The sequence below is a fragment of the Parus major genome, chromosome 4, assembly GCF_001522545.3.
Source record: "Parus major isolate Abel chromosome 4, Parus_major1.1, whole genome shotgun sequence".
In the NCBI taxonomy this organism is placed as follows: Eukaryota; Metazoa; Chordata; class Aves; order Passeriformes; family Paridae; genus Parus; species Parus major.
Genome location: NC_031771.1, coordinates 22,062,502 through 22,134,340, shown reverse-complemented (window position 1 = coordinate 22,134,340; position 71,839 = coordinate 22,062,502). Strand labels below are relative to the sequence as shown.

At 39.4% G+C, this 71,839-nt stretch overlaps 2 protein-coding genes across 4 annotated transcripts; one reads left to right on the top strand and one right to left on the bottom strand.

The window, feature by feature from the left end:
- The first annotated feature begins 18,102 nt into the window (after window positions 1-18,102).
- Window positions 18,103-58,140, top strand: DKK2 (dickkopf WNT signaling pathway inhibitor 2). Its single transcript, XM_015625848.3, has 4 exons — window positions 18,103-18,893; window positions 52,354-52,504; window positions 53,155-53,304; window positions 53,823-58,140. The coding sequence occupies exons 1-4, from the start codon at window positions 18,636-18,638 to the stop codon at window positions 54,071-54,073; spliced, it is 810 nt and encodes a 269-aa protein (XP_015481334.1). The 5' UTR covers window positions 18,103-18,635; the 3' UTR covers window positions 54,074-58,140.
- On the bottom strand, window positions 54,399-68,037 carry LOC107203584. 3 transcript variants are annotated; one of them, XR_002001673.2, is made up of 7 exons: window positions 67,626-68,037; window positions 67,138-67,203; window positions 65,004-65,152; window positions 64,328-64,508; window positions 61,274-61,897; window positions 58,348-58,392; window positions 54,399-54,485 (listed from the first exon to the last, which is right to left on the bottom strand). XR_002001673.2 is itself a non-coding variant. In XM_019006452.2 (5 exons), exons 1-5 carry the CDS (start codon window positions 67,807-67,809, stop codon window positions 61,782-61,784), a joined length of 696 nt encoding a protein of 231 aa, XP_018861997.1. In that variant the 5' UTR covers window positions 67,810-68,037; the 3' UTR covers window positions 59,778-61,781. The 3 variants fall into 3 exon arrangements, 1 of the variants encoding a protein (XP_018861997.1); XR_002001674.2 differs by lacking the exon at window positions 67,138-67,203 and having other exon boundaries at window positions 67,626-68,034; XM_019006452.2 differs by lacking the exons at window positions 54,399-54,485; window positions 58,348-58,392 and having other exon boundaries at window positions 59,778-61,897.
- Window positions 68,038-71,839: the final 3,802 nt, after the last annotated feature.

The following is a 71,839-nucleotide window of genomic DNA, read 5'->3' as shown; positions in this document are numbered from 1 at the left end:
TGTGCAAATAGGCAGGATACTTAACAATTTTCCTTTTTTCCTTCCTCCCCTCCCCAAAACTCTTATGGAGGCCCTGGCTGCTCTCTTAGCTCAAATAATGTTTGACAGTTCAGTAACAAGACAAAAGACAACCTTCTTTTTTTTTTTTCTTTTTTTAAATCCAGATAATTTAATACAATAAAGAAGCAAAGACATCAAAGCAAAGAAACCATATACATTGTACAAAGCGTTGGGAATCTGTTCTCTTTTCAAAATTTTGACATGTGCTATGTACTGTGGTTACAGCTATTAAGAAAATACAGACGTCTTTCCTTGCAGTCCTCTTGCTATTTAAAACAATAATGTGAAATGTTTTGATGCTGCACAGAGACACACACAGAGCTTTATTGCTGGCTTTAGTGAAGGTGGGTACAATACATTTGCCTTGTACTTCATTAGAGCAAGAGCATGGCAGTTCAATCAGAATGAGAGACATGTATTAGATTTATGACACAGTGCAAGTTTTGTGTATGGAGACTGCTTTCTTGTTCCGTCTTCAGAGCTCTGCTTAACTTCTTTTGAAGCACTTTTCATTATCCTTTATTGCCTGGGAGGGTGTTTTCAGAGATTTTCCTGCCCTACACCATAAGACAGGAATGCTATTGGGATGTAACATGGAAATGCACAGGATCTGTTCTTATGATCTCTCATATCTAGAGGGCACCATGTAAGCCTGTGCCAGCATCATCTCTAACTGGCACAACAGTTCCTGAAACAGCTGGCAGAGGGGACAAATGGTCTAACATTGCTCACAAAAATGTCTCTTTTATGGACCAGGTAATGTCCATAAGACCCTCAAGCTCCTATTTACCTTCAAGCAGTTAAATTATATATAGATTGAACAGAGGGAATAACATAACTTAGTCCTCTTAGGAGGAGAGGATGAGCTGTAAGTCATGTCTTCTACTGGGATTCCAAATACAAATGCCTGGCTTGTTTATTTTAGAAGCTGAGACTGAGTTATCTCAGTTACCAAGTTGATTATGCTTAATAGGCTCAGGTTGTTTTAATTATCATCCCCATAAGTGTTTTACAACTGTGGGGAGATGGTTCTAGAACATAACTAAATATTGAATTAATGAGAAGGGCTAGGATACAAGGTTTCAGATGGGGAGGGATGAATGGTAGTTGTTGGGCTGTGTTATTTAGCAGTTAATAAATGAATTATTTTGCCTTATTATGTTGCCTATCTGCAGGTTTAAGTGAATTTTTTAAGTGTGGAAATAACATTTTCACACAAATTTAATAGGCAGGTAGTGTCAAATTCCGAAATCCTGCTTCTTGCTTAGATAGGAAGGTGAAACATCAAAACTGATATTAAAAATAAATAGGTATTTGTAAAAATTATGTGTGAAAACACCAGATGAATGCTCTCTTGAGAAGATTTCCAAGTCCCTGGGTTATCTCAGGATCATGAACATTCTAGTTTAGTAGGGAGATATGGTAGATAGGAAAATTTAATAGACCATTTTTAATACAGGAGAGAAACTTTTGTTTCCTATCAGGTATAAATATAGTTGTAGTTTCCCCTGAATACATTCTGATCTCTGCTTTTGGGTGAAAGCTATGTAAATAAACATTCCTCTCTTATGAAGGCTTCTAATATGAACAGTAAAACTTTGTGGGTTTTTACCCCTTTGGTTATGAACCATGATGGAACCAAGAAAGGAGACCATATTTGGTAAGGATCAGACTTTGTTGCTAGCAAATTTTATTCATATAAATAATGTGTCTTATTGCTATAAAGTATTGCCTAAAGAGACAGGCTAGACATTGACTAAAGAGATAGGCATCCATCAACAACAAAACTGTGAACCAGACCAAGGGAATATAAGCAGAGGAATGGGGTTGTTTTCATCTTGAATCTTTAGATGGATTCCTCAGATTATTTAGTGCCCTTTTAGTTGCTTAAGTTCCCATTGAACTTGGATTTGTCTTGATGTAGTCCATTCCAGACATTGTTGCTTAATCTTTTACATATCCCAAGATGTCACTTGGATTACTAACCAGACTTTTTTATGCTGTCAGCCATAATTTCCCCTGGAATAACTGTCTTGCTGCATCCAGATAAACATCTTCATAAGAAGTACATTTATTGTTGCCCAACATGGAGAAATTCCAGCTCCTACTCCAGTTGGGATGACAAGATTTTCAGACAGCAATAGTAACCTCTAAGTAAACTCTTACATAAAAGATATAGACTCATATTAAAATCATATTTATAATCTGCGGATATTCCCTGTGGAAAGGGGATTTTAGGACTGATGCATCTCTTTGGGTTGGTGAGCCCATAATGTTGGACTGAAATACATTCAAACCACCTGCTAAATGCACAGCTGAACCTAACACAGCTGAAGGAGGACTTGGGGTAAATATATGGGTCACAAGTTAATAGCTGGAAAATATGCCAAAGTCTAATAATCAGAAAAGACATTTGCTATGCTGCTTTTTGGTATGAATCTAGTAAAATGGCAAAGGAGGAAGTGACAGTTACTTGTGTTGCATAACTGGATACAACAGTTCCTCATTTGTCACAAGAAAAATTAAATAAACATTTCAAAAAGGCATTTTATGCTTTTCAGATGAGACTGGGATTCCAAATGTAATATATAATCTGTAAGTCAGAAGTTCATTTTTCTAATGTATTATGTAATTTTTGAGCATATCTAGAGAAAAAGGATTAATTTGAAATTTCCCTCTATCTTTTTATTTGTTGCTGCTTTTGGTATAACTGTATTGCAATTTTTATTAATTATGGAGCATGATAATCACAAAATAGGAATCCCATGGTGCATTTCTAATTTGTATAATGGGGATAGGATACTTCATTATTACTATTGGCAGTGGCAACAGCAGTTCTTATTCTTTTCATATGAATCAGGCTTTATTAGCATCAGGCCAAATATTATGGATTATGACAGAGTAAGGCTCTTTAAGCATGTGGGTAATGATGCATTGCAGGGGCACAAATGAGCAAAAAAGAAACTGCAGTAAACTTTGAGTAACCCTGTATTTTAATCCAATCCTGTAAAGTTTCAAGCACATGTTAAACTTTGCTCATGTGAGTGGTGCAGCTGCTGGCTAAGAGCTGAATTATCTCTCTAGAAAAGTGCATGGCTTGAAGGGGAGCTGCCAGTCTGTGGCATAGGAGGCACATGTGACCTGTGAAATATCTACACTTATCTGAGAGCCCCCTGAAGAAGGTGAATGAGTATCCTTCAGTCAGATGTTAGCATGGGACAAACCTGCTTGCTGCAAGCACAATTTCATCAACACCAGTAGGGCTCCATTTCCAAATAGCTACTGCCTAAGAGGGGACAGATGAGCCCTCCTAAAAGGACATGATAGAGAAGATCCTTCTCCAGGTCCTCATGCTGGAAGGCATTCAGAGATGTGCCTTGGTCCACTTCACTCAATGGTGTGTAAGGAAGGAGAGATTCTTTCCAAAACAGGGAAGAGCACGTCCAAGCCATAATGATACTGTGTATTTTACTGTGTACATTTCTTATGGCTTCTGGTCATTTATTTATTAGGCTAGAATTCTCTTATTTTCCCAAAGAAATATGAAAACTCTTAGGAAAATGTTCTTCATACACTGTGCCTTTGATAATTAGCTGAAGCAACAGGGCTTCTGTAGTTTCCAAGTCTAGCTTTGCTTTAAATGCTGGTCACTGGACTAAGTATTTCTATTCCCTAATTCAGAACATTTAATTTCCTGAACTGAGAAAAGGAACTCTCAGAAAACTAGAAGGTGCAGAAGGCTTGAGTATAAAACATGACAAGTACCTTTGTGAGAAAAAACAGCACATGGTAGTGTAAAGAAGCATCTTTTAAATGAGGTGACCACTCTCCACCTACCAAGATGCAGTTGTTGTGTAGCTCACTAGAGGGCATGTGGCTGTGCTTTATAATCCTGAAGATAAAGAAATCCTTATTAAATGGGAGGGAGGGGGCTGAAAAAAAAGTATGAACCAGTTATTTCTCCATTGCAAACAGAAAATATTAAGAATTTCACCCACTTATTTCAGTTGCTCATTTGAGTACATTGTTTGGAAAAGAAGTTTGGATTAGTCTTGTAGCATGCATATAATGGCTTTTCTTTACCAGGGAACGGAAGCAGAGGTATGTGCTGCAATTTACCCTGAATTCATTTTATCCTGTTTTTTTTTTCTTACTCCTTTTTCCTGCTGTTTCTCTGGGAGAAAAAATTGTAGATACCATAATGATCCCTTCTTATGGAAGCTGCCAGAATAAGCAACTCAGATATTTGCCATAAATATTTCAGAATATCTAGCATTTCTATTTGTAACCACTTAATCTTGTACACATGTTAAAGGAAATCAATTTTAAAAAACAATTATTTTAGATTTAAGTTTTCTTTAGGCAATAGAAACTAGAGGACCTGGTTATTTTTAATATGCCCTTACCTTGGAGCTTTAAAATATAGAGGCATTTGGATCAGTTGTTTTCATTTTCTTCATAAACAACCCCTAAATCTCCTGAATTTCCTAAGTATTTCCAGTTGTTTTCAATTTTGGGGATAAAAAAAGGCATAATCCAAAGAAGTCTAGGAAAACCAGTTTCCCCCTCGTTTTTCTGTTGTGTCTTGCATTAAGCCTGAGTGCAAAGCTCTTTGTCCTTTACAAGAGTAGCAAGGACACAAGGTATAGCACCTACCAGTTAAGTGTGGATGCAGAATGAAATATGACAGAGGACATTGCTTTGGGACCAAATTCTATACTGCTTCACTTACCTTTTGTTTTAGCTCAAACTCTTACTTGTACAAACAGAACTTCATTGTGCAGTGGCCTTTGTTTTTCCAAAGTATTGTTCCTCATTATCTCTTTATTCTAAGACCTAGATCTAAAAAGGAGCAAACAAAGAAAAAAAAGAAATCCAGGAATTCTATAGGACTAGGTATTGAAGAACATTGCAGAGGGACTCTTGTTTGCTGAGGTTTTTTATTATATCTCCCATCCGTGCCTAAAGAGGCAAGTGTTGAAATGTTTGTGTGGTCCATGAGCCTGTCAGCTCCCTTCTGAAATGCAGTTCAATTGAAAAACAGCTGCTAAAATTTTCTCCCTGACCCATGTCACTATCAAGGCACTGCTCTCTGGTTTTTTGTGTGGTCTGGGTACCAGTGTCTGGTCAGCATCCAGCCCCACCTAAGCTTCCAAATCTCTTTAATTTGCCTTCCACCCTTGATGCACTGTTATTTTTCTGAGCTCACTCCTCTGCTCAGCCACTGCGTCACCCCAGATCTGCCTTCACGCAGCCCACATGGCTTTTGTCTCCTGCACTGTTAGTGTAGCCTCTGTGAAGTGATAGCTCTGAGTTTCATGGGGGAAAACTGTAGTGCATCTGAACAGAGAATGTAAAATCCAGAAGGGAGATAAAAAGCTAAAAATCAGAACACATACCCTCTATCATTTCTCAAGGTTCTCTGTTTCAGCAGTGCCTACAGAAACCTCCTGAAAGATACCATGGATGAGTCAGAGGAGAGTAGATCACACTGTGGCTTTTATTGTAGCCTAAAAAGATGTAAAGCACAAGCATATGAAAAACAAATATCAATGGCTATATACTCCTCTGACACCTTCATATGCCATTTTGAATGCTTTCTTGTTAGGGCCACAACCTGTAATGACCCCTGGACTACAGGCTGGTGGCTTTGAAACAGTGAGCGTAAGGGTCACACTGGTGCTGGTAGCAACTGAGGTGGGGCAGCTGTTGGGACAAACCACAAAGCCTCTTGGCTAGCAGGGCAGGTTCACCTGCTTTCTGCTGCAGCCAGCACCAGCTAGCCTGCTCACAAGTAGCTCCTGTTGGTTAATGAGACATTGCCCTGTGCTCACCTTGTCACATCTGCCACCTGCAGAAGGAACGTGAAGGTGGCATGTGGCTTGGCAACAGCAGCATCAAATAAAAATCTCCTCTGGGAGATGGGGCAGTGGGTGGCAGAGCCTCTGCAGAGAGTATTTATCATGTAACAAAAGTCACAGAGTATATTCTCTATCTCATCTGCATTAAGACACAAAACAGCTGGGGTTAAGACAAGGCACTTAAAAATTGTATGTAAAATCAGCTAGTTACATAATGAAAGGCTGATACCAACCATCTCCCAACATTACTTTATATTCTGACTCTGAGAACCCAACAAACCTGATGCTATTCAGCTATAATTAAGAAAAAAGAAAGTAAATAAAAAGCAGTCTTTTTGCTGAAGCAAATAAATTTGATGTATCAAAGTAGCAACAAAACTTTTTTTTTTTTTTTCTATATTGTTTCCCCTACTAAAGAACCCCATTATGCATCTGCCATGAAGATTTGGATGGTGGGTTGAGATCACACTGAAAGTCAGGGTGGCCTACATCAGAAAAGTTGCATTTCACAGAACATTTGCTATTGATATGTTGGGAAAGTGTCAGACTTGTGGGAGGACTGGAGAGTATTTGCATGATACATTAATAAGAAACAGTTTAGTATACTAGATTACTAAAGCATGGTTAATTCTGAAGCCAAAGCCCACACATTCTTAACTTTGTTTCCCAGCTGAAGAGCCAGTGTGCTCTCATGTATTGTACAGAAACCGGAGTGTTATTCTTTGAAAGCAAACCAGTGTTTAGAAATTCCAAAACTGAGCTAACAGCTCAGCATATAGGCATCACACAGGATGTTATTTTAAGCCGTAATGGAGAAATGTCAGTACAGTCAGTATCTGTATTTGCAGCATGTGTGTTTTGAAAAAGCAGGTTACATACATTCTTGCTTTACAAGTCTTGCAAAAGTGAGTTTCATTCGTCTTGGGAAGTTCAGTATCTGACAAGCTGATGGGAGGACTGCTCAACAGTTCCTAAAGGCTTTAAAAATGTAGGGACATACACATCAGTTTTGATGGGGAGCTGCTTTTTGACACTGCATTCCTCCTCCCAGGAGCATTTTGAAACAAAATTTTCTGAACTTCACAGTTTAACTGACTTTAACCAAGTTTGCTGTACCACATCCCCAGCTACTGTACTTGTCTTTTGGAAGCATTACTCATCTTTCCCACCCTGAGAAAAGCACTGGGCCTATAGGAATGTAGGATTTCTAGAGCTATTTTTAAATATAGTATTAAAAATGTGGTCCTATTTCCTAAGATCATATGAAGAGTTAGAACTAGAGTAGATTAAGTATCTTCTCATTTTAATCAATGCAATCAATGCAAAAAGTTATACAGCCTCCAAGTTGAAACTGGGGTGGCATTATTGCTGGAGACTGAAAAAGCTATCAAAAGCTGCTATGATTAGCTGGTCACCTGTAAATTCAGTGTTTAGGAGCTGAGACCTAATAATGTTAAAGTCAGAGAGAGATTGCATGTGAGTAAGCTTTTAATCATGATTTTTTTTTTTTTCTATTTTTGGGAGGGATTTTTCTGTCTTTGTAACAGACAGTGGCTTTCATTGAAGCAGTAGAGCTCTACCACCCAGATGCTTTGTGCTGAGCTCTTCCCTTACAGTTAAGTTCACTGTTTCTCTTGAGTTGTATATGGTGTTCTCTCAAAAGTGACTTAGATTGTTGCTCCTTTGGTTTGTTAGACTTTTTATATCCCTTTCTGAAAAATACCTCTGAAAGCAACCATCTGGACTGCTTTGATGGTTTGTTGCTGACCATGTGGGTTGTGTGTGGTAGAAAATGAAAAGGGCAGGCTCTTAGCCACTAATTAATAAATAGTACCATGAAATTTGGAAGGATGTTATTTCCGCAGAGAAGCTCCCTGCTCCTGCCTCAGAGATACTGAATTGATGATCATCTGTAAACTGGTAGGGACAGAGATAACGAAAAAACTCACATAATAAAACCATCTGAATGTTAAAAAAAATAACAAAACAGATACATTGGTAAACCCAAATTATTTTTTCTTTGATTATGCACAGAATCCCTGTGAAGAACCTTCTCCTGTTCATTTTTAGATAAAGTATTATGGTTTTATCACAATAGTGTTTTTTATATATAGAGGCATGGATATAAAAGATTTTTTCAATAACGTTATACAGGATTTAAATATTTATGCCAGAATTGATGTTTTGTTTAATAAGAACTATGAGTAGAAGTTAGCACTTTAATTTTTTATTCATCATTCCCTTTGTTTCAATGTTGTGGGCTACTTACTGTTGTTTCATGAAAAATTCCTAACCAAGGAAGACCAAGACTTAGCATGTATCATATTGGTTTTCATTTGGTATGTAAAACTGGAGAGATTGCATAGCCTAGACATAAAATATGGGGTAGAAGTGAGATGTTTTTTCTCACTAGCAATCAGAGTCAAGTCTAGGCAGGTACATAGAAGTAAAAAACTGGGGAGTTGGAAAATATAAGTTAAACATCCAAAGTTGATCAGACGGGTGAGGAAAACCAGAGTCAATGTATTCAGCTGCAGGTTTGAATGGTGTGAATGTCCTTGGGGACACCACCTGCAGTGCTGTGTCCATCTCTGGGGTCCCCACCACAGGAAGAACTTGGACCTGTTGGAGCAAGTCCAAAGGAGAGGCCACCAAGCTGATTGGTGGGATGGAGCACCTCTCCTGTGAGGAAAGGATGAAAGAGTTGGGATTGTTCAGCCCAAACCAGTCTGTGATTCTGTGATTCTATTTAAACTCCTCTCACCCCCCATAAGTCGTACCTAGATTATTATCTGGTTTATCTTTTCATGTTGACTCTCTTAGTATTTACTCTGTTTCCCTATTAGATTTTGTTATCATCCTAATAATTTGAATTCTGCTGTTTTAATAATTAACTTTCTCTCTACTGATATGTTATACAAATTGAGGTGGCTAGTAGCACCTTTTGCTACAGTCAATCTTTTCATGGGGATTCCAAAGCTATTATTATTGAACTGGGCAATATGAGTGATTTTAGTACCTTCTGTGGCAGGACACAAGTTTATATTTTAGACTATGAACTAATGCTTCAAACCTCTAGGGAAGGATAAAGGATCAAGTCTGGCCTGAAAGAATTAGGAACTTGAAATTAGAATCATTCTAAAACCTAACTTTTTCATGTTTCCATTAATTCATTATGTTATGCTCTGGAAAAAAAAAGGAAAGTCAAATTCAAAGGCCAAAGTTCACATAACTTTCTAGATGAAACTAGCATTTCATCTAGATTATACATGTAAATAAAGTTGCATCTTGCTCCTAAGACATAAAAAGCAAAGGTCAGATGATGGAAATAAAGGGAAAAACATGTAAGTCTGTTTGTTCTACATTTCTTGGCAGCTAATAATATATTCTGTATTCTGGTGCTTGTTATGTAGAAAAATAGAGCTGCCTATTGTGGATAACAGCAAGTAAGGCAAAGGACCAGTTTTGTTCCTTTTGTGACTCCATCCATGTCAGTGCACTTAAACCAGGAATTCATTTAGCAGGGGTCTCTGAGTCACCAGCTAAGGTTCAAGTGCTAACTTCTAAGACTCAGAAAAGTAACGCTGAGTTGGGCTGGCAGAAAGGTTTGATTAACTCTTTAAGCCAGAAAATTCTGGGACAGAGCAGGCTCTGGAGCAGAGCGATACAAGGAGCCAAGCCTTGGGAAGGAAGCTAAGGCTGAGGTTTACATAGTCATTGTCTTTGAATTACCAAAAGCCAGAGTGAGGCTGGGTTACCAAATGCTAGAATGGGAGTAAATTTAGATGCTCTCAGGATTATTTGTGAAGCAAGCTCCCTTCTTGGTAGCAAACTGGGCTGCATACCAAAGGGGAGAGGCTCCCTTTTTTTCCCCTTCTCACCTTTATTTGTCATTTTCTTACACTAAGACAAAAATGGGGAAATAACTACAGCCAGAGAGCTGAGTATAAATGTACTCTGGCAGAAGGAAAATTACAGCACATTGTTCTGGCCTGTAACCATTGAGCTTCACGGTCGCTGTCCATCACCTGTTTATTAAGCCAGGAATTAAGCCTGCATAGTTCACTAAATGGCTTCTTCAAAGATTTTAGGGAGAAAAATGTACTAAAATCCTGCTTTATTTAACAGCTATATAGACAATGTCTTTAAAAAATTATGGACTGAACTCCTTATTTTATTGCTGCCCACTTTTAGTGACAGATGTATCTTTAGTGCTACCTTGAGGTTCTTTTTTTCTCTGCTTTGCAAGCAGAAAAATCAAATTTGTTGTATAGCCTGTTAGTAGGATGAATTTTGATTTAATTTGATTCTATTTAATGAACTAACCATTCAGCGTAAATTCTTGTATTGTGGACAAGGAATTTCTGCCCTGTCATATTATCTCCTGATTCTAAAGCAATATACTTGTGCTACAAAAACTGGGGGGATGAGGGGGAGTGGGATGTGTAAAGGAACTTATTTTAATATATTTGTCTCTTTATGTTTTAGTTTTTTGAAATAAAGATGATGTAAATTGAACAGTGATAAAGAGAAGGAAGCAACCTCAATTATTTACAAAGCAGAGAGTCTGCTGTAACCCTGAGAGTGGGATATTTATTACAGTCTCTAGATACACCATCCTAGCTCCAAAACCATTTATTTAAGGTATGTTAGAAAGCCAATATGAATGAAGGTAATTTTGCATTTGCTCTTTTATACAGTCTTTAGCTGTGACGGCTGAAGACAACATGAAATCTGTTTATCAGACAACATGAAATAAATGTAATAAACAACAATCAGTTTTTTCAGTCCTTATTATAGCTAAGGTTGCACAATGGTTTCCATTCTAACCCTTTTCAACCTCATATTTGTCTACTGCTTTCATTCCAGAGAAGGGAATTTTCCTTACGGTTATTTTTCTTTGGAAAGTTTGAGTAACTTGGCTCAATATTGCTAAAAATATTGCAAAGAAAATGGGTGTATGTAGACTTGCTAATTATAGATCTTTTTCTTGTTTTAACAACTCTTCAACGTACGCAGCTGGGGGAGGGAGAGAGGCTGAAATTTCAGCTATTTCCATATCAAGCCAGCCATCTTTCTGAGCTACCACGGATCCATGTTTTGGTTTGTGAGTTATGATCCTCTGGAAAACCACGTGCTGTAGCTCACATACATCCTCCCCACAGCTCTTGGTGCTGGGGAAGCTCTGGTGGGGCCAGCAGCATTCCTGCTCACACACACGGCAGGAACATGGGGAAATACTGCCTGGCCATTGCTGCTCCTCTTGCTCTGCACCTGTGGCTGCTCCGTCAGCTCCTGGTGTGGAGACTGGGGGGTTTAGTTTGTAGCGTCCAAGGGGTGGGACCTGCACCTTCATCACGTTTCACTGAAACTTTCCTTTTGGAAAGAACTTCTTTTTCAGATCAGTGCTAAAATACATGCAGCTTTGGGAGTATGGATGGGTGGCATTTAATTCACTGATGTGGTAAAGGTGTTTTGAAGAAAATAATGAAATGGCTTGAAATAATTGAAGATGACCTATTATTGCATTGGCTTTTGAAGCAATGTTTTTAAATGGTTATTAATTTTGATGGGCTGAGAGTGCTTCCCTTTGCTTTGTCATCCTTCCAAGAAGTTGGTTATTCCCACTCCAAAGGGTTAATTGTGGTCAGAGAGGCTGATTGAAATCCTGGACTGAGAGCAACCAAGCTAGTCACAGCACACTGTGTTGTGAATTAACTCTGACACCATCCTGGACTGTTTTAATCAGGAAACGGAGTTATTTATGAGGAATAACTGTAACATTCAGTACTAATCTTTTTCAAAAAAATATCAGCAGGAGAAAAAATATAAATAAGGATTTCAAAACAGTTTTATTGCATCATTTGCCTTCCTGCTCACAAGGAGCATGGTATTAGGAATTAGACCCAAAAATACAGAAATCAAAGGATGTGATATTTCTCCTCCTGTTTCCATGCCCGGGGTTGCACGCTGTGAGCCTGCCTCTCTCCAGGCTGCGGTTGTGCCTCCTGCTCGGGCTGCAGCTGGAGCCACCCGTCACGACTCAGCTGGGTCAGGAGGCAATTACACCAGTGGCTGTGCTTGCTGACAGTTTTGGGGTGAGGCAAACCTTTGGAGAGGAAGAGGTGAGCTGGGACTGCTTGATGGGGCCAAGCACGACGTCAGCATGGGGATGCTCCGCAGCCGGCATCAAGCCCCTGCCAGGGTGTTGTGGTGGCAGCCCAGTGAGTGCTGGCTGGCCTGCTCCCTGTGTTGGAATGCCACCCTGCAGGGCACCAACAGCCTGTCCCACCGCACAGAGATGTAAGGGATGAAGGCAGAGGAGGAGAAGGAATTTTACTCCTCTGGCCATCTGTTCCATCACCTGAAGTGGGGTCTCCACAGCACTCTTGGCTCACAGGGCTGTGGCTGCAGCTTCCACACAGCATCTGTCAAGAGGGAAAGAGGAGGAGGATCAGGGAGGCAGTTTCTGGGGCAGGAGTCCCACCTATGGACTCCAGTGCAACATGGCATGATCTCTACTGAGTTACAAGTTACATCAGGGGATGGAAATATAGAAATGTGACCTGTGGAGAAGGTTTTGTGGCGGCCATGGGCTGTATTGCTGTGGATTTCTGGACACCCATGTCATGGCTTCTGGCCCAAGCTTGCCCTCCAAGTGCTTTGCTGGAGCCACAGTCCCAGGCCATGAGACATTTGGTGGAAGTGCTGGAGTGAGGGAATCCTGTTGCCCTTGGTCCCCATTCCACCCACTACCAGTGTCTGCACGCTCTTGCCCTTTTACTGCTATGCAAAGCCTTATCTACTGAAAGGGTTTGGTTGTGAGCTAAATATAAAAATGGTGAAAAAAGGAAATCAATGAACCCAAAAGTCGTCCCCAAGAAGAGAGGGAGGAGAGAGGGGAAAGGAGATCCTTAAAGGTACTTAAAAAGTAAATATATTTATATGTTGTTGAGCTGTAGCCTTAGTAAAAACTAGTTATTGTTTAATGGTCCTGATGGAATTTTTTAGTCAGAAATTAAATAAAAAAGAGTAGGCCCCAGGAGCAATGCTAGGAGAGATTTGGCCATATCCAAATTGTTAGAGTTTATGTGAGGGGCAATGGAAATGCAGTGCAGCTGGTAAACCTAAAAAAATAATAACAAAAAACAATATACCTCTGTGTAATAGAATGTCTTTCGTATGACAAGTATTCCTAAATGCTTTATATAAAATTAAAAACAGATTTAATTTGAAGAACAGGTAAATTTGTTTGTTTAAGGGAAAGCAAAACAGGACACGAGACTTAACTAAAGCTGGTGTAAATCAAAAAGGGTTCAACTGAAGTCACATGTCTTAAAAGGAAGATGCTGTAAAATACACAGGACTATAATCAGGCTCAAAATATTTAGCATCTACAATGTGTAATTTGCCCCTTTGGAGGAGGTCAGGTAAAGGATCTCCTCATTACATTCTATTTCCATTTTGCCTTTAAATTGAATTTATTGATTTCTTGTTTTCCATAATTTCTTGCTTTTGTCTTGACTTCTGCTATATTATGCCCTTTCCAAATATTTCATCTTTTAAAACTTTCAGAGTCAAAGGAGGGGGAAGCAAGAGGACAAAAGGTTGATTTTCTTTTCCATGTGTCTCCTGACACCCTCCTCCCACCAAATCCTATTCTCCTCCCAGGAAAAATGAAAAAAGACCTACAATTAACTTAGTGGAACTCCCTGGCAAAGAACATCAAAGAGACAGTAGAAAAGGAATTAAAGTATTGATATTTTTGAATTAAAATTCTCCAAATTTAAATAAATTTTATGCGTTTTTTGTCAAGAATAAGTTGTATAACTGGAAAAATTCTACAAAACCTTTATTTGCTTAAGGCCACTCAATTCTATCATTAAATCTATAAACAAGCTTAATTAAAAGAAACACCAAAGCATTTGTGAAATAGAAGTATGTCTTTGAACCATTTAAAACTCCAGCATTTGTTCAGGGTATGAATACCTGGTTTAGAAATTCAGAGAATCTCTGTGGTGTGTCTCCTCTCCATGGGTGCAAATGAGACAAATGAAAATGTTGAACCTATGTTTCATACAGGAAACATGCTAGTTTAACTCTGAAGAGATACAAATGCACATTTCTGTATTGAAATGAATACATTTTTTTAACATGGAAGGAGGACTGACCACTTGTGGCCCGCTGATGTAGTTCTCAGTGTTTGCACTGGAGGTCTCACTGGCATTTAATGAGCGTGGCCCTCTTGGCTGTCAAGCTTCTGTGCCTGGGTTGTAACTAGCTCAGCCTCTCTCTCCTTCTGCCTGCTGGAATTCTTGGTAGGAATAAACAGCAGTTAATATGGAACATACCCTGAGTTGAGGGACAAGTCCCATCTCTGGAGGATACCAGGAAGATTTGTGTTTATATATGCAATGGTGAGGAGCAGATTCAGTCCCTGTAGGATGGTACTTGGTGAGAGATTTCTCATGACCTTGCCACACATGATGTGGGATTTGCCATTGACTCGTTATTTTGGGGAGTGCTGCCTCCATTATTCTGGATGGTTACTCACAAAGTGTCCCTTTGGGCACAAAATACTGAATTTCTCTGGGTGGTTTGACTAACCACACACAAAGTATGTGGGCCTTAGCTTCTCCAGAACTTAGTTGAGAACTTAGAGCTAAACTGTGTTTCTGTGTAATCTGTAGTGTGACAGCTTCTGCTTAGTACACTCCGTGCACTTGGCCATGTTTTTTTGTGGCTGGTTCTCTGGTAAAGGAGCCCCATGGAGAAACACGATGTGCCCCGTGGCATTTTAATGTTTTAGAAGTTCTTGATGATTCTCTTGATGATTCTTGATGATTCTTGATGATTCTCATGATGATTCTATGATTGCAGTGGCATAGTAATAAATCTTAAAAGCAGAGATGCTTCTTAATATTTTTGCCTCCATACTGTCTTATTTAAATGGATATTGTGAAATAAGTCTGTGTACAAACTCTCAGGTACATCAGAGCTGCTGCAATGAAGAGCACAGGAAGTTTACATGTCAGTGTGGAAGTCTGTATTTGACTGGTTTGAGGTAGAAAAGGCACTGGTTGAATGCTAGTTTAAAGTGGGGGGAAAAAGCCAAAACAGACAACGCCCCATCAAACTATGAAACAGCTTGTCTCTCTACAAGTATACCCATGTATCATGTTTTTGTTAGGAGGAGAAGAATAAAAGCTCCTTCCCAACACAGATTTAGTGTTTTGCCCATCTACTGCTTTCTGTGGTCTTGAGCATCCTGTGATCTGGCAACAGCTGCCCTGCAGTGAAGTGAGTTGTTTCTTCCCCTGGACAGAAATGTCTACCAGGGTAATTAAGCAAAACCTGTTCCCATTTCCTGAGAGATGCTGCAAAATATCTTCCCTTCAGAGCAGTGAGTCACAAGATAGGTCTTGCCCTGTTGGGAAGTTACCCATTTCTATTCCTACAAAATTTAAATTAATGCCTGGAAACTTAGTTGAATACAACTGACTGATGAACTTCATACTTCACTGAATCTGGACTGATTGACAAAATGACTTTGGGGCACCTGAGACAGCTGAAAAGCTTTGATCATTCCTTCCCAGTTTTCTTCAAATTTCTGAATGTTGTGGATATACAAGATCTTTGTTATTTACATCCAAAGGCTTGTAATGTGGCTTTCATTTTCCATTTGTTTACATAAGTAAAAATTTTAATAAGGTATTAACAGTCATATATTTGATTAATTTAGACTTACTATCTGATTTTTGTCTGATCCTTTAGGTGCTGTGTGCCTCTTTTAAAACCACTCATGTCTATTTATTTCAAGAAGAGCTGTATGATATTTGCATGAGGTCATTGTACTGTGTTTTTATTGTCATGAATTCTCTTTGCATGTATCATCAAATTATTTTGTTCTCTTTGTCATCTTCTCTTATTCCAAGAAACTCTGGTGGATAATACTCTACCACTGACTTTAAAATTTTGTTCTCCTTCCTGGGTAAGAGAAACACAGGTGAGATAAAAATTTTCTATGACATTACCTATTAGAGCTTTTCCTGTGGGCACGGATAGCTGTTTGCTTTTGGGTTTGGGAGGGCTGAAACACTATGTGAGATGGGTGTTAAAAGCCACGTCACAAACAATTAAAAAAGACTGGCTTATATATCTTTCCTGTGAAATTACAAATTGTTTTCTGATTTTTCAAAAACATTTCCTTAAAAATGTCTTCGAGCATTAGCGAGGATGAAGTCAGAAAGGTAATTTTAGTTTATTTGAAGCTGCACAAAGGTATAAAAAAATGAAATGCTGTGAAGAAGACAAATTTGGGGATTTTTTTTTCATTCTTTCCTATTTGCCAAGCTGTGTAAAAAAAAAATAATTCTGAACCTAAGTTTTCGAAATCAAGTTGAATAAAATTTCTTCCAGTTTCAATGGAAATATGAACTCACCTGAAGCCTGAATCAGAGCATGTGCCATACTCTGTAGAGGAGTTTAAAACTCAGTCTTGGCACTGACATGTCATTTCAGTTGTTACTTAAAAAAAAATAGTAGTAATCCCCTAAAGTAAAAGATCATTTGATAAGGGAGATAAAAAACCAAAAACTTTCCCAGGAGATGGATTTAAATCCTCTCAAACAATTCTAAGGTTTGAGCTGTGGATAAAGATACAAATGACTCCCTTCTTCACAAGATGCTCTGTTTAATATAATACAACCCATGAGGTTAGGACATGTTGCTAGCAGGCACATGACACTAGCTAGTCAACATTTGAAAAACCTTATCCAAGGTGGTGTGGCTCCTGGGGCATTCCTGCAGAGCTCCCGAGTCCCCAGGAGGGCTTCTGCTCACTTCGAGGGAGCAGCAGCACTGGAGGCCAAAACGATGCTGGCTCCTTTCTGGTTTTTCTTGCCTTGGCAGCTGCCATTTGCACAGCAGTTGATTCAGGATAAATGAAATTTCAGAGTGCTCATTTCTTGTTCTCCCCCTAGCTATGTAAAGGGCTGGAGTAAGAGGAAATGCTTGATAGATTAGAGGAAGGACCCTCCGGAAGAGGGGAAAAGCATGAAAATTCTCTCCACCGTTTCCAGACAAGGTAATGTGCAGAACAAGAACATGTGGGACAGCAAGAACGCTGTTCCCCTCACCATCTTTTGTTCCCTCCACCCCACTTTCACATGTCCAGGGGAAGGACAAAGGCTTGTAGCTGCTCCATGGCAGTAACCGAGTGCCTCATGGTGATGTTCTCTGCTTCACTCTAGGTCTTTTGCAGGGAGAACTGAAGAGCTGTACCATTCTGCTGATTTTATGCTCTGTGTTCGTGTATACCTTCCTGTTTCTGAAACGCACTGTTTTGGTGCTGTGGCGAGGTGATGTGTTGGATTGTGTGGATGTTGTTCAAAGTACTGGAGGTTTTATTACAATCGGATGTGTGCTCGTGCCAAGGAAATGAGAAGGTGGATGCAAAAGAAGTGTCTTGGGTTGATGGTGGCACTGTGGGTACTGAGAAGCGTCAGGTGTGGGAGAGTGCAGCGCAGCCTTCTCGGCTGGACGTGCCCTTAACTTGGGCGGCGGACATCGCTGGCTCGGGCAGCAGGTTCGGCAGGATTCGCTTGCCGGCCCCGCGCCCTCCCATCTCTGCGGGAATGACGGGCTTTGCGCGTCCCAGCGTTTCGGGGAGCTGGGGCGCCTCGACACGCGTGGCAGTGCGGCAGCCCGGTGTCGGGGAGGGTGTCCGGCTGAGCCCCCGGGCGGGGCTGGGCACGACAGGAGCCGCAGCCGGGAGCGGGGCACGCCCGGCCCGGGCTGACCCCGCCGGAGAGAGGGGGATCCCGCCAGGCTGGGAGGAAGGGGGACTGAGGGGACGGGAGTCGCTGCGCGGTGTGTCCCCCCCGAGGATGGGGATTGCGGGCTGCGGAGGGGCCAGCGAGAAACTTGTAGACCACCGAGTGCGAGGGGCAGCAGCGCAGGAATCCCGACGGAGGCTCTGCCTCTTCTCCCGGGTCCCGGCGCTCCCGCCGCCAGTGGGGCCGGTCCCGGGGCTCCCCCGCCGCAGGGTGCCCAGAACCCCTCGCCCGCATCGGCCGGGCTGCAGGAGGAGGAGGAGAGGAGGAGGAGGAGGAAGAGTAGGAGGAGACCGGGCGCTTTCACTCCTGCAGAGGCTGAGGCAAAAGACAGAAAAAGGAGGAGGGGAATAAAAAGTAAAGAGGGGGGAGAGAGAGTGAAAGAAAACTAAGCCCAGCTTTTGCCGGTGCTGCTTGGATTGGATCTGGTTTGAGTTTCCTCTCTGCTGGCTTGAGCAGCAAGAGAAGGAGGAGTGGGGGGAAGTAACTCGCTCACTCTTCCTCTGAAGCTTTAGCAAGCGTGCTGGTGCCTGCGCTGGCGGGGAGCTGCCCGGGTGCAGCTTATTGCTCTCAGTTTCTAGAGAACTGCCTGGACTTCTGGAGGACCTGGAGGAAAGAGACATCACAGACCTGATAGTTGCTCACTGCCTATAGACTTGACACGTGTTTTTGTTTTTTTTTTCCTAGGGGATTCTTTTTAAAAAATATTTTTCTCCCGTGTCTCAGAACAGCAGTTCCTTGAGTGGCTTTGAAATCCATTGCTTCCTTAACAACTTCGGGAGATATTTTTAAAAACTTTTCCCCCCTCTCTTCTGTTTTCATTGCCAAAAAAAAAAAAAAAAAAAAGGAGAAAAAAGATAATCCTTTTGGGGGAGGGGAGATGATCGTGCTGATGTGGAATAAGTGCTCCTGCTGTCTCCTCTTACTAGCCGCGGTCCTGATCGTGGAGAGCTCCCAGCTAGACAGCTCCAGCTCCAAGGTGAACTCCATCAAGTCCACCCTGATGGGGGAGGCTCCAACTCAGGCAACCAACAGATCTGCAGGCATCCACCAGGGACTGATGCTTGCTAGCAGTAAGAAGGGCAAAATGCTAGAGCAGATGGGAAAACCTCCCAAGCACTATCACCGGCAAGGAGAGGTAGGACATCACTTCACTGCTCAAGTGTCTGTCCATCTGTGTGCTGTATGTAAATAATTGCTGGTCTTCCCCCTCACATTGTTTTCAGAGCTTTAATGTGCTAAATTAATTAATTTACTTCATTGGGCTTGCCTGGGACAATATAATCTCATAATAGGTTTTAAGAACTGTGCAAGTGGGAGGTTTAAACCATTCATTTTCTCTGTAGGGTTAATAACTGATGGAAGAAAGAGCAGTCTAACAAACTATCATCTTCAGCATTTCTTTGTTTGATTTCTTCTGTCAGAAGCAAATCAAGAAATTTCTTCTTAACTCTCAAGATAGTAAATGAGTTGAATTTGAATAGGTGAGGAAAACTTGTATGTGAAGTTAAAATTCACAGCAGTGTAACAAACTTGGTTTTAGAAACCGCACCTGGCAAGTTGATCTCTGGTATCTGGGTGAGAATAAATAAGCATGCCCTGTGGTCTAGTTAAGGTGCAGCCATTTGTTTAATAAGACAGGAAAAAATTCAAGGTTCCTTGTCCAGAATATGCTCCAGTGGTTGTGGAAGTTTTGTTTGATTATGGGAGTTTGAATATAAAGAAGATAGAAGAGGTTATATGAAAAAAAGAAAGAGGGTTAAGAAAAAAAAAGATCCTGACTTTCTTGTGCAGTCTTCTTTCCTCTTTACCCTGCCCAGAAACTTGGAAGCCTGATAGAAAATAATCTTCATTCAACTATTTTTGTGCTAAGCTATAAAGCAGCATTTTAAGCCATCAGTCCTGCTCTTCCCTCTCAAGTCTTAACTTGGATGGTATGAATGTTGCGTGTTGTGATGTTGAAAGAGGTAGACTTCTTCAGAAAATATAGATTTTATTGGGTATTATTAGTATCTCTAAATACAGCTGCTTTTCATAAGCAACAGTGTAGCAGCAAGAGAGCTGCCAACATTCAGCACTAAAAAAGGCAAACTACTCAATGCCTGAAGGGTCTGTACTTGCTTTAATTTTCCTTATAGCATCAGAGAAGCTGCAAATTCAAGTAATCCACTGAATTTTCTGAAGTGTTTCACATCAGCTTCCTACTAATTGAATATTATAATTTGGTTTTGTGTGCAGGCATAGTAACATAGTAGTGGTAGTTTTGTTTTTGTGTGTGAGAAATTTGTTTTTAAACTCCTCCAAGCTTTCTTTCTCTAGCCACTCAACCGCTTTATAATTTACCCAGAATTTGGTTGCCTCTCCTTACCTCTAAGCAAAGTTTAGCAAGAGATGCTGTGATGAAGTTTCTTATTGCTAAAGTACTGTGCTCTTTTCTAATTCATATTTTACTAACCAGTATTATATTACTATGTTGAATCACCTTCAGGGGATAGAGGTGCCCAATGGACCTTTTTATATGTTCTCCCTGGATTTTCTTTTGTTTTCAAGGTATTCACAAAATGTCAAATTACAGGTCCTATTTTCCCCCACTGAGTGTTATCAGTCTCATGAGTTTTGTGAGTCTGTGCTGCCCAGCCTTTGCCTTTTGGGGAAGTCTCGCCACCGTCCCCTGTGTACAACATCCTCAGCGCTTCCCTGTGTATTCAGCGCAATGTTTAGAATAATTGATTATGATTCACCCAGCTCCTGAAAAACAATTTGTGCTCCCCACTAGTTGTATTTGCAAGATTTTCCCCTAATGTGCCTGCCTGGACTGGAATTTTGAGGCACTTCTAGTTACTGGCATGAACTCACAAGGCACACTTCAAGTGAGAGACAGCACTGTAAGTATCTGTAGTGGTAGAAGAGACATCATGCATGTCAAGATTTCATGTTTGTAGCGTCAGCAAAGACCCCTGGAGAACTGGTGGCTGTGACTCCCAGGGAGTGAAGCCTGACCTTCCATCAGGGGCTGTCAGCACTGAATTTATCCTCTCTCCCTGAGGTTCTGTCCCCAGATCCTGCATGGCCTCACACAGATGTAAGTGAAAATGACACAGATTTGCTCCCAATAATTCTAGATGCTACTTTTGGTCATCTGCCCTAAGCAGCACAGTAGATGCAGAATTGCAATAAAAAGAAAAAAAGAAGGGAAAAGACAAGGAAAAGAAAATGAAAGAGAAGAGAGGGAAGAAAAGAGAGGAAAGAGAAGAGAGAAAAGAAAATAGTAAAGAAAAGAAAAAAGTAAAGAAAAGAGAGAAATTATCTTTTGTGAAAATGTTTTCTCTTTGGTGATACTTCCAGCTGTAGGGCTGGTAAGCCCCTGCGTTTTTTTAACAGCATTGTTACGCATATTGACCAATTAAGACACGACATTTCCATAATCTTTTTTGAAGTACTCTTATTAGGTTAGTGCTTAATTTGTTTAGATTACAGTACTTTGCACTGAAGTTTACCATGCCGCTTGCAAAAAAGCAGGCCTATGCTTTTCTTTCAAAAAAAATCTGTTGAACTAGTAGAATTTGTAAAGTCTAGATAGTAAGAGTATCTTTTATATCTTGGCAACATTAGATGGTGAGTTGAGTGCCTTCTTTACAACAAGGAAATAGATTTAGTAAGACCAAGGTTATGCAAGTAAAAGAAAAAATAATAGAATTTTGCTGTTGTGAGGGCTCTGAGCTGTGCTTTCAGCTCTGCACATACTCGTGGTGGAAATCACCAAAACTGATGAAAGGACCATCAGCCTACAACCCATTTGCTTTTCAATTATGCTAATTCTCAGGACTAGGAGCAACTTGGGAGTGTTTAATCAGCAATAAATCAACCAATACAATAGTTCATGGCTTATCTGGAGTGTTGATGTTTTTCAGCTGGTAGTTACAGTGCTTCTGCCCAGAAAGGGAAGATCCAGCACTCTTTTGTCAGGCAAAGTTCCAGTTTAAATTAATAAAAATACTCACATGAGCAAAGCAAGCTGATCCAGCTTGCAAGAGAGACTGGCGGGGCAAATGTGGATTTTAGTAAGACTTAACATTTTTATGTCTTTCTGAGGAATATTATTTATTTTCTGTTCTATTCCCTTTACTGCCTTGGATCAGCAAAGAATGAGAAGTACTGATGTGCTAAATTGGTGAGATTTCATTCTCTTCACTTTTTTATATTGTCACTGCTGCTTTTCCTTTTCCGTGAACTGTTAATGTTTCCCCATTTTCACAGAGAATCAGAAAGTATCTCCAGCATTTTCCCAAGGGAAAAATATGCTCAAAATAGTACTGTGCAGTGCATGCTAATCTAGGTTACTTTGAGGGGTCAGGATTATATACTGTCAGCTATTTGTTTCCTTTTAAAACTTGATTTAAAGAAATGCTTCTAGGGACATCCAACACCTCCGTTCTGTGACCTGTCTGTGAAAGTGTTCTGGGTATGTCCCCTCTCCAGGTAAAATGATACAGTGAACGGGGTCATGATTGACAGTGAAGATTAATTTTTTGGTGTGTTAGCTATAACTTCCACTGTGTTTGGTCAAGGTCTCCCACATGAGTGCTCTAGTTCGACTATAGAGATACAACCTGCAAGTAAAAATAGAACATAATGTATGGTGCCTGTAAAGCATAGCCATTCCACAGATTCTTGGTTGATGACTTTGTAGCCTCTTCAATTCACTTCAACACCTTTTAGCCTTCTTGCCTCTGGCTTTTAGTCCCCTCTCTCTGAGATGTGTCTCCTCCATCAATGCTGGGGTTTGCATGCCTTCACACTCAACCACCTTTAATGATCTGGTAGGCTGTGACCGACCAGACTTTATTTCCAGCTATTTTCCTTCTTTAATCTATGGCTGCTATTATCTTCTCCCCTTCCCGCCTCCTGGCCACAAGCTGTTCTTCAGCAAGATGTGTCTCTCAGTCCCTTTGTCACTCTGCTGCTGCATAGCTGTTTGGGTTTGTGCTTCCCATCGAGGCTGTCCCTTCCCCATGAACATGATGGGGGCAGTAGCAATGAAGGGAAGAACTGGAGCATCCAGTAGAGGGAACTGGCACATCTGTGAGGCTGACTAAGAGATAATGAGGTCTGGAAAAGGGGGAGAGGAGTGAAAAGCTGGGACAATTTTCAGCGCTGCCGAGGCACAACAGATAGCTATCAGATAAGCCTTAGTATTCCAAATGCACTCAGTTCAACGTTAAAGATGTGTTTATTTTTTTAAAATTCCATTGCAGCTTGAGCTAAGAGGTTCAAGACCACAGAAGCCAAATCAAAGAGGCATTTATTCAAATTACTAATTTGATACTGATCTCATACCTATTAATGCATGGACATACATGTGTTTCTTGGACGGGACATACTTACCCACAAGGACTTGCTAGAAAATGTTTGGATGATGCTTTGTAGAGAGTAAAACAGCATGAGATGTAGTAATTGAATGCAGTGCCCTGACAGTGTTACAATAAAATGTACCAAAGACACCAAAAATGTAACCACAATATCTTAAATAGCTAGCAACTAAGGCAGCAAAAATTATTTCTTCATGGGATTAAAATTAAATTAATTAAAATAACTAGAAATTATGTCCACTAAGCTGCCCTTTTTTTTTTTTTTTTTAAATTAAAAAAAATACAGAATTGCTAAATCTGCAGAGGCCACCAGAGAATTAATTCTTTGCTCTTGCTGTTTGGTGTTAGAGATCTGGGTGACATACTGGTTTACTAGCAGCAGTCTTGCTAAATAACATACTGGCTTCTCTCTTAATTGCAAAAAGTGGGGTGCAGAGGTTATTATTTCCTTCCTGGATCATGCTTGGTGTCCTCTTCAAATTGTTATTATTAACTGACATAATAACATAGAGCAAAAACTCCTATAAAGTACTTTTATACAAGTATTTCTTATGAGCTTTGCAACAATGCCTAGAAAACTTCTAGAACTCTGATGTGCTGCTGGGTGCGCACATACTTAGGAAGAGTCAGTTTCTGTATGGAAAGTCTGTCAGAGCTTAATGACAGCACAAAAGATGATGAAGCATGATTACATTTTCCACTCAGAAAAGTGAATCTGATTAACTCATTGTGTTTGATTAACTGATGCTTTGCAGATGCAAATATAGCACGGGTTTAATTTTGATCTTAATTATCTCAACACCGGATGTATCTTGCAAGCACTTCATATCTCATGGCTTGTCAATAGAGCCTTTGGTCCTTTTACACTTGTACTTACAAAGGCCTCACCCTGGAAATGCCGTTCAGGAGGAATTTAGCTCTGCAAAGGAGGAGCCCCATGAAGCTTCTGCTTCTGTTTGGTTTTCTTTTCCAGGATTTATATGTCTGCTACATTTTTTAAGTATATCCAAACAAATTTTATATACACATAATTTGGAGAACACCTTCAAAGCAGAGAGAGCTTGCCCTCCTGCGTGTGCCAAGGTCCCTATCAAGTTCACGCGACCTCCTGCCTGCACACACTGGTTGTGGCTGGCAGGAATCAGGGTGTGGTGGGACACACCTGGGGGCAGCAGTCCCTGTTTGGCCCATCATTGCCATGGGGTTTGTCACCGTGTCTGTCCTGATGGAGCTTTGTGTTGTTTTTGGCACCGCAGTAAATGAAATGTTTATGATAGATTTAAGGAGCTGAAGTTTGTATGACACCACAGACGTGGTGGAGAAAGCTAGAAGCCACCATAATGCTTTTCCAGCACTAGTAAAATTCCAAGTGTATTAAGAATTTTATATTTATTATTTTTTTTTTAGTGAACTGAAGATAATTATTTTGAAATCTTTGTCCTTTACTGCTGTGTTCTATGCAGTGTTTCTGGTACTTTTAGGTTGAAACTTATAGGAAGCTTCTATGACCTTCATATCCATGGGTGTGAAAAGCCAGTAGAAAAGCCAAGAACATCAGAAGGTTTGCTTTGCTACTCTTTTAAAATGAATTTTGCCTGCAAAAGTTTTTATTTTCATTAGAGACCATGACCTTCATCTCATCTTTTTTTCACCAAGTATAGGATGTGCATTGGCAGTGTGTGACCCCAAACCATCACTTTTCTTCAGTGTAACTTTTTTTCCTTCTTGGTTGAAGGTCAAATTTATTCTAATGCAAATTGTAATGAAAATCAAGCAATTTTCAAATTGTAATGAAATGTGGAAATAGATGATTTATTATGCTTCCAAGCTAATTGCAGAATCCTTTTCTCTAGAATGGGCCACAGAAAGTAGTGTTAGAGAAAAAGCGAGATGGCTTAAAAGGATACATATGTTCATACTAAAGGACAGCATAATACTAAATCACAGCAATCTTCAAATAAAATAATGAGTTTTGTTCATCTCGGTTACAGTTTTTTTGGGATCGGCCTTCAATCCATCTATGATTTATACATTTGTGTTCACAGAAAAAGAACTTGAGTTATGAAAATAAATGGATATAAACACACAGTGGGAACATGGAGTTCACTCATTTAGCTATTTTGTTCTTACTAACGGAAAGAGCAGAGCAATGCTACAAAAAAGAAAAAAAAGCTTGAAAGTTGTTGGGTTTTTCTCCCTCAAAGCACATAAGCACACGGTTCAGCCCCTTGGGACTTTCTTAAAGCTAAGCTTTGATATGATTGAATTTTCATATGCATAGTAATGAATCTTTGAGACATGCATGTTGCACATGTGTAGTGCAAATGGCACTGGTTTAGCATTTTTAGCAGTAAGCAAAGGCAGACTGCTCCGCACATGCTTGGGAATGAGGTGTTGCTTCACTCTGCAAGCCCTCTGCCTCATTCTCTGTGCATCATGTAAGTGTGAACCAGGCTGTGCATGCTTTTAAAAGCATATTTATCGGTCCAGTGAATGAGAGGACAGGGTTCAGTTCTACGTGTTTTGGCAGCTTGCCTTGAGTAAAGCAGTGACTTGCTGTCAGCATGATCTCCTCTCTGCAATCTGAAATGACTACAGTGGAGATCTCTTAAAGGAACTGTGAACACAATACGTTGATGTTGCAGCAGGAAGCTTTTATTCTTGGAATCCCATTCTTAAGTGGAGCACCATCAGGGAAAGTAGTTCATCTGATGGGGGAAGATCTCCTTTACTTTTCCTTTTGTATAGAGCAAGGTAGCTTCCTGAATTCAGTTTGTTTTTGGGGTTTTTTGCTATATGTTCCTACAGAAAATGGTGCAACACTTCTTCACAGTCTGAAAAGATACTAAACTGGACATCCTGCTGTGGCCTGACCTGTCAGGATTAGTACATACTGCAGTGTACTTGCCATATTTCTTTGTTTCTTTTCTTTTGGCTTGAAAATTAGAGCACGGAGCCCTCCTACCCAGTTTGTTGTGGACTCGGGATGCTGTTTTCTACCTCAAAGAATAAAAGGTTGTGTTTCTATCTATCTTCTGAGAATTTTAGGTTGCCTACTTGGAGACCTATGAGTCTTTTAGTCTCCCTTTGGTAGAAGTACTGGGTGGCTACTTCCTTTCTTTTTCAAGCATCATCTCCCTGTCATTCTTCAGGAGGCAGGGAAGACAGGACATATCAAAAAGTCATGTTTTACCAGACCTGTCATTCTTAAATTTCAGTTTATCATCCACTCAGGTAGCAATAATGACACCATCTGGCTCACATAACCAGCCACTCTGTGTGAGCTGAACACTATGGGCTTGCCCAGTGAGACTGAAAGTTGTTGTTTCAGACCTGTTAAGTTGCTGTTACTCACAACAAAACTAAATTTCCATTTGTATACCATTTATAACCAATTCCTGTGGTAGGGTGAGAGACTGGGTGTAGGTCAGAATTGATGAATGGAAATTTTGGGAACCAAGGAAGGACCATGAAAACAGGAGGCTGCCATCCTCTCTCCACGCTTTCTCTGTGTGGAGCCAAATGTTGATGCTGCTTCATGTCATCTTACAGGTAAAGAAGAAAACTGCCTAGGCTTAGAAGTCTACTTATAATTTCATGGTAGTACTAAACTGTTTAGCTGCATAACAATGTTTTTGTAATTGTTTAAATAAATACAGAGTTTTTAAAGTGCTCTTTAGGAATGCTTGTAAACTTCTGTGCTTGGATTTGTCCCCATTGCTATCTTCCAGACATCCCACTCCTCGCCAGGAAAATGGCTTTTTAACAAGAAGAATCCTCTGGAAATTACTTTCTGAGGGGGTCCTGGCCACAGCAGCTGCAACAAATTGCCACTGAACTTCAGTCCCAATTGTTTTTTATTGCTAAAAGGATAAGTGACCAAGTGAATACTTGTATTATAGCTTCACGACAGTTTATTAAGTATCAAATTGTAGTGTGTGATGCTGCCTAACCAGATGATTAAGGTTTTTTCTCTGCAGAGAAAAATTTCTCTCAGACTTTGTACCAATGCTTCAGCTGCAAAAGGTTGGGAAAGTCCTGCCAGTCCCAAACTGTTCTGTGGTTAGGCTGGCTTAGGGTTTTCCTCTGCTGGGGCTGGTCAGTGATGTCAGCACAAGCAGAGCTATAACAGCATGAGGCAGCTGAGAAGTCACGGCACTGCAATCCATTGCATGTTGGTCCATCTCCTGCTGAGGAAAAAAGTCCATGGGGGGCATTTCCTGAACAAGAGGGTTTCGAGTAGCAGCACAGCTTCAGCATAGCTCAGATTATGCTAACTGGGAAGCATTTTGGCATGATTTCCCAAATAAGCAGCACAGAGCCCAGAAAGGTCAATAAAGTATGGAGCAAAACCTTGAGACGGTACAGGAGGAGTGCTTGTGTATTTGAGCAGGATTTGCCACCTGGAATGGAGGTGCAGGACTATTTGCCCTCCTCTCAGCCTCTCTCCTCTAAATTTGAGGATCCCTCCTTCCCCAGACATGCTGGTCTCACTGTCACTGCTGTAGATTTGTGACTTGGGTTTGTTTTTTTCCATTACGGTTACAAGGATGATGCCTTTTCTTAAGCCCTATCCTCTCAAGTTATCAGTGAAGAATAGATAAGAGAATCTTTATTTCAAGCACACACGTGCACTGCAGGTGTGAAGGGAACTCTTAAACTGTTTATGAGCACACAAAGCCCCACGAACAAAGAGGGCAGAAAAGAACGTTGTCATTTTAAGGAAAAATATGTTTTAAGGCCCTGTTAAAAAATGAAGCCAAAACAGAACAGCAAATGGGCTGCAGATTGTCTGTGTAAGAGGTATTAGCACTCTGAAACCCTCTTATTTTTCTGAACAGGATTGTGCCACAGACAGTCCCAGTTAGCCCAGATGCCATTTGACAGTGGAGGGGGTATCCACTGTCAGGCTCTTGTCGTGGGAGAGTTACTCACAAAATCCTCTTCCAATAGGCACACACAGGCAAGTAGGATAGCACTGCCTTAACTCTGTTTTAAAGGTTTTAGATGACTAGAAGTCAAGGGAGACATTGTATGAACAGGTGTGATAGTGGGGTGTGAGTTCCAGATCTGGGGTGCCCTTGTTGCTTTTAAGTTTGATGGGATTGAAGTCTGTTTTACTGTTAAAGGGTCAGAAGGGGCAAGGATGGCTAAAATGAGAGAAAACACATTACTTTCTTTAACAGCCATGTGAGGATATCTTAATTTGTTTGGAACAGCTTTCAGGTACAGTGAGGGTAGCATCCATAATGGTGGTGAAAATTCAGTATCCAAACAAAAGTAATGTAACTCACTCCCCTCTAGCACTGTTTTCCAGCAGATGCACCAAAGAAATTTGGCTATAGACAAAAGTTCATGCTGCCCAGAAATGCTACTATTTGGCTCTTTGCTCTGCAAAATGTGCTGCTTTATTGCTCTTCTTACCCAGTAAGTGCCACACACTTCTGCACAGAAAACCATCTCAAAGGTTTGGCCCTGTTTACCAATAGGATGAGTCTGAAATGTACTTATGTACCTAAATCCCTGAATGTTTTCAGTGGGAATTAGGTTCCACATGCATTTAGGGAGTGGGGTCATGGTCTTTTCCATGCATGTGAGAAATTCAGAGGAAGTTGTCTCTCTGAGACTCGGTGCAAGGCATGCTCAGGGACAAGGACCTCTCTTCTCCTTCATCACCTGTGTAAGGTAATCTGACTTAGGTCGTTAGAATAATTTGTTATAATTATTATTGCAGAAAAGTTAAATCTGAATAATTTATGCTGTTCCCTCAATTATGGAATAATTATATAAAAGATTAGTTATAGGTCCTATCTAATGTAGTAGACACAGTTTTGCTGGCCATTCTCTCTGGGTTACAGTTCTCATCCAGAGAAATTTTTTTCTTAAACCAGCATCTTTTTCTTTTTTTTTTTTCCCTGTAAAACTGGACAAGGATGCAGAGGTGTTGCAAGGAGAGCTGTAGTGCTTGTCTTTAAGGAGCCTCTTCCTGACCCACCCTATGTAAAGCAGTTGACACATCATGTGTTGTGCAGCTGGGCCATCTACCCTAGCACATGTCTCTGATATGTGAACATATTGACTTTGGCCTTTTGGAAGCATCAGTCCCATGCTGTTCTCTAGAGTTGTGTTTAAGTAATTTCCCAGATACTGTGGATATAGGGCCGGTAGGAGCAAAAGCTGAAGTGGAATTCATGAGTTCAGATTTAGCTGATTCTGTAAAAACAGATTGCACAACACAAACTGACAGTTTCTGGATTTGATTTTCTCTCTTTCCTTGGTTTGACCTCCAGTGTTCCTTCTGTCAGCCAATTGGTATTTAGTTCTGAAGTTGTAGAGTTTGTGTGTATGAATGGTTTTTTTTGTTTGTTTCAGTTTTTTTTGTGGAGTTGTTTTACTTTTGCAATATAGCCCTTTAAATTTGAATCTTACCCCTTGGTGAAAGGGCAGGTTGGTTTCTGTGAAATAGCATCTGGAGGGCTTGAAGAACGCTGAGGTGGCACAGGGGTGAAATTCAGGCAGGGTTATCCACACTGCTGAACAGCTTGAGCAGACAAGAGCAGTCATGGACAAAGTTCATGCCCTGTCAGTGGTACAACACACATCTCCAGCCCTGCAGTATGGGGAGCTCTACTGCTCCTGGTGCTCTTGACTTCACTGGAAGTGTTTGTTCTTGTATGCTTTGACCATTTGTAAGTAAAATGGCCACTGCTTTTACTTTTGATCCCCTTCTGCCCTAAATGACCCTATTGTTGGGAAATCAATTTAAAGAGTAGCTACTAGAGCAGACAGTAAAATTAGCAGACAAATTATCAGACAGCCAGGAACTACTTTTTCATGTTGTGGAGCTCATTGGCACATGATGCTGTTGGAGCTGTATGTGGGAACAGCTCAAATGGGGAGAAGTCAGACAGAGAGACAAGAGATTGCACTGATGGGTACTGAACTTCCAGCCTCAGATGTGTAAGTGACTGTTGGCTGAAGCTGGGAGAATACAACTGGGAGAATTGTTTCTGTGCTTGCCTGTAATCTTATTCCTCTGAGTATTTGCATCTAGCTTTATGCTGGCCTGGCCACTTTTCTCTGATAGGGTATAGCAATTTTTATGTACTTATGCAGTTAATAATTTAAATCAACATAAAAATCAATAAACTTTTTTATTTTATCAGTATCATAAGTAGCCCAACTTGTTGCCTCAGTTTATCAGGAAACTTAAGCATATGTGGTTCAATGTAAGTATTTGTGTTTTGTGTACTTCTGTTAGGATGTGCATATACAAATATTATGCAAAAACTTAAGTACTGAGCTGAACCCAATCCTTGGTTCTGTGACAATGGGCACTGATATTCGTATCCTCTCCAAAGCCCATGGACAGCAGCATTAACAGTCCCATGAATGCCAGCTTTCTTATCCACATTTGTAGTCAAAATGTTAAATAGTCCAAAGAGATTGCTGCAGCAAATGGAAAACATGACTACACTGAAAAGGAAATGGAAAAAAAGAAGAAAGAGGCAAAGAGGCTTAGAACAGATTTACAAAGTATGTAGGATACACAAGTCGAGGGAGACTTCTCAAAGATTTTTGCTAAAATTTAATCAGCTACAGAAGTAAATACTTTCCAAAAAGGTAAGATTTTCAAGTCATTCATTTCTCAGAATGAAGATTCTGGGTTTGGGGTGGGGCATCTTTTTGCTTTTTTTTTCTAATTTCCCCAAGAATTTTGCTAATGAGTAAATCTTTCCCTTGCAAGTTATCATTATACACAGGACTGAGTATCTTCAAATTTTTGAAAAGTTCAGTGTTTCCAAAGTTGTTACAATTTTGATGGAAATTACTCTGATGCTGGAGAGGTACAGGGCTGGTTGTACAAATAGATACAAAAAGCTGAGGACAAAGAGAGACTCAGGATTACAGTCAAACCCCAAAAATCTCCTGTTTAATCTTTGAAGTCAATTTGACCAGGGATTTTAGGAGCCTAAATAGAATTCACAGTGTTATAAGTGCTGGCGTGTGTGTGCTTGTGTGCATGTCTTTTCCTGCTTTCACAAGATCCTTCTCTCCATCAGGCAAAAGTTGGAGTTCACAAAATATTGTGTTGCCTCTGTTGTTTTCCCCTTGCAGCAGTCTCTGGTTACCATTTCTGACTTAATGAGTATTGATTGTATTAAAAAAAAAAACTAAAAAAATTTAAAACCTCGTTTGATCTTCTCTTCCACCTGCAAACTCCAAAAGAGTTAAAAGCCATGGTTAACACACATGTTTAAATACTTTGGCATTCAAACTTGGATTCCAACCATCCAGGTTCAGTAAAAAACTTGGCAGAGCTGCTGCCTCTCCACTGTGCTTGAGAGCAAGGTGTAACATCTTGTGACCAGTTGATTGATGTGAAGATACTTGATGCATTTATTGCTAATGCAGTACATGAATTTTGGTAGATGTGACCAAGTCCAGTCTGCTCCCTTCTCTAAAGCAGATGTGGAAGGGAACTTGCTAGCCTGAGCTTGTCAGCTTGCTGAAATCTCTGACATCTTTTTTTCTGGTGAAAAAAATCCCAGCTAATGGTGTGTATTTATTCATTACTGTTTTTGTGCATATGGCATATTAGCTATCTGAGCATAGCATTTTCAGTGGCTGTGTGAAACAGTATTTAAAAGGGCCACAAATTCTTTGTTGGTTGGACTTCGAGCATAATATTTGGTTGGCTCAGTCATCAGTTGTGTTAAATTTCTATGGCATTGATTCCAAAAACTTGTCACTGTGTGCCATCTGAATTTCCCCATCATGTAAAATGCTTCTCTTTGAAACAAATATAGGACACTTTAAGGAGCTAAAAATGTTTGGTAGATGATAATATAGATGACAAATCCAAAAATTTACACAACGTGGAGTAATTTTAGAGAAGAGAAACACAGAAGAAATTAAATGTCATAAAGTTTAATAGGAAATGCACAGGTTGAATATGTTCCTGCTTAAGTCAATATGCCTTTAAACAGTAGTTCTTCTAAACTTGCCTATTTAAAGATGCACAACTAACATAAAAATTCTTGGAATAAAAAGAATCTTTTTTTTCTTTTTTAATTTTTGTTCAATGTAAAAAAAAAAGGTGCCATTTTCACAATTGGTACAGATTCTAAGCAGAACAATATCATAATTTATTGAAGAAAGGAAGAATATTTGTTTTGGGAATGTGCATTTACTCTTGAATCAGCAGGTTGTGCTGCATTCATTTTGTATCCTTCTCAGCTTTCATGCTCTCATCCATCTCTTTCTGATATTATTTTAAACTCTTGGGTGTATAGAGATTTAGCTTCCCAGGACTCTGAATTAGACTGGAACTCGATTCATCTGACAGACTTTTGAAACCGGGACTGTAATTCCCAGATCATTTAGATACTTAATGATCATTCAGTCTTCTGTCTGTGTTTCTACTTGCTCATTCACTTTTTACGCAGTAGGAGTCAGTCAATCTTCAGATCAGAAGCATATGGTACCCCCTCCAGCAGACAAACATTTTCCACCAACATTTTGAAGAGAATGAAAATCTAAATAAATAACCCCCAAGGCTGAAAGCAGCCTATTCACCAAACAGTAATTCCGCAGGAAAAATAAATGTTCAGCAAAGTGATCTTTCATTTGGAAATTGGATCCAGACTCTACAGACCCAGAAGGGTGAGCAATTGTGTCATATGCAGTGCAATGCAGTTTGTCTGCAAAGTGTGCTGCCACAAGGTACTGATGTTCTGCTTATGGGGAAATGCAGTCTGGGAAAAAATTAAACAGTTTGTTTGTCAGCAAACTGTTGAAATCATGGTACCGTGAACCTTATCCCTCAGGAATTATAAATGGTTAATGCTTATGGGCCATCCACCAGCTAGTTCAGAATGATGCAATTCAGGACAGATTAATCTTTCAACACTTTGTTTTGAAAATGTAGATTTCTGTTCTTTGAAGAAAGATGGTAAAACCATTGTGTCTGGAAGGCAACAAAAATTAGTCTTTTAGGAAGGTCAGACATACAGCTCCATGTTTATCTTGTGCTCTAATATTGTAGTTTCTTGGTAAATTAATCATTGCTGCCTTGTTTTTTTGCAGAGAAAAGAATTCACTACTTCCATGGAGCTAACTTTAGCAGTAGTGTCTTACTGAGGATGGAGGGAGAAAAAGTAGTGTAAGGACTTAATGGCCAATTATCCTGTTAAAGTGCAGTGTTATAACTCTGCTGCCTCTTCAAGCACCTATGTGAATTTGAAATCCAAGGATTGTTTTCTGAAAAGAAAAATCACTGTAAGCAATTATAACTTGGAAAATCTCTTTTTTCATGATTTGCACTGATTTTTTTCCACCTGTGTGAGTTATCTGAATAGAAAAGAAATTTCCATAATACAATAATATGTTTATGATACTTAAAATAGATTAATCCAATATCTTTGTGGCTAAGGTGAATTTGTGCTTAAAACAATTTAGCAAATTATCAGTCAGAAAAAGATTTAAAAAAGGTAACTAAAGCATTTCTACCTTTAAAATACATACAAAATTTTAGCCAAGGACATTATTTTAGGGGTGGTATAGTAAAGACAATATAATTTATCTACTGTAGTAGCATGTGCTAATTAGATTATTTTATATTATATATGACTTACATATCTGTACATGTGTGCATATATGCTAAGAACATTTATGATATGTGGATTAAGCAGGAAGTTTATATTTTATTTTCTGGGTTTTTTTTTTTGCCAATACTGTGTTGTTATTAGAACTACTTTTGCAATGCCTAGTATCAGGAAAAGGGAAATCGCCATAAAAGAAGTTCAAGATGTATTGATAAAGAGCCAAAACCTTAAGTTCTCGCTAGGGGAAAAATGTACTTCAAGAAATTTGGTCTTCTGAAAGCTAAATTATTAATGATTTTAAACGTAATTATTCAGTCCTATTCAATGCTCAAAGCATAGCAAATTTCCTTTTCTAAATAGTTTTGAAGGTAAGGTTGGAGTTTGGAAATAAAATTGTTATAAAACAGTTTGCTTTAAAAGTGGTATAATGTTCTTTCATGTGTATTGTTTTCCAAAGTTTAAATTTAGCCAGTTCACAAATGGGATGAAAATTATTCTTTCTCTTGGAGATTAAACTTTTCCTGAGATCAGGCTGTGCACTGTTTCTTGTTCACCCATTACCAGTAATAAGAATTTTGTGATTGCCTTTTGGTTAAGAACTTTGCTGTTGATGCACATGCTAGAGATTACAATTATTTATCTGGATTCAGGTTAATAGTTACGATAAATGAGGGGAAATATTTATTCTGTTAAGGAAATTCAGAAATCAATTGATTTTAGATGAATCTGATGGCACCATTTAACATAATCCCTTACTTCAGCCACCTGATTTCAGGTGGAAAGACTAATTAAGGCATTTGTAGCTCAAAGCTAGAGTTTCTTGGGTTAAAGAAGCATTGTTGAAGCATAAACTAATTTCAACTTGAAGGTTCCCCCCCAAAAAAACACAGTAATAATAAATGTAAGATTGATCTCATATAGCTGTATAAGAAATCTGAATTGTTAAAGTGCAATCTGACTACTTGGTACTACTTGATGTTTCTGTGGAAATTAGTGGGAAATTACCAATTTCCACCAGCTGCAAATCTGGCCCTGCAAATAACTTTATATTCTTTTGATTGTGAAACCACAATGGCACAAAACAAACATGCATTGCTTCTTTCCTCTTTTAAGTGTGCATCTTGGCATATCTGACATCTAGCATAGTTAGGAATGCCAGCCAGACTTTGATATCTGTTTTTATAAAGCTGTACGTCATTTGAAACAAGTACATATTGTCTTTGTCTTACCCTTCAGCTTCAGAACCACATTTTAAAACATGGCTATAATGCTTGTTTGCTTGTATAGATAGATCTCTTAGCTGGTGTTTCTGTCTTGTGTTTACCATGAAAACTCATTGGAAAAATCGGTTATTTCAAATTATTTCCAAACCACTTCCTACTTGTTAAGGTAAGGATGGGATTGGTAAAACAAAGAAGTGTTCATTTGATGTGTGGTTTTGTGACTCACTGGGTAAAACTATTTATGCTGTGTGACTCCAGTAGGTTTTCAAACAACATCAAGGAGGTATTTATTGGCACCACTGTTTTTGTGGCACTGAGAAAAGAATAAATAAGTGTAAAGGAACTGTTGTTTGAAGTTCTTCTTGGAGAATTTAAATCCCATATTTTCCAACAATGTGAATGAGTCTGTATTTGAATGCTAAACCAGAAAGGTTTATAGTGCATATGGTACCTATTTGAATTTTTTAAATGTCTAATTTCTGCTGTGGAAATGGAGGCCAGCTTGAGTTATTTATTGCGGGATGCAGAAGGAAATCACGACCCTTTGCAGGGACATGTTAGAATCCCTGCACCATTCAGCCAGTTTTCTCCTGTCACACCTACTTAAATTTTCAAAAAGAAGCTTTAATGTATTGAGTGTGCTCTGGATCTGACTAGTTCCGAGCACTTATGACAGCTTTCAGAGATTGCTGGTGGCTCCCAGTAGATTGTAATTCTAGAAACAGGAGCCTGATGCTAAGCGTCACCACCTGTTCTCCATTATTTCCCTTCAGAAGAAAACAATGCAAGTATAAGATTACATACTAATGGAACCCATTTTCACTAAATAGGTACATTTGGTCATATGTTATTTGGTGTCCCATAAAAGAAAAAGAGGAAAATAGTACGCTGCTTTCAAAAGGGAGAAGCAAATAAAACTTAAATTAAGAGTTTCCTAAGTAAGATAGCTAAACCAAATTCTTCCACGGCAGGTATACCAATATGCAATATATAAGTGCACACAGATTGTTTGCTGGAATAGCTGTGTTTTCATTTTGATTTGTTGACATATCCTAAAAGGCTTTGGACTTCATTCATCTCTTTGTAAATCCACTATAGAGATAGATTTGAACCTTTTTTGGCATTTGCACTAAATTCCCATTTCTGCTTTGCTTAAAACAATGCAGGTTTCATCTCTAACCAAGGTTTCTGTACTGCCCCTCAGTAGAAAAAATTACAAGCAGATATAGCACAGTTATAATGATACTTTCAAATTAAGTAGTTGTTTGTTATATTCTGTTATCATTTTCCATACACCAGCATAGTCCCATGTTATGTCTCTGCTATATAGTCATGTGACATATATGTATGTAAGTGAAGGGACGTTTAAAATTAACTCATCACTGCTTTTCTTACAGGTGCTAGTATGTGCATGTAGGCAGTACATTTTTCAAGCACAGAAGCATGTATATGTCTCCTTCCCTTGGAATCCTGAACATGTTGGCATTCCATAGAACCTGTGATAGCCTGGCCTGCTTGGGGTGCTCACCAGTCCTGGTTTTGGATGCAGTCCAGCCTCTATATTTTATCTATCTATCTGCTTCTTAGCACTTCAAACACTTGTTGCTGGTTTTCCTTTTGCTAATATCTTATTCGTAATACCATTCTAAAAAAAGCAGGGTTTTTTTGTTTGTTTTTCTTTTAAATAAGATTTTTCCTTCTTGTGTTGCTTGGTGATTTTTCTCTGAGAATCCATGTCATATTGTTGGTAGCCTTTCAGTAGTTCTGCTTCTTGCAAGCTCTTCAGTAAAAAGTGGTGGCTTTTTTGAGATAACGTACTTTTTGAGGCATGTTATTTCCTGACTTTTGCAAACAATGTTTAGCAGTTAATTGAGTGGCCGCAAATTAAGGGTGACTTTACCTACTTCTTGCACCTTTGGGGAAGTGAGCTGTTTTTAGCAGTGTTTCCATGCTGTGCAGGTGCTTGGGAGACAAACCCTTCAATCAGTAATCCTGTCAGAATAAATGTGGTCATGTGTGTAGGACACTTTGTAGCTAAAGTAATTTTCTGGAATAGGTTTGGTGGCTGTATGAGGCAGCCTAAATGGAAGTACTGTCTTGGCCATAAATACCAATGAAGCAAGACTTAGGATCAAGCCTTAGATCTGGTTTATTCTCTCAGATGTGTTTGTTCTGTAGTATTGGACTCGATTCTTAACTCTGAAACTGGAAATGAGATTTTGCTCAAAGGAAGCATATGCAGATTTATGGAGTGCTCTGTAGCTGCTTTTTCTGAGTGAAGTACTGCTCTAATGACATATATTCAGGGACTAGGTTTGTCTGCAAATCAGATTATTTAATCTTTGTAAGGGTTTCATTTCAAATGCACCAAATGGATTTGGGAGACATTGTCAGACCATGACATTACTCAGTGCATAGATGAGTGAATGTGGTGTTTCAGAAAAAATGACAGACATGGTCTTAGCTTTCTGTGATCAAAACAAAGCATTTCTATGCATCTTTTTAAAAGTGTGTCCAAGTTGCTTTAAAATAATTGAAAGTGGATGCTTCCAACCAGCAGAAAATTTACATTTCATAATTTTTCTTCTGTCATGTGTTGATAACTGGCTCTTCAAATCTTTTCTCATGAGCTAAGTGTGTATTGAGCAAATCTATTGTGAAGCTCATTGAAACCATGGAATCACTGTGAGGACCACTCACATTAGGGAGAGATTACAAAATCATGGCTTTTTAGCTTTTTGATTTACCAAATACCTTTAAAACTTCATTCTGATTTTGGCTAGGAAAGACCCTTTGTTGGCCAGACACAAAATTGTTTTTTCTCACAGAGCAGATAACAGCAGTGCTGGATTCAACATCTAAAAGCTCTCTGGCAGGATGGGTGCCTGCACCCAGCCTGGTGAGCGCTGTGCAAATCACTTTACCATTATTCATGTAGCTTGCTAATTAAAATGGTGATCTGGGAGAGTCATGAGCAGAGCTCTGCCTAATGGAGTCTCATTTAAACCACGGCTTGCTGCTCTTCTTTTGAACTTCTCAAAATTCGTTCTTGAGTTACACTCGATAGGAATGATAAGGGTACTACTGCGCGTTCCTCAGCAAATCTACAGATTTGCACAGGGTGTTTTTCCATTTAGATGTGTGTGCATTTATATGGATATTGGGCCTAAAACAGAGTCTTGTTTCCAGACCAGATGTCCTTTGACTTGAAGACTCTAAGATCATTAACTTTGATTTTTGGTGTATTGTATACAACTGTGGCTTAGCCATGAGTAAAAAGCAGCTGACACTGAAAAGAAACAAGGAAAGAAAGTCAGCAAATGTTTGTATAAATAGCTGAAAGAGGTGCTGGGGAGGATCCAGGTACTTGTATTTTGCTCCTAGCATGCACTCCCTACTGGTCATCACTCCACAAATGGCTGGGTCTTAGTGGTGTGACAAATTGTTTCACTGCTGTTAATGCTGATATTTGTCAGTACTGTCCATCTCCCTTCACTGAGATTTATAATGGACACTTAAAACTACGGGAGAGGAATAAGTCAGTGATTGAAAGGGGGTGTGTGTAGACCAACTTTGTCTTCTGTTTAAAGAAAAATTGAGTAACTGCACTACTATGTGCTTCTTCCGTTTTTTTTCCTTTCTTTTTCCTGGTCTCATGATCAAGCATGGTAAGTCTTGTTAATGCAAGATAAGAAAAAAATCAGAAAATATTTGGAAAGGGATGTTTTGGAGCAGAATGATTATGTTCTCTCAGAATGTGTTAGTAAAACATCAAAATAGCAATGTAGTTGTAAAGTTTGCCTCTCTAAAATATCTCCTGGCTGTTAACCCTTTAAGGTAAGCACTGATTTGTCTTTGGGCCAAGTCCTGAAGTAACATGCTTACATTAGGTTCTTTTGATTAGAATGAGAACAGTGCACCAAAATGACCAATAATGGGTTTTCAGGCAGAAAGTAGCAGCAAGGCTGTGCCCCAGTGCCTCAGTTATCCTCTGGGTAGGCAAAGTGCTGATTGCTCCTATTTCATATGAACCTTTGAGATGGTTTCAAGGGAAATCCACCAGATTTAGAAAACACTCTAAGTTTTAAACAGTGGTACTTGGTTACTATATGGGCTGGTATCCCTACATGGGAGAAACTTCTTAGGACAATGTGAATTGTGCCTGTTTTGAGAATGAGTGGTCTGTGGAAAAGGGATCATCTTCTGTTTTGTTTTGTGGTTTTTTTCCCCTGTGTTTTTTCACAAAACATGCAAACACTCAGGTGAATTTAGTCACTTGGGTATTCAAAAAGCTGCTTTGTGGGTTTTGCAGCTCTTTCAGCAGAGCAGGTGTGTAACCAACTTGAACCAACTGATGTAAGAGTTGGTTCAGTGCAGGTGGAGAGAGATCATCAGGGCCAAGTGTGCATCAGAGCTAAAGACATGGCCCAAAGGGAAATGTGCTGTCTTGTTGTTTTAATTCCAATCAATTCTGAGTGGTACTGTCTCCTGGAGATTTAGAAGAGCAGGAAACTGAAAGGGAATTGCTTAACTTGGGAAATGCCCTTCTCATGACTAATGAAAACCACCTAGTGTTCATTACTTTTCTGTGATGAAGTACTTTTAATTCGTGTAGTCTAGTCTTTTTCTGTCTCCTTGTCATGTAGGAAAATAATCTGTTGCCCAATAGGTGAATCACACTTTGTGTACAGTAAACTATTACAAATGTGCTTGTATTATCAGAAGCATAAGCATGTAAATAACATCAAGGATTTGAATAACTTCACTACTGCTAGTTGAACTACCCAAGACTTAGTTATAAATATTTTTATCTGTCTAATTCAGTTTATTTTTTTTTCCCTCTCTGGAGTGTCCTGTGAAATAAAGGGAAACAATAAGACATTTCTCCAAATCTCCCATATCTTCCAGCAAACGCTGTAGCAAAAAGTAAGGAAGGAAATCTTATTTTGTCGTAGTCACGTAGCCATGGTCCATGTTTGGTTTCAGCATGAAGTTTAGGAATAACTCCGCACATACCCATGCTCTAAAAGATTTTTTTGCCAGTTGTTCAGTTTTGCCTGTAAAATATGTGTTAAAAAAGCAAGTTATTTCTCTAAAATGTGCTTCCACTCAAAAGTAGGATACGTTTTTTCCTATTTGGCTGGTAAATGTGGCTATCTTGATTTGTGTTTGTGTCTTTCTGTAAAGGAGGTAATTGTTTTAGTTACTATCACTTATATTTAGCACATCTGAAAAGAAGGGTACAAATTCAGAAAAAAATAAATAATCATACAGTTAAATGAATTATTTCTGTACTGTGTACTTAATATGTGGCCTTAGCACAGCAAGCCATTTTTACCCCACTACCTTGGGTCCATCTGCTTAAAAGAAAGAAGAAAGAAAAAAGAAAAGGCAGACAAAACCAATGAAGTAAAACACTTCAAATCTTTTCCACCCTTGTTGGTTTTGCTGTGTAGGCTACCTAGCAGTTAAAGAACTGATCATGTACAATTTTAAGAAATCATAGCACCTAGATGCTGCCTCTGGGCGAGGTTACAATGCCAACAAGAGGAGTTCAGATACAAGACGATTCTGTATTTGCAACCCGGGGCATATAAATGTGAAAAATGCCTGCTAACGAAGCGTGCAGTACCCTGGGGAATGCAGCTCATGCAGAATAGAAGTTGTCAAGAAGGTGGTGCAATATTACCATGGTTCCTGCTTCTTTGCCTTTCCTAACAAGAATCAGATATACACGGAAGTTTTCACTACAATAAAGTTGGGAGAACTAAAAAGTAGTATCAGGTTGCTGCATCTGGCTTAGCTTTAGAAGTGGAAATATAGTAATGGGATAAATGAAAGGGCCACCCACTATAAAGTGTGGGTGACCAGTATAAGGAAAAAGCGTCCCCCCACCCCCCACTTAATGCTCATTTATTCCAAAGGCTATTGCAAAGAAATTGCTCTCAGTCTGATGTAGTGCCAAACATAGGGGATTAAATTTTTTAATGACTTTTTGTTGACCAACATCCAAAACATCTAGGAACAAAAGAGATTCTGTAACTCTATATAAAGAATATTATTTTCAGACAAGAATAGAGTGCTTGAAAACATAAGTTCAGAAGATAGGATAAAAGGTAGCAGGGAAGAGGACAAATGCATGTCTCAGCAGCAGAACAGTTTATTTTGAGGTTGGAGAACAGATTTAGAGCTAATTCCATGTTAAATGACAGAATTCTAGGTAATTGCTTGCTGACAATGTCTAGAAAAGGACAATGTCTATTTTGGCTTGATTCAGAAATTGTATACGATCCTTTCTCTCTCTTTCTCTCTCTCTTTCTCTCTCTCTTTCTCTCTCTCTTTCTCTCTCTCTTTCTCTCTCTCTTTCTCTCTCTCTCTTTCTCTCTCTCTTTCTCTCTCTCTTTCTCTATCTCTTTCTCTCTCTCTTTCTCTCTCTCTTTCCCTCTCTCTTTCCCTCTCTCTTTCTCCCTCTCTCTTTCTCTCTCTCTTTCTCTCTCTCTTTCTCTATCTCTTTCTCTCTCTCTTTCTCTCTCTCTTTCTCTCTCTCTTTCTCTCTCTCTTTCTCTCTCTCTTTCTCTCTCTCTTTCTCTCTCTCTTTCTCCCTCTCTTTCTCCCTCGCTTTCTCCCTCTCTGTCTCTCTCTCTCTCGCTCTCTCTCGCTCTCTTGCTCACTCTTTCTCTCTCTTTCTCCCATTAGGTGGGTTTTTTTTCCTAAAAATTAGGTATTTCTGTCTCTTTTGTGTTGTGGCCCCTGCCACCGAAGGAAATCTTGCTTGAAAATGCAAAGAGGCCCATAAGACTGAGAAGAGGGTGTAGCTGGAGTACAGTGCCTGGAATGAAAGATGGTCCCTCAGTGACTATTGCAGACTGAAACTAAGAGCAGTCTCTACTAGCTGAGGGGCTGCAGACATAAATGTAGTCTGAAGCCACCCTGTTCTTGCCTCCTGGACCGCATGTGCTCGCTCTCTCTTCTGAGAATTGGGGTCTGGGTTTGTTTGAATTAATAGTGAAGTCATTACACTATGTAAATATGTTAGTCTTCATCTGGTTTTACTCACAAGCTATTCTTGCCTTGCTGTGCTGTTCCTGTTTTCTTGTTTGTGCAAAATTAACCAGGAGCATTTTAAAAAAAGAGGGGGGAAAAGGGTGAATAGTGTTGAAACCTTGATTGCTACGTAATTTACCACAGGCTAAAGTTTGGTAGGCAGATCCAACTTAATCATATAATAAGAGTACAATGGCATTTTTAATGAAGCTTTTAGGGATCCTTTCCCTTTGTCATCTTTTGCTTTCTTTGAGTAAACTGTGATAATTTGCTTTAATAGCCTAGTATTACAATTTTTCATTTTACTCTTACTGAGGAGTCAGCTGAGCAGCAGTATGAGCCTAAGCACTTCACAGAGGTTGCCTGTGCCCTCGGGGGGCTGTGTCCAAGCCTTTTTCCAGCACAGCTGGATTTTTGCAGGTAGTCCCACTGCATAAGCACTGCTGGCTCCTCATCCAAGCACAACTGCTCCTAGAATGAGTCAGGATGAGGAGCTGCACTCTCATACTGTAATTCTTCCTGTTGTTATGAAAAGGAAAGCCCAGGCTGTATTATTGATTTGTCCTGCTTTTCAGTCTCACTTGTGCAGACCAATTGTAAAAACTGAACTTTGTTTATTTCTTTCTTTTTCCTTAAAACTCATGGACTTCTGTGTCAATGCCTCTGAATCACCTGTGATACAGGAGACTGGAAAGTGAGAGCTGGCGCAGGTACCCCAAAGTTGGTTGGTTGTTCTGACATTAAAGATGGACTGATGGATTTTTGATGTCTGATTTCAATTCTCTGGAGGTGCTTTGGCATTCTCAGTTCCCCCTGCAATGGAGCAGCCATCATGTTGCAGAGGGGCTCACATAGAACAGGAAAAGAGGGAAGGTGTTTGGAATATCAGATGACAATGGTGGTTTCTGATGCATAGAGAAAAACTTGGGGATTGAAAGAGGCATATGAGCCAGGTGCTCTCACATACATGATCATCAGGGAAGCAGAGAATAATGCTGACATTTGGTAATGATGTTAGATTGTGGTCAGCAGTCTGCTGAGGTGGAGACTGCAGTTCATCCTTCTCAGACATATGGCATCTGGCTGTCTCTGCAGCTGCCACAAACTCATGTTTTCAGGGCTGTCCTTCTAAATATGAGAACCAGAGAAAGTGCATTTTGAAAAATGGTGCCTTAAATGCTTTGAATTCTTCAATGCAAAGTATATTCTGCAAGGAATACAAAAGAGTAATTTCCAGGGTGAGGATTGCAGGTGCTGCACAAATGTTTATAACCTGAAAGCATTCTCTCTCCGGGCAGTGTAGCAGACAAAGGAGAGTTTTTGCACTGACTTCAATAAGACAGGTTTCCCCCTCATTTTTCTAGAATTTGTGAATGTTTGAAAGCAAAGGCAGTTTACTTGCTTAACAGGAATACTACAGTAGATAAAGCTGTCATCTCATTTTTCGTGCTCTGTATACTTGCTTGCAGAGATGGCTCCCACTTAAAGCTCCACCTTGACAGTGTGCCATGATTAGTGGATGTTCAGACCCAGGTGTTAAACAGTAACTTGCTGCCAGTTCCCAGCAGTGTTATTCTACACCCAACCACATCATCTAAGTATTTCCCTCTGGTTTAATGACTGGTACTTTAAGAGCCATAGGATCTGCTAGCTGTTTTCATCTGGATAGTATTCTTGGTATTCCAGCTGCTCATCCATTGCAGTAAACACGTTGATCAAAAAGCAAGAAGACTCCCATGCTGAAACGGATGATAAATAGCCAATTAGAGACAAAAATAAAAAGCAAAACAGTCGGAAAAGGGGTGGGTAAAAGGCAGAGATAAAAGGGCAAGAACAGTCTGGTGAAAAGACTGGGTGTAGAACAAAGCACGTGTTAACAAACCTTCACTCTTTGAGCAGCCTTTGGTGATGCATTTGAAAATGATGTAAAATAAAGACCTGGAGGATTCCTGTCACATTGATTTAGAACTACACTGTTGACTTCAAAGATTACCTAACATTGTTTTGATGCTATGTTGTGATGCTGCTGCTGGTAGTTCACTAGACAGTATGAACCAGACACACTGAGACAGTCTGTGAGATATGGGGTCAAACTGAGTGTTCCCCAATTTTTTGTACTTCTTTAATCATGTCTTCTGTAACATCCCAGTTCTACAGAGCAGGAAGCCACCTTCAAAATCAAGCAGTGGTGGCTCATGATGTCTCCAAATGTTGAGGAGGAATCACTGCTATGAAATATGATGGTCACAGTATCAAATAGGGAAAACCCGAGAACTTTGGTATGTACACTGTGCATGGGGCAGGAAACATAGTTTATTCGCTTTGAGAAAACAGGATTCAGCAGAGTGATGGACCAACATGGCAAACATGGACCTAACGGTGATAATTTGTCTTAAAATTAGGATAGAATAGAAATACTTGTAGCTGTGCTGCCTCAGGGACAACAATGTTTATGCTGTATTCTGGAGCAAATTTGATGCTGATCTGTGATAAACAATGTACATCTGAGCATATTTTGGGTGCTGCCCTTTAAGACACTTGGAAATGTAACTCATTTCTGGTTTTACCTAGACAAGGAATTGAAGGTGAATTAAGTAGAATAAAATTTTAAGGTGGATTATTCTATGTTAAATGTTGAGGTTTATACTTTCACAACACATGTAAAATGCATTAAATTGAGGCAGATTTAACTGAAATAATAGTATCCTGCCAGAAATTTTGCTGATCCACTTGCTTTCTTTCAGATTATCTTCCTCCATATGTCCTTCTGAAGCCAAGGCCAGCTTTAAACAGATACTTCCTTCACCCAGTAGGACACAAAATGTAGGTAGTTCTGTAAGAGAAGGTGTAGATTTATAAGCTGTAGAATAACTGGTCAGAATGATCTAGACAGTCTAGGCCTAAAATGCTTGTTGAAATTCATTATGTGGGTTGAGAGAGCCATAGGGTCACAGTGTGAGTGAGATCTCATTCAGGAAAAGTCTTTGGGGTTTTTTTTCTGTCTGCACTGGGAGAGTCACCACTCACACTGATGGGTGCTGTGTGAAATAGGACAACACAGCTCCCCTGTTTATTTGGAGGTGTTTGACTCTCTTTCCACCAGAGGCAGCTATGCACTCCCCCTGAGCACAGCCCCCTGCACAACTAATGCCTAATGCTTGCAGAACAGCATGTTGTTTTCCCTGGCATTATTGCTTGGACAAGGAAAACTTACAAGAGGACCCCTGTGAGTCCAGACTCTGTTGGTTCAGAGGGACCTTGGAGAGGTTTTTTTTCTGGTTGTTAAGATCTGAGTTTTCTTTGGCTCTAACAAATCATGAGAGCTGTACTACTGCAGGTCATAGAAATGTTCTTTCCCTGGTGGTCTAGAAGTGGATTGAGAATTCCTTTGAAACATGAATATTTATTGTTTAATAATGAAGGCTTCTGGGACCATTATCCACATAGTTTGAAGGAATGATCTTTGGAAGCTGCAGTATATGTATCCATGATGTAGCACTTTGTGAATCAGACCTCATGTAACAGCAGGGTTGTGTTAAATTGAAGAGTTAAAAATAAATTATCTCTAGAAGAAAGTGCTTATGCTTAATCTAGAGGCTGAAGATTGCACTTTTTCTCTTTAGGTCTGGCAGAGAAATGGGTCAAAGTTATATTATTTTAACAAAGAATGAGGTTTGGTAAGAAAAATTGAATTATTAAAATTTCTATGGCAACTTAAATAAGTAAATCTGTTTCATTGCAACTACTGTAAGTTTTTCTTTTAGGAAGGATCTGTGCCACAGCAGTCACTGGGAGTTGAGAGTTTCTGGTTTCTCAGTCTGAGACAGGATCCATGTCTGGAGCTGTCTGAGAGCACAGCATGATTTCCTCTGTGGGATAAATTAACCATGGCTTTGTGCTTGCACACAGTGAGATCCCTCGCTATCATCTATGCCTATGCTGAGCTAAGAATAGAAAAAAGCAACATCAGCAGTGCTGTGGGAAAACTACATCACTCCAGATGGCTGCTGATAAACTCTTTTCTTGTTTGGGATTAATAATAAAATAGTAGTAAATAATGGTCCTTTCTCATTCACATCTTAACCTGCATGTCTGCTTAGCAGCTAGAAGAAAGTTAGGCTGAAGTCTGTCAAAGATGGATTTTTCGGGATACACCTGAGAAACTATCCGTAAGTAGTTTAGTTGCCTTGCAGGGAAAAAGATAACCCACAAAGAGCTGGGAGTTTTCTTTGTGTGTTGATTTTTAAGAGCTTTCCCCTCTTACCCCCTCCATTCTGCTTTATCACATTCATGTGGCGCTGAATACAGAGCTGTTATTTCCATTGTTACTAAGGTTTGTATCCTGTGAGATCATGTTAGGATTTCTCTCAGACTTCATAGAGAGGATCTTCACTCTGTCTCCAAACAGGCGAGCGGGACGAATCCCACATGTGATGTATTCATTTAGCTCTACAGGCCACATGTTGCACACAACTGCCCCACCAATGTTGATCTGTTAAAAGCCAAAACAAATCTGAGATCCCAACTCAGAATCAGGCCCAACTGGGGAGCCAAACAATGACTTGCATTCTTTGTAGTTAGTCTTGACAGCAGGCTATTTGGTTAAAGCATGTGTTCGCATTTCCTAATTTATTGGCATGCTTTTAATTTGGATTACTAATTCTTCAGAGAAAGAGAAAAGAAAAAGAAAACATGGCACCCCTGTGGCTATTTCATATGTTTGCTCCGTGGGGATCAAATCCTTGCTCTGAAAGATAGTTCTGTCCTGTCCAAAGCAGGATGGGAAGGAGAGACTCTCACCATGATTCAGCCAGTTGCTTCATTGTGCCTGATGGCTTTGGAATATTAAGCAATATGCCCAAGACTAAAGGCAAAAAAGCTCTTTTGTTCATCTCTCAAGTGAAGGACATCTCTCAACAGTGAGGACAGAAACTCTGTCCTCTTGCCTATAGCTTGGGACATTTTTGGTCATCTAGCCAGCATATTGACTATGGAAAGGTCAGCTTCCACCTCCTTCACAGTCATTATTTTAAAATTTAAAGAAGTATTTAATTCAATATTAATTAAAGTAGAGAGAATAACCTGTTTGCCTTAAGTAACGAGTAACAAACTGAGCTGCAGTACCAATCCATTTGTGGTAACCTGTCTCACAGACCTTGTATGAATATAAAGATTGTGTAGGTGTGATGACAAAGAGATTTTGACAGCAGAAGATGTCTGTAGTATGTGCTAGGTATCACAGCCTAGTGACACAGGGATTTGCACAGGACATTAATAAATAGGGGTAGTATGCACAAGACTGAATAAGAGCCTAAATTTGTCTTCTAACATATGGGTTCCTAGGAAGCAAGACCATTCCTGGAATAATGTATGTGTCCATTTCCTTGAGTCCCTTGTTTCATCTTTGCAATGTAGCTACTGCCTCTGTGCCAAGTGGGAGAGGATGATGAAGGACTGATCTGGTAGCTCTGGAGACTTCTCACTTTCTGACTGTACAACTGGTTGTGGCTTTTCTCCTCTTCTTCCACTCAGTCCCCACTATCATCAGGGGATGATTGTATGGACCAAATCTGGCAGAGTGTGCAGAACAATAAGTGCAGTGGTACTGTCATTTCTGTGGTACACTAAACTTCATCTGTCTTACTGAGTGCTGCTTGGAATCTTCAGGGAAAGGCTAATGGACAACTTCCATGCTGTTTCTTCTGCTGGAAGTGGTAGTAGCCACAATTTTCTGCCAGGGCTGACTCTGCACTTGGACTTTATGATGTGTTTAAAATAAAAATTAATTGCTTTTGGGGGAATCACTACTGATATCTGTTCCATCAAAACACCTATTTAGGCACAGCTCCTCTCAACGTTGAAGGTGGGTCTGAAGCCAGCAGTGTCTCGACTGCTTGTGTTGGATAAGTGATGACACAGCCTAGGTAAAAATGCCAGTGGCTCTTCTTGCCTTTCACCGACTTGGTTAGCTAGTACAGTGTGGAGTACTTCAGCATGAAAACAAATGAGACATCATAACACGAACAGATGAGAGCCTGGTGACTAAGACACTGCCTGGGAATATTGTCTTCAGATCTTTGCTGGAGGCCATTCTGAAATTCAAGACCTTATCTCCCAAAGCTCAATAAAGTATGTTTGCCATCAGTCTCCTCAGCCTTCAGCACATTACAGTGTCTGTCTTATTCTCCCCCAGAATGCTTCTCCATTACGTTTTATAGTGCCAGACAGAGAGACTCAAACTGTTTGACATCTTAGCACAACAGTCTCACAACTTAATATTTCTACAGCTTTCAGTGAAACTCTGTGGTGCCTATAAAATATGTGTGATAGCAAATGACTCCAGTAAATATATCAAGAAATTGTCATTGCACTGAGGAAAGGAGCTAAGAGATCCTCTGTCAAAAGGGGAAGATGAAGATAAACATTAACCTCACTGCTGCATGATTCTCAAATCATGGGAATGACATTACCCACTTAGTCACAAAATGTAGACAGCCAGTTCTTTACGCAGCCTTCCAGGGAAGTTAGTAAAGAAAGGAAGATAGATCTTCAGTGCTTGGAAGGACTTGTTCAACTATAAAAATCCCCAACATTTACCTCTAGCCTCTTCATAATTTTCCTTGAGTATTTCTATCATAGATTCACGGAATTTTGAATATAAATTCAGAAGGGAAGGAATGTTCTCTCTCTCTCCAAGCGAAAAGTTTAACATCTCTGTGTTGTTGTGACCTGATTGATAAAGATTAGTCTTGGTGGACTGATGCAGGTGACTTTTTGGCACAGCACAAGCAACACCCATTTCAACATCTAGCCTGAATCCTCCAACATTGCAAAAATCCCTTTGCTGTACAGTTTTGGACAAGTAATCAAAAGTATCTTTTATACAAGGATACAAAACTAATTGGAATGTCTGAGGAAAAAACATGTCAGCAAACAATGCTCTTAATCAAACAACACATTCTGAAAATGTGACTCATTATCACGGGCAAATCTAGTTTATGTCGTGCTACGGGTGACTTGATTGCCTGTAAGTGGGATGAAAAAATAAGATGTTTTAATGCAGCTTCAGGGAGTGCTACATATTTTATCTCAGTTTCATCTGGTTTCCCATGATATCAAAGCTGTGTTTAGTGGATGGAGATTTACAACCAGAAAATGATATGTATAGCTGAAGAATGTGAAGGGATGATGTAGAATAGAATAGAATTAGTTATCTTTGCAGGGGAAGTAGAGCTGGTTTACAGCTTGCTTCTTCCCTCTCCATCTGGGACTGATCTGTGTCTTTGTGTTGTATATAGGAAATGTACTCTACAATTCTCTGAACGTGAAGAGACTGTTCCAGGCACTGTATTGTAGAAGATTTTGAAATCCTTGACTTATGCATAGATAATAGTTAACATGCACATTTTTACATGTTTTCTTTACCCTGTATTTTAAAGAAAAACTATACCTAGATTGATTCAACTGACAGCAAAGGAATAATTATGGATGCATTTCCCTCTTGGTAGCCAAGGCTAAGTAAACAATATATTATTTTGGTTTATTTTTCTGTTTCTATAATGAATGCTACACAGCAATAGAAATTACTCTGCTGAGAGCAGGAATTATGTCTATTCTAATGAATGTCCAGTGGCTATATAGGCATTTTTGTTTTAAGGTCCCTGTGATTGATAGCCAGGCTATGAATGGATAGTGATTTTGGCAGATCAAAACAGTTGATGGCAGAGGGTATTTGCAAGAGGATCTTTTATGGCTGGCTGGTAGCTGGTCTTTTGAGTGGACCTGCTAGTTATTGTCTAAGCTACATGTAAGACTTATTTTTTGATGTGCTGCATCATGTATTTGCCTTAGGTAGGTCAGTTTTGGCTTATTGTATTTCAAAAGTATGATTTTTATTTAGGAATGGGCTCTAGATTAGGAAGAAAGGCTGGGTTCTGCTGATTTCCCTAGCAATTTTTGAAGTTGTCTTTTGTTACTTTTACCATTCTCAAGGACTGAGTTTAGAGCTGACAATTAGATGCGTATCTTAAAATATCTTTTCCATGTCACTCAGCTTAAAAGCCAAAAGTAAAACAATCACTAGATATGGTATGTGAGAGCATTCATTAGCACCATTTGGGATCAGGGAACATTTTTTTAAAGAAGCTATTTGAGGAACCAAAATAAAACTGCAAGTAGGCTTCTTGCTGACAAGTTGCAGGTGTATGCCACATGCCCATATTAGAAAAAAGATGTGGTTATGAAGGTCTTGATGACAGACAAGGGTCTAAAATGCCTTCATCTCCAGGTTTTAGCCAATCCATCTGTTTTTTATTTGCATTTCCTCCAGCTAGCAGAGTTAGTATTTTTCAAATGCAATATAACCAGGCACAAGTCTATATAAAATTGCACTTTTTTATTTTTATTGTAAGATTCTTAGGTTAGTAAGGTATCATTTAAATCAGGGAAGTCTTATTTTTATGGTAACTATATAATAAATTTTAAGTCATTTTTATTTATTATTTTTGGAAAAATGAGGGACAGGTGTGATAAGGTTGAGGTAAGAGCACTTTGGCTCCACTTTACTAGAGTAAGTAGAATCTGCTTATGCCTTAAGAGTACTAGAAAAGTATTTCTATTTGTCTCTTATTGGTACTTCTAGCTTAAAAGATCTGGCCTTCTTTGATTTCATCCTCTTGAGAAAATGTTCATTCTTAAGCCTAAAAGACTTCCACATATTCTGGATTACTCCAAACAGCTGCACCCTGGAAAAATTCTCAAATGCACATACTCAGAGGGCAGAAGTAATGAGGCAACAGCACTTGGGAAATATCCATCCAGCACTTTTGGTACTGTAAAGTAAATTTTGACCAAAAAAACAGCTCATGAAGCCACATGATAAATGGCATTGGTTCCTCTCCCACTACTGACATGAGAGAAATTTGTTTGGTCTTCTTATAAGACCTCTTGTTTCTTATGTGATTCTCAACAGAATGGCATGAAGATAGATAAACAAGGGTCTCTCCATCTAAAGAAACAATTTTCAAAGTTCATTCTCAAAGGCCACAAGGTGGTTTTTTTTCTGATTACAGAAAAGTAATCATTCTACACTGGAAATTAGTCAGTTGAGCTTTTTTGGGGGGAGTCAACAATTAATTGCAAAATCATTTTGAAAATAAATAGTTTTATTTATTTGAAATACTGGAGGAAATTAGTTGAGGAAGTGTAAATATAATTTTCCAGAAAGTGCACAAAATTCATGGTCATCTTTTTTTGTTTAAACAAATTCTTCAACAATAATTTTGAGGAATGGAAAAAAAATCTGTAATTAATTTAATAGGCAATAAAATTAGATTCAGACAGATAGCATAGTTGTAGCTGTGTGGGAGTCAGCAGAGAGCATCCTGGAATGTTGCAGTGTGTATTATTATGTCTCTTTCAAGAATCCTCTTTTTCCCTTTTGTAGGAACAAGGTTTTCTTTATCTTTATGGGAGAATGCAGTGCTTTCATAATCTTTTTTTAAAAAGTCTGTTTTCCTGTGAGGTGATGCTGGTTTTGATGAATATAGAAGAATTGTATACCCATATATCTGCTTGCAGGGAATTATATGTGCAAGATATTTTGTACTCTATAATATATTCCATGCTGTATACCATAGGGTGTTGTTTAGCAGGTGGTACATTTAAGGAGTATTCTAAGACAATAAGTAAATGAAAGGTTATCAAAGTGAAATGCTGAGCAGTGATGTTTGTTCCCTTCCAAGGAGTTCCACTGGTGTGGGCCAGGGATGAGTGGTGCAGTTACAAACATCTGAATGAGTGTGACACAGATAATACTCACTGTGGCAATGCTGACCTTGTTGATAATAAACCAGTGTGTTTTGACAACTGTCAAAGGAAAAATGTCTCAGAGTTTAAAATGAAATGTTAACTATTGGAGGGTGTGCTTCAGTATTTTTACTGGCTTTCATGGCTATGTTGATTGTTAATTGTGGAGTTTTAAGCTCTTGCCTATGATGAATGAGATCCTTGAATCCACAAAAATATGAGATCTCTTGTGCCCAAATACATTTGAGGTAAGGAAAGATGAAACCAGGAGCAAGCAGATTGCATCTCTTATTCTTTAAGCAATGACCAGCAGTTGTGTGAGCTTAAAGATTGTTGTGTGGCTGCAGTGGAGCATTCTTAGTTGCATCTCCTAGCCCCGTGAATTGTTACCTCAGCTATTGGGGATTTTTTTGGAAGTTTCAATGGTGATTTATTTTCTTCTTTTTTTGTTTTTATCCTTTTTTGTTTTGTTTTGGGTTTTTTTGTGAGCTGCATTTGTTCCTTGTGCAAAGGAGTGCCTGACTGTAAACCTTTCTGTTCCCCACCAGGCCTATCCTTGCACTAACGACAAGGAATGTGAAGTTGGGCGGTACTGCCACAGCCCTCACCAAGCCACGTCTGCGTGCATGATGTGCCGGAGAAAGAAGAAGCGCTGCCATCGGGACGGGATGTGCTGCCCTGGGAACCGCTGCAACAACGGTATGGCTGCCAGCTCTGGGCTTTTCTGCAGAAAATCAGCCTTTTGACATCATCTGTTTCTATGAGTGTGCCCAGAAACAGAATTTTTTCCTGGGTGACAGCACTTCTTTTTCTAAGCCAAGGAAACTTAATTGTCGCCTTCATTCCACTCTGCCTGGTTTTCTTTAATAGTATTTCTAAGTTTAGGGCTCAGGTATTACCAGTCTTTTCTTATATTTTGTGGTGGAGAAATACAAAAATGCTGCTGCCTAAAAGCACAGCTCTACATTTCAGTGATTTGATTCACTGGAAGACTGCACAGAAGTCATATTTTAAGGAAGCAAAGGAGACTTAATGACTCCTGAATCTACTCTCCCTGGGGAAGGTTATAACCATACTGTTTGCATTCCCATGGAAGCTGGAGAGGGATGTCTGTAAGGAGCTCTCCAGGGGCTTGGACCATAAAGCCAGAGTGACAGAGAGACTGACAAGTGAGTGAAGCACAGCTGTGGTGAGACTAAGTGCCAGGACCCAGAGGTGAACGTGTGATTACAGCTGAGCATCACTGAGGCCAAACCCCAGTGCTTTCATCATCCTGACTTGGTCAGTGCATGTCTCTCAGCTGCTTTTCCTCTTATTCAAATCTTTGAATGGCTGTCTTTTCCTTGCAGGTATTTGCATACCAGTAACTGAAAGCATCCTTACTCCTCACATCCCTGCTCTAGAAGGGCCACGCAACAAGAAGAATGGTCATTATCCAAGCAAGGATTTGGGATGGCACAACCTGGGGAGGCCACGATCCAAGCTGTCACACATAAAAGGTAAGAGCACATTTGGGCTGCACTGGCCTGTTCCTTCATGTCATGAATCATGTTAGTGCTGTTAGGATACAGCAGTGGAAACCAGAAATAGGCAGTAATTTCACAGGGAGTGAATGTCTATTGTGAGAGTTCACAGCATGACTCAGAAAGTGATGTAATGTCAACCGACAGTTCCTGTGATTGAAACAGCATCTGCTTTCTTCTCTGTATCAGATGTGGACTGACAATCATTTTATCAGTTGTGCAAGACTGCAGACATCCTCATCTTGTAACAGCCATGTAATTGAACACTTGTAATTCTGCTTACAATCCTGCAGCAGAATTTCTCCTTACTAAGTCTTACGCATTACCCCCTTGAACCTTCCTAATTGATATCTTCTCTTGTGTTTACATCCTTCAAATAGCCACAGGTGGAAATATCACCTCTCCTTTTTTTCAGTTTCATTTGCATAAGTCTGCACTGAATCTGTACTTTCACATTTTCCCATGAGGTAAAATAATGTGGTTGCTCTTTTTAGGACACGAAGGTGATCCCTGCCTACGGTCATCAGACTGTATTGAGGGACACTGCTGCGCTCGCCATTTCTGGACCAAAATTTGCAAGCCTGTGTTGCATCAGGGGGAGGTGTGCACCAAACAGCGCAAGAAAGGGTCCCATGGACTGGAGATTTTCCAACGATGTGACTGTGCCAAGGGTTTGTCTTGTAAAGTATGGAAAGATGCGACCTCCTCTTCTAAATCAAGACTTCATGTGTGCCAGAAGATCTGAATGAGGATTGGGAAGACAGTATTAAGTGACTGTGGCTTTATCAGTTTAATGCATTATGGCATGGTGGAAAAAGGGGACTGCAAATGAAGTGGAATGGCTAAAGTAACTGTTAGAGTATGAGTAGAAGTCACACTAAATGCATTTCTTTTTGAGCTGGTGGTAAACACAAGTGTAGCTGGAGTTCACCTACCGCGCAGTTCTCCTGTAAATAATTCTACAGCTTGTGGGAAATGCTAGTATGCAAACAAGTAGAGTGGAAATGAATGTCACTTACCTTGCTGTGTTGTCCCATGATGTTTCAGGGGTTCAGTGATGTTAGGGCTACAGTGGGTCTCCAGCGTGGTAAGGACCTTCTACAGAAATTGTATACATTGTACTCCTATAGGAAGCAGTGCATTGCAGGAAGACTCATCTGTCAACACATTATTGGTCACATTGCAGGTGTGAGAAATGGAAATAAAGTTACTGTGAATGTCCACATGCCCTCATTATTCAGGGCTGACACTTCAGCAAGGAAGCACTCCTGCAGGACAAGAGTGCTGTGTTTTGCAGGCCCTTATGAAGAAGGTGAAAACTGGCCATCTCCAAATTTCAAGAGAGCTGCAGTTTATCTAAGAGGAGGCATTTAAACAGGGTTTTATTTCTATACATGGGTAAATTGAAATGCTTTATGTAGTTCAATGTCATAGTAAGGCACTTAATCACTTGTATTTGCCTCAGTTTACTGCTAATTTACGTTAGGTTGAACAGATGAAGCAAATATGTGTGCATGCTGAATCCAGAATTATATACATGCAGTTCCTCATTAGTCCTAAATATACTGTCCTTGCCTAAGTGTTCTTGCATTATAGACATTTCCAAAAGAAATAGCAGTGTGTTGAGCTGCTTAACATGAAGAGCTTTGAAGTTGTTTCTCTGTTGCAGTTATAATATAATATACATAACACCTCAGCACTGGTTGAGGTGTTTTGGGAATACTGCTACAAACTCAAATTTTTACACTTCATGGCACTCTGCAGCAGTATAATGGATTTGTTCTCGAGACAGCAAAGAAAGAGGAGATGGGTCTTGTGAGCACCTCCTCTCCTGCAGAAGATGATGTAAGAAGATGGCATGACCACAAATGACTTGTTAAAACATCATGTGATGTCACAGCATACCACCCTCCAGCATGTGCTCAGCCTGGAACTGATGTCCTCTCACGCTGGAGTGTTCTGCCAGGAATGACAGAAATACATAGACTGTGGAAACAGCTGCCAACCCTATGTTGTTTGTGTACTGGTTAAAAAAAAAAAAGACAGCCTCTGTCCCTTGACTTGTCTCCCAGGTCTTTTCAAACATTTTAAATTTTACTTATTTGCAAATATTCCTTTGTATAAACTTTGGTAAAGAGACTGATATTACTTTAAAAGAAGTCTGATTCTATAATTGACCTACTGCTAAGTTGTAATTACCCATTTATAATTACCCCTTTTCATGTTCTATAATACAAGAGACTTTTCTGTTTACTTGGTTCTGCACAACATGGGTAGGCCAGTATGTAGTTTAACTTTGAAGACCACATCACCATTACCTGACACATTTTTCCACCAGTGGGATGCTTTAAAGCTTTAGCTTAGCTACACCACTTGATTCAGTCTTCCTAATTATATCATGGACCTCAGCTTCATTGCCCTTGTTTTTCATAAGAGTCTAAAGCAGAAGAGTATTTCACACACCTCTTTCCCTACTGGAAACAACTCTTCTAACTCCAGCATTTTCCAGTGTCATTGGAACAGGAATAAGGCTCAGATTTTTAAAAATCCTAAAAGAGCTGAGGAACCAATTTTGCTAGTTTTATTTACACTGACACAGCACATACTCAGAAGAAGAACTCAAGTGCTCTCATTGTCACCACATATAAAAGAAAATTATATCCAGCACGAGCAGGGGGGTTGCAGAAATGGAATCCCAGCATTTTTTTAGCTCTTTTTTTATTGGCCTACCCACCATTTTGCTCTTGCAAAACTCAGTTATTTGGGATAATTTATTTACAGGAAATGTTTAATGAGATGTATTTTCTTATAGAGATATTTCTTACACAAAGCTTTGTAGCAAAATATATTTGCAGCCTGTTGATTTCAATGTAGAAAAATGTATAATAAGATTAAATATATTAAATTTCCTTTCACATTTTTCCCCAAATATTTTACCCATATTCTTCTCTTTACCTGCTGCTTATAAAGAATAGTTCTTTACAGAAAAACATGCAAATCCATTGAAAAAAAGAAATTACATACCTTAGCTATGCAAGTAAAAATATCTGATTGCACTTGTGTCTGTGTGTAGGCTGAGTTTTGGTAACAAACATGAAGGTCATCTCTAAAATCCCCATACATAATTTCTACAAAACTGGTTTAAGTGAGAACTATCTGTGTGCTTCTCTTGGGTTGGTTTACACCTAAATACTCAAAAATACATGTTGAAAATAATGCACCTGGTTGAGTAATGTAAAATCAACCAGGTTAAGCAGGAAAGGTATCCAGACACATTTCCTGGATAGTGATACATACCAGAGGGACTCACGATGGATAAAGGTGGTACTCAAGTTACACAGCATTTTGTTAGAAGCTACAGCATGCAAATACACTCCTGCAAAATCTATAACTAGCAGTTCTGAATTGGCAACTTACAGCATTCAGCTCTAATAACATGAAACAATCCATGTGACACAACTGCGAATACTGTTAATAAAACCAGAGAAGTTTTGATCCCAGGAAAACTCCTGCAGAGCACAATAAATATTGCAAAATATTGGCTGTGGTTATTAAGCAATGGTCTTGATATCCCTGTTAGTTGTTTTGGGTAACCCTTTGCTTGGAGGATGGAATGGTCTCCAAGTCACATGAGTGATTGTACAAAATGAAAAGGTTTAGCTACTGTCATTTGCAATATTTGGTTGGTAGACCTTTGAAAATTCCAACACTTTTAACATCAACATAATAAAGTTGTGAGCATTTTCAGAGCCCAATGACTTCAACAGGGATGGCCAAAGCCTTCAGAGATTTAGTCTGGGAACAAAAACAATAGGCACAGGCAGTTCCTTGCACACCACAAATACTGAGCCACATAGCTGAACAGAGTAGCATGCAAGCAGTTTCATAAGACTGAACTTTGGTTGTTTAGAAGACAGTCAGTCAATGTTTTGTGGAAATATACATCAGTTTGAGAATAAAAGAATAGCTAAATTTGGAGATAATTGCTCTCACTCACTGTGTCACTCATCACGGGAATTAAGAGTGAGTTTGCTTCAGTAACATTTCAGAAATCTGCTGTCATGGCACAAGTACACAAGATGTTATTACTGAACAATTCAAATAATTTTTGTATTAGCCTAGAATAGCCTCAGCATTGCAACATCTCTTTGGAAATACTCATTAACTTTCTTAAAAATAATGGATTTCTACTCTACATATATTTGATTTACAGTATAAATGTGGGTGTGTATCCATTACTGTACTATTTGCTTTGTCTCATGTTGTTTGCAAACTATAGTATTTATGATTTTAAACAATTTTTTAAATAGAAACAATTAAAATAGATTTATTTGCTTCTATAACAACACTTTCAACAAGCGTACATCCAGCATCTGACACCTAAGCCCGAATTCATTGAAATTTAAGTAATTTTCTGCATATTCTGACTTTCCCGCTCATTGTCTCAGCAACAGCAAAAAAGCCCTCATCAAACACCATAAAGTATCTTGGACAGAGGCTGAGAAGAGACATTCCTTACTATTCCTTGTCATCAGCCCACTCTGCTTTCACTTTAGAGCCCTGCATCAACACCCCCACTACCAAAGAAAATTGGTATATTTCATCCCTTCCAGTTTGCTTTCCTTCTAGGAAAGCCATTTAAGAAAGAGATCCTGAAGGTCAAAACCAGCAGAAACTCATATAACAGAGGCTCTAAGCTCAGGCTTTTAGGAGTTTTGAGATCTATCCTCTAACTTTCAAAACCTTAATTGCTAGGAAAATTATGTAATATCAAGACCATGTTTATAAAATATAAAGAAATCTTGTTCTTTGGATTGTCAGTCATGTGTTCTGAAAATAATTGCCCACAGTGGGGAAGAAAAAACAAACACTTCCTCCTCATCCAGGCATCTTTACCTGTAGTCCCTGACAAAGGGAAAGCAGTGGTTTTGGATTTCTTTTGCTCTGGGCACAGTGTACACAAAGGAATAATTAATTTTGTTTTTAAATCACACTAATAATAAAGTTATGGTTTCTTACCTTGCTCACCAGTCTTCTGAGGTATGATATCTCTCTTTTGCTGCACTAGATAGGAGTGAAGATACAGAGTTAGCTTCAAGGTCTGTGCTCCCTCATTTAAATCCTAGTGTTTCACTGAGATAAAGGCTCTCAGCTCAAGTGCCTTATCACAGCTAATTCAGTTTTTCACATGCTCACCACTACCAAAAAAGTGCTTACAGTACAACACAGACCCTGTATCCTTTCTTACCATTTATTTAGGTTCAATTTTACATGGCTTCTATGAGTTACTCAGAAAGCCCCAGATGTCTGCTGCAGCCCCCTCTCACTGCTCTGCCAGCTTTACACATCTCTGCTTGTGGCAGAAATTCAGGAGGTAAGGGGAAAGCACTGAAAAAGCTGGAGGTGGCAGGAGTGGGAGCCAGCCCAAAGCTTGAAACGGTGGGTACAGGGGACAAGCTACCTCAAAATGTAGTTATTTGCTGTTGCAGACACTGTGAATGTTAATGGTATCCCACACAATAATTAAGAGCAGGGAAGGACAAACGCCCTCTCTTTGTTCTTGAGCCACGACCCCGCAGTGCTGACCCAAAGAGGGGAGGCATGTTTGAGTGACTCGGGTCCCTCAAAAGCTGAAGTGCTGAGCCCATTTCCCCTGGAAGTAGTATGCCTGTCACCTTGGTCCCCTGTGTATCCAAATCCTGGTAATTCCAGAGGTTTTGGATTCAGGCACATTGTTTGGATAACATTGCCATAGATACCACTGAAAGTCTGTGCAGGAGGATGGAAGAGACAAAAGCAGGAGACAACTGCACTTTACAGAACTCCAGCTGGTCCTGGAGCTGTTACTTTGACCACCACTGATGGGACTGACCCTGGATATATAGCATTGGCTAGAGCTCGTTGCAAATTTGTTTGTCCTGGCAGCTCCCTGTTTTTAGTTTTTTTAGGAATTGCTTATTGTTATAGCATGAGTGTCAATTACTTATTTACAAATGTCTGGTACCAATAAACTCTGCTTTTTGCAGTACCAGCTTGCAGCTTGATTTAGAAGTGGTTTGCTGCCTGCCAACTTCCTGAAGCAGAGGAAATAATCTTTTAGAGGAAACTGAGATTTTAATAAGCACACAGGTGGGTTTTATTTTTTTTTTCTTTCCTTTTTAGGAAAAAAATATTTAGAAACAAGAAGAAAACACCATTAATGTGCAAAAATTTCTTGACACATACTGTAGTTTTAGGGTCTTTGGCAAAACTTGTTCTGTAATTCTCCACTGCTGGTATCAAAGCTGGCTCAAGAGTAGTTAACAAATCAGAAAGGTATACCGGTGTGGTTGTTCCAATTTTCTATTCTTCATAAGCTATTTATTTATGAGAGTATTTTATTCAGCAAGATTCACTCAAACTTGCAAACTTTTTTTTTTAAATCTAGTATTGAACATTCAATTATTTAGTACAATTTTAATTGTAGGGCTCACAAGTATTGTTTCTTTCCTTAGTGACAGTAATTTTTAATGGAACCGTCAAAGTATATAGATACATTGAAAGTACTGAAAGACACAATGAGTTCTGGAAGAAATTTGCCAGGAATTTTGGAATGCAGCACACTAATGAATCCAATGACCACCCAAAGCTTTAGAAAAATCCACCTCAAGGTTATTTGGGCAATGTCTTTTTCTCAATATCTGAGCAGTTCCGGATGTTGCAACAGTGCTTAAAAGAAAATCCTAATGTATGTGCTCTCAAAGGACAGTAAACTCTTCTGTTTCAAGAAACATTTAACTCTTCTGTGAAGTCCAGAAGAGGGTGATACCTGTCCTTGCCAGTGCAGCACACTGCTAGCTGGTAGTACTGTTTGGAGACCTATTGGATAAACTTATAAAAATTTTTAATTACTTGAAAGACAGTGCTCTTTATCCTGGAGCTTCCTTCCAACCTGTGTGGAGATCAATGGTTATGGAGGGAACATTCTGCAGGTCATAGATGGTCTCCATTAGAAATTCTTCAGGATGGCTGTAAATAACTCTGAGGCAAGAGGCCTTCCCTCTGCTACCACAGCTTCCAGTGAGAGTTCAAAATGTATCAAAACCTATGAATTCATCAGATTAACTTTGACTTCTCTGGATCTCTGGATTTTTCGTTTTGGCAGAGTCAGATGTGGAAATGCCAAAATACAACTCTTGTACTGTCTTCAGCTTGACAACAATTAGAATCTTGAAATAATAAGTTCCATTGCAGAACTTGATTCCATGAGATTTGCAGCTCAAAACATAGATCCAAAATGTCTAAAAGCTTTGAAGCAGAATAAAGAATTCCTTATGTTTATTCAATTATCACCTCTGAAACTTGTTGAGATTCCCATGTTAAAAGCTCTTTTAGAAATTTATCCTTAAGTGATTGCAATTGAATACAGTATTGTACAATGCACAAAATACATACTCAAAAAGCAGAAAAGATCAAATTAAGAAATTTTCTTTCCAAATTTGATGCTGAAAACTAAAAGTTACCCATGACAGAGTACAATTATTTAGCACTCAGCTTGTATTCTATAGGGACTATATTAATAATTCAAACCAAAAATAGAGAAGTGTGTTAGTACACCTCACCTGAATGGTACAGTGACACCAAGACTGCAATATTATATGTAATATAAATATATAAATATAAATGTAATAACTAATCATTGTTCCCTCCTCACTAACTAATCACTGCACTGCTGTAGTATATCAGCATTTAAAGCAACAGGATTTCACCCATGTGAAAATGACTTTCTGAAAATATTTGGTTGCAAACAGGTAATTTCCATCATGGTGCCATAAACCTGTCCATACAAATTGTGTGTTGACAGTCATTACCATCACTGGTGACAATCTCTAGGCAAACAGGATGACACTCATAAAGAAATGTTGCTTTGCATGCATTACTTTTAACAAAAGGTGGAATTACTTACCTCTAATAAGGGTCAGCATTCCTGGTGTTGCCTTTCCCATCTGAATAAAGAGGTTCATTTTTACATGACCAAACATATGTAATGAGCTTCTCAGCTCAGTGTTGTCAGAGCAATTTTACATGTCCTAAAAACAACACAGGTAATTAGTTTTCATCTATGAATTCAAATACAGTTTTATTTTTGATTATTAATTTACATATCTGCATTTTTAAAAAATATAAACTGTTATTATTTTCAGTCTGCTTCAGGTTTATCCCACCTCTAACCCAGTTTCAGAATTTAAATCAAAGCAATTGCATGGAATGTAGAAGTAAGCAGAACTGAATGATCATTTCTAATTTCTACTGATCACTAAAAAAATCAAGCAGACAAACTGTCAGGGAAATGCGACATGAGGCCTGAAACAGCTTGACATAAATGCTAGAATTCCTGTTTATTTCAGTACATTCTAAGTGTTTCCTTAACTACATCTCTGATAGACAAACACTTTGAGTATATAGAGACTGATTTAGCAATGATCCAGTAGGCAGAAAATCCTATTTGATGACAGAGGCCAGTTGCAGCAGCTGAGGTGCATCACTTCAGTAGTGTTGTCAAGTGTCCTTGTGTCACAGGTCACCTTTCCTGAAAAATAAAAGCAAGCACAGCAAAAACTCAATGCAGAGCTGAAAAGACTTCAGTAATCAGAAGCAACAATATTTCAGGAACAGAAAATAGTTGCAGGAAAAGATTCATGGAGGGGAGAATAAGGAGGTTTGGTTCAAGGGTTGAAGGTTTATTGAGGTTTTAGAAAGAAAATTGCAGTGAAGATGATGACAGAGTGCTTTAAAGTAATGAGAGGTTGAAAGAAGGTAACCTGATGTAATAATTAAAAGTTCTTCATGTTAGAAAGAAGCAGTAGGTCACCACAGTACTCATGTGCATAATGACCTACTGTATTTTACCTACTTAGCCCATTTAAACAGTCAAGAATACTGTCCTAAAGCACAGTTTGGAGATGATATTAAATAATATTTCCCTCAAAGTCATTACATTTTGAAATCACTAAGATAGAAGTTGGCTTGTTTCATGTTCAAATACATCTGTCTTATCCCCATTTGGTTTTAATTGGATTTTTTTTTTCTGTGTGAGACCTTACAGCACCTTCCAGTACCTAAAGGGGGCCAACAAGAAAGCTGGAGAGGGACTTTTTACAAGGACAGGTAGTGATAGGACAAGGGAGAATGGCTTTAAACTGAAAGAGGGTAGGTTTAGTTTAGCTATTAGGAAGAAAGCCCTTCTTATGAGGGCGGTGAAGCACTGGAACAGGTTGTCCAGGGACGTTGTGGATGGCTCATCCCTGGAGACATTCAAGACCAGGTTGGATGGGGCTTTGAATGGAAGTGTGAATTTCCAGGATTCATGGAAGTGTCCCTGCCTGTGGCAGAGGAATTGGAACTAGATGATCTTTAAAGCCCCTTCCAAGGCAAACATTTTTTCATTTTATCCTTAACCAAGTGTTCAATATTGGTGTTGCATCTCTTTTACAAAAAACAAGCAAACAAACAAAAAAACCCCACTACAACACTGACATTTAGAACATTTCCTTACATGATAGCAAGAAATGTAGATTCCATGCCTCCCTGTCTAAGTCACAGGAATGGTTTCCAGTTCTTAGCAGGGAAATATTAGCAATGAGAAATAGAATGTAACTTCCCTTCTGTTTGATTAAGGGATTGGAAATCACATTTTCTCTAGAAAAAGCAGTTTGGATTATCCCTGGGAAATTTACTGAAGAAGTTTACTAGAAATCTTTTGTACTATGTATTAACAATAGCAAAAATAACAAAAATAACAACAACAACAGAATAATAGTAACAGTATTTTTAGTTTGCTAGAAAATTTTAATACATCTTTAAATTTGTTATTTTTAAGGCTTAAAAAGGTACAGGACTTAATAAAGGATTTAGTCAAAGGGAAGACCTGGCACAGGATTCCTTTCAGCAAATTTTAACTGTCTGAAGGTTAAGTGTCATGACAAGATTATACAGACAAGAGACACTGAAAAAATAATTCTCATGTCAGATCTCCTTCTGTAGATGACTGCCTAGTGCTTGGTGCTTGCCTCTGTTTCTCCACAGAGTAGGGGGAGAGCTTCAACTCTGAGTTCATACCACACCTGAAGCTTTCAGATGAGTGAGGAGCAGAGAATATGAATTGTACCCTTCGTGCACAGGAGGGAAAGGTTTAAGCAGTGTATGCACAGCAGGAAGAGTGGGTCAAATACTGCCTAAGATCAATATCACTAGCTCTATTTTAACTTTCTCGTATCTCACACTAGCATGGTGCAGTTTTTGCACCCACCTAATGAACATTTTATAAACTGCCTCTCATTACATCTGGTTCTTGATCTGTTCTCCAAACCTCTGACAGAGTACAGTGCTGCCTTGACCTCAAGGGACATCTATCATGCCCTCCTGAGCATCCCTCCCTCCTTCTGGTTCTGCCTGATGATGCCCCTTCCCTAAATAATCATTGAATTTTCAGACAGAGATTTGACTCTCATTAACCCTTTTTTCCTAGAAGAGACTCCCTGTAGACCACCAGGACTCCAACAAGCACCTTTGACAGCAGCTGAACCACCAGCACAGGCCTGTTGTTTTGTTTTACTTATTCCCCCACCAGTCTGCAGCCACCTCTCTGAAGTCTAAACCCTTTGGCACTAGGACTGAATTTTATTTCTGTATTTGTACAGCACTTAGCACAAGAGCATCCAAATTCACAGCTAAAGGTCTATTATCATCCCTATTTTTATTACCATATATGACTGGAAACTGAAATTTCAAATGGGATTATTCTGTTAGCAATTCCTAAAGCCAAATGAATACACAGCATTGTCCTGCCTCACACTACAATGGTTTTCAAGTTGTGGTCCACGAAACTTCCATGTTCAGAAACCTTAAACTAGGAGGTATGTCTGTTGTCAGTAAGCTGAAAAAGAATTAGGAATTGTCAAACCAAAAAAGGCAAGGAAAGTATTTAAAAAAAAAAAAAAAAGAAAGGAAAACCTCATACTCGGCATAAAGGTGATCCTGTCACAGGCTCTGGGAAGCTGTTCCCCCTTTCCAGTGAGAATGTGAATCAAGCTGTGGGTATCCTGGAAGACACGCTGCAAACACATGCAAGTTGATGGCAGTTCCTCAGTGTCTTCTCCCAGGGAGGTAGAATTGCTGGTTCTGCATCTGAATATTTCCATCTAGAACAAAAATACTTTTAAGTATCTTGCCATCACACTTGATATCATGCTAACTGCAGAAACTCTTACTATCTGCTGTTCCCATCCCATGAAAAACATGACTTCACTATTCTGGGATTACAAGCTGCTCCTAAAGCAACGTGGTAATTTAAATTCCATTTCCCATATGGACAAGGCAAACAAGCTCTAGATGGACCTTCCAGCTATTCCTTCTTTTTAATAACTGATGCATGATGGTCATATGCTAAAGTCATTCATCCATCTTACTTATTTTATCTATTGCCTGCAAAACACAGCAACATAACCCTGGAAGGATGGAAGGGAGACTGCAGGGCTGTGAATTAAAAACAGCCTGCTTGGAGAAGTGAGGACAGGTGCCGGCTTTGGCCAGCTAAGCAGGTGGAGGAGCTGATTGTGAGAAGGAAGGGTCCAGACAGATCCACTAATTAGGAGGGTGACAAGAACAGGTCAGTTTCAAACCCTGTAACCTTTCACCTGAAGCACCCTTGTCCGAGTCCAGCCATGACCACGGGACTCCACCTTGTCCTGGAGATGGTAGAGGGCTCTGCACACCTGGTGGTCGGTGGTCTTGGAGCTATTCCCAGAGAAGCTGAACTTCAGTCCAACTGGCAGTCTTAGTTTTGCTGTAATGAGACCCAAGGTGGAAATAAGCTGAAGAGGTGCATTCCTTCTTTTCTCCTGACAGGTGCCTCTTACAGGAGCTGCTCACATGCTGGTGTGGCCATGTGAGCTGAGCCATCAGCTCGAGCCACTCTGGGATGAGAAAAGTGACACGACCCAGCCATCACACAGCACGTGGGGAGGGGTCTCCTCAGGGAAGGAAGAAGCCACGTGCACCTGTGCTTTTATTAGTTAAAAACCCAACCCTTAAGGACCACGTTTCTATATAATTTTTTTAAAAAAATTAACCTCTTTTAAATATTTTCAAACACTGACATCATATTCCTAACAACAACAACAACAAAAAACGTATAGTTCTACTTGAATTAGTTTTGTCCCTCAGGGACCTTTTTGTTGCATTTCAAACACATCTGAGCTAGAAAAATGAAGGACAAATTAAAAAAATCTGTACTTAGAGACACAAATTGGGAAAAAATATTTTGGAAATGGTTTTGATTGGTGAAAGGAAAGACAGCTACTTTAACACAAAACGTAAAAATATTTTTTGAATATACTAGAAAACAGGGTGAAGAAAGAAGATCTTTACACAAAGTTTTGCTTAGTTTTTCTGAAGAAAGATATGTTATTAGTTATTAGGGTTTAAAAACACAGATCCAACAATCTAACATACATATTTTGAGCTTAATAAAGAAGGATTTTAAATACTTTAAACTTATACAAAAAATTTCAAGGCTCAGATTTCTACTGTAGTTTTTTCCTGTATATTGTATATGTAAGTTGAACTAATCTTGTCTTTGTATGAGATCACATTAAAAATGGTTATGATGATTTAATTGAATTTAGAATTCTAGGAAAACAAACAAACTTTCCAGTACTTGTTTCTACAAGGTAAGTGTTCGGCAGAGACAGAACACTTAATTTAGTATTCATAAGTCCTAAGATACCAAGAGTCCTAAGTCCTGAAGTGGGTGGCACTTTTGATTTGTCTAAGATATCTGATGATGTTGAATTAAGTGAGACTTTCAGAAACATTAACATTTTAGCAATTTTCCTGGCTTTTAAGTTAAATTTTTCAAGAATAAACATTAATTTTTTTTCTTATGACTGCTGTGATTGTGACATTGCTCTTGCAACCCTTGTAGCTGTCGTATCACAAGCAGACATACCTTCAGAATTGCAACTTGAATTTAATTCCTATTGATAAACTTCCAAAAACCTGGGTATAAAAAGAGTCCATTTACTTTTCTAACACTTATAAATCCTACATATCATGCCACACTTCGTACTCAAGTGCAAGATACACTCTGCATGCTTAAAAGCCTGGCTTGGGTTGGGAGAGGAACTTCTCAAGGGCTCAGTCTGGAGGAGAGGAGAGGGGGGTAGTCCTGGTGCCACAGCCCATTCCCCACCTGCAGCATGCTGTGCCAGGAGCTTGGACTCCCTCTATTGAGGGCAATGTTCCCCTCAGACAAGATTTCCTCTGACTCAAGCCACAGAAGCTTTGCAAAAGAAAGTGCACAGAGTCAACAACCAGGCACTGACACCAGCAGAGAAGCTGTAGAAAAAGCTAAAGTAGGAACATAAAGAAAATATTCTCTCTATTCAGACTGGGCTTAAGCCATTCTTGATGCTTGATCCAAGCTTGTTCCAATCTCATCTCAGTCCCTCCACCTCTGCAGTGCCCTCCTTATCTTGTCTTTCCCTATTGTTTACTACAAATTTCCCCATTCTTGTCTTTCTCATCCCTAAACAATATTCTTCCGCCAAAAAGGGAGAATTAACATGTCCTTTACCATTGTATCAATAGCTATGTATTACCACACTCCTTTCTGCTTTTGTCCATTCCTGTAGTACTCTTTAAGGCATGAAGATTGCCTCTTACCCTACCCTTTGTACAGTGTCCAGCCTGGTTTTGGTTGGTCCCTAATAAATAACACAATCAGTAAAACCTCTGCAAGAAGAAAAGCAGAAAAGGAAACTTTCTCACCGGGATTTTTGATGGTGATGAGATTGTTTCTCAAGCCATACTCTGACAGAAGGTACCGTGGTCTCACTAAGTAGAAAATTATATTTTTAGTCATTTTACTTAAATGTGAGAGTTGTCTATACTCACAGCATGGGTTATAATTCTTCACTCATGGCCTAATAAAATGTTTCAATTTCTGAAGTTTACCACCTTTACTCTTTGAATTTCTCTCCACTCCTCAGATAGTACAGCTACAACGCTTTGTTTCTTGAAAACCTAAAAGCTAAAACAACCCAGACTTCCATTTGTCCCAATCTCCATGCATGCCATTTTTCTACAATGTTTTTAAACAGAATAATTACACCAAGACCCAGACAATCTATGAAACATAACGAGAAATCAGACAGTATGAGAAGAATACAACATTCTGGAAACCTGTGAAGCTTGTTTTAACAAAGCTATAAAAATAAACTGCCAGCAGTGTTTGCCAGCTCTCCTAATGTTCTTACCCATTAGCTTTCTCAACAGGCACTCACGGCTCTCCAGAGCTTCCATTTGCCCCGGCCATCGTTCCTGTGCACGGTCCTGCGCAGCGGGGACTGAGACACCCCTGTGGGCACCTCTCACTGCAGATCCATTGCTCAGCCACTGTGCCTTCCCTAAGCCATGGCTGAAACCTGCAGCACAGACCATCTGACTCCTCAGCCTTCTGCCTGCTTGACTTGCCCTTCCCTGAACCGTCTCTCTTACCCTCCTATGGACACTGTCCCTTTGTTATTACCTGCAATAGCCACAAGCCCTGTGGGTTTTATGCTCTTGGCTGGGCTTCAAGTTCCAGCGCTTCCCTTGCTTCTCACCCTCCACACACTAATCAGAGGTTCCCTAGTGGGGTCTGGGATGTAGATGCCTGTTTAACTTCTGTCCTCAGCATTTCAAAACCATTAGTCAGGGCCTGGACTGTGGCCATCAGAATACGAGTACTGTAAGGTAAACAGTAACTCCCATATTTTCCTCACCCCCTGCATCTGGAAGACAAATAATGAGTCCCACAGTGTACTGTGTATTCTCATCCCATATTAATTTTAGTTATAAAGGTCAGCTAATTGCCATTTCCTGGGTATTAGGTGGAGCACGGCAAGGTATCACAAAGCATGGAGATGGGTGCCTTCATACACTTCACCACATTCTGTATTTTATCTCCAACTGGCAATCCTGGTCATTGTCGCTCTAATGAGTTACCTATGACAGTCTGTATTACCTGCAAAACAAATGCTTGATCCAGACCAACCTGTGGTCAGAGCAAGTTTCTCTGAGTTAAGCCCCATGAAATCCCCGGGTGATCATGCCTCTACCTGCATTGCTATAAATAACATCCACGCTGTGAAGTAGCCCAACTGTTAAACTCATCTGCAAGCACCGTGCCTTCGGCTCGTCGCTGTTAATTCATTCAGGCTCCCCTCTTCTTCATTTTAGGTAATGTCAGGTTGCTTCTCCCTTGGGTGAGATAACACTGTGCTTACTAATTCCCAGCTTGTGGGAAAGACAGAAGACAATGGGAGCTTGTAGAAGACAGAGACAGCCAGAGAAACTTGAAGACAATCTGCAGTTCTCTTGTCAGTCTCAGGCTTGAGACTCTTGAGACTCTTGCTTAATTTTTCTTTTGGCAACAGCCCTTTTTTAAAATGTCCTTAATTTCTCTAATAATTTACCAAATCACTTGACTTCTATATGTGCAAGTTACAATGTTTTTCTCCATTTTAACTTGTCCCTTTGCTTACCAGTATTAACTGTTATTGAAGACCAGCTTAAAAATGTGCTTCACTTTAAAATGTGCTTACATTTATATTACATAACTTGCATAAAATATACTACAGTTTAACAAAAACAAACAATGTTAAATATAGACTGGTCAAATTACATAAATCTTAATAAATATCCAAACCAAAGATTTAGGGTCTCTTGTACTCACATCTGTTCACCTAACAGACCCACCCACTGTCTTTTATCATAATAATAAATCCTGGTCCTCAACAAGTGCCAATGAGACTTACATGCATGCAAATTAATTTGTTTCCATCAATGCAATACTTAATCAAATTCTGGTAAACATTAATGGTGGTCCTCACCACAAAAAAAAAAAAAAAAATTAAAAAATTAGTGAACATGTGAAAATGAAAACAGATGTTTTCCTAGCTGCCATAATCAAGAAAAACATTTTACAAAGTAGAAATAGTTATTTGTGTGGTCAACAATGATGTAACAGATCATGTATCTTCTGCTACATGTTATAACAAATACCTCATTTTCTGCCTTAGGATAAAGGATAAGGCACTTACCCAAATAGACTGGGGAAATACCAGTGAAGGAATTGTACAAAAACATATTTTTTTCGGTTTTATGCCTACATTGTTTTCACTATTGCAACCTTTGTCATTTACTGGTAAAGAAAAAAAATTAAAAATTTATAAAGGATGAAATGGTATTTTTGACACAACATATTGCTATTAAAAAGTTTATAAACCATAAAAGCACTGGATCTTGATTTGTGCCCATACTACATGCAAAAAAATGGCTTTGAATGCAATGGAAATCAATCCTTTCTTGGACTGATATTTTTTATAGACTATGTGTTCATTTAAATCATGATTTGATATTTGAGGGCATCAAATTTTTATGGAAAATCAAAGAAACAAGGATTAAAAGGAGCAGAGAACTGTAACTGTATCTAATATTTCATCAAGAGGCAAGATAAAGACTTATGCCTCAAGACTGTGATCCAAAACTACTGTCATATCTCAGTCACTAGATAAAACATGCAATCTCTCCCCCAAAGAAGTGGGAGCATAAGACCACAGACAAAAAGTTTTACTAGGAGTGGTTTGCACAGAGAAAAGTTGTTCCAAAGAGAAAAGTTGTTCCAAAGAGAGGCTTGAATGACACAAAGAGAGACTCTTGGTGCTTGACAAATGGAAAATGAGGCGGCATCGTAAAGATGTTTAGCTATGACAGAGAGAAAATAATAAAATCAGAAAGAAGTTATTGGCGGTCAGCAGGGAAGAGTGAGTAAGTGCTCTCTGGGGATGTGCACCCCAAGCCCCTACAAGTTAACAGGAGATTAAATTCATCTTTGTGTAACTGGGATATAGACTGAAGCCAAATAATTTTGCCCTTAGCTTCAGCGCTGTCAGGATTTCCGCTTACTTCAATGCATCATAAGCGTAAGAATATATTTAGCCTTGGTGCTAAACTGCAGTCTACACGAGGAAATGTCATCCAGAATCAAACTTGATACTGAGATACACTGATTTATGACACGTGTAGATCCAAAATTTTCAGAAACAAACCTTCAGCTCAGAAATAGTAGAGGAACGCGTAATTCCTGTAAAGCATCTGAATCAAGCATTTACACGAGGAAGCTCCTGACAGCACTGAGGGGATGCTAAGTCCTTACTTCAGGTGGTCTGAATAATCACCTGGCAGGTCCCCTCCACTCTGCAGGAAGCACCAGCACTGAGGCTTGGCAGCCCCTCTGCCATGTCCCTGGAATGCCCTTTGTCCAGATGAAGAGGTAGCAGGGCATTGCACAGCTCCTTCAGTTTTACTGAATGCTTTTCTTTTCCTTTGAAGATTACTGTCTCACTCTCACACAATAAAGTTTAAACATATTAATGAGGAAACCTACATAAGTTAATATGAATAGAACTGCAGTCAGCTCTCAGTTGCACGGTTTGAGTGTTACATAGTTTGTGCACAAAATGCAGAACAGCTCTGGCACAAGCATTTCACTGAATTTGCTTCCCTAAGGAGCAGATTCACTCTCTCTCCCTACTCCCCACAAACGGATGTAGTAATGAAATAAGCTATCCCAGGCCAGAAAATGCAGATGTGCTGCTCTGCGTGCTATTGACACCCAACGCCGCGTCCAGCGAGAATGAAGCCAGAAACGTCCACCACACCCAAACTGTCTCTGAAGAATCAGACACCCTTCCTCCACCAGAATAAAAAATCCAACAATTATAGTTTTTACACACATTATAGTTTGCTTTCTACATTTTTTTTTCCTTCTTGTCTGTCAGCTCTTTTACCTGGATGAAGGCCCCGCTGAACACTGTTTCTGATGAGAAAATTATCCTCAGAGATACTTTATATTTTTTTCAAGAATCACACTTGGGCTACTGCATGGTCCACCTTCTGTTTCACACACTGCTCATCTTAGAGTACAGCAAAAAGCAATAATGATGATGGGGAAAGGAATACTAGAGGAATAATAGGAGAAGAAGTGATTTTCAAAAAGTAAAATAAACAATTTCTCCAAGCGCAAGTCCTGCTGCTCCTCTTCCCTCTCTCTCCCTCCCTACCTGCTTCTATCTCATGCACAAACACTGTGCTTTGGATAAGTTACAAAGATTTCCACAGAATGAAGAGCAGTTATTCTTACTGACAGTACTATATGAAGCCAGTAACTAGGAGTAACTGGGGCCAGGTCCTTTGAGAAAAAGGTCAGCAGAATTCCAAGGTATTTTTTCTGTCAGCACTAAGCAATCCACAGGGAGTCAAAATTTATCATTATACTGGACTCATGCTTGAACCTATCAACTTTTTCTTCCAGGAACTTTGGTCCATATATAAATATAGACTAAATATATTCTTACATGCTGAAATGCTTGGCTTTTGTTTTTGCCACAGGCATTCAAATATAGTTATAAAACAAGGAACACGAGGA

What these genes read in the sequence shown, in the direction of transcription:
- DKK2 (XM_015625848.3), top strand. Translation starts at nt 18,636, where the DNA reads ATGATCGTGCTGATGTGGAATAAGTGCTCCTGCTGTCTCCTCTTACTA. An exon ending in TGGGAACCGCTGCAACAACG is followed by an intron (nt 52,505 to 53,154) that starts GTATGGCTGCCA and finishes TTTTCCTTGCAG; the next exon opens with GTATTTGCATACCAGTAACT. An exon ending in CAAGCTGTCACACATAAAAG is followed by an intron (nt 53,305 to 53,822) that starts GTAAGAGCACAT and finishes TGCTCTTTTTAG; the next exon opens with GACACGAAGGTGATCCCTGC.
- LOC107203584 (XM_019006452.2), bottom strand. Translation starts at nt 67,809, where the DNA reads ATGGTCTGTGCTGCAGGTTTCAGCCATGGCTTAGGGAAGGCACAGTGG. An exon ending in CTCGGACAAGGGTGCTTCAG is followed by an intron (nt 64,509 to 65,003) that starts GTGAAAGGTTAC and finishes TTTTTGTTCTAG; the next exon opens with ATGGAAATATTCAGATGCAG. An exon ending in CAGGATCACCTTTATGCCGA is followed by an intron (nt 61,898 to 64,327) that starts GTATGAGGTTTT and finishes TTTATTTTTCAG; the next exon opens with GAAAGGTGACCTGTGACACA.